This window comes from Rutidosis leptorrhynchoides, chromosome 3 (genome assembly GCF_046630445.1).
Source record: "Rutidosis leptorrhynchoides isolate AG116_Rl617_1_P2 chromosome 3, CSIRO_AGI_Rlap_v1, whole genome shotgun sequence".
In the NCBI taxonomy this organism is placed as follows: Eukaryota; Viridiplantae; Streptophyta; class Magnoliopsida; order Asterales; family Asteraceae; genus Rutidosis; species Rutidosis leptorrhynchoides.
The window spans coordinates 600,195,839-600,267,927 of NC_092335.1; the positions used below are offsets into that span (position 1 = coordinate 600,195,839).

At 33.3% G+C, this 72,089-nt stretch overlaps 3 protein-coding genes and 1 pseudogene across 3 annotated transcripts; 2 read left to right on the forward strand and 2 right to left on the reverse strand.

Moving 5' to 3' along the window:
* Positions 1-13,149: 13,149 nt before the first annotated feature.
* Positions 13,150-13,851, reverse strand: LOC139898814 (uncharacterized). The gene has a single exon (XM_071881594.1). The coding sequence runs from the start codon at positions 13,689-13,691 to the stop codon at positions 13,365-13,367; it is 327 nt and encodes a 108-aa protein (XP_071737695.1). The 5' UTR covers positions 13,692-13,851; the 3' UTR covers positions 13,150-13,364.
* Positions 13,852-16,450: 2,599 nt separating this feature from the next.
* LOC139898815 (uncharacterized) lies at positions 16,451-23,227 on the reverse strand. Its single transcript, XM_071881595.1, has 10 exons — positions 23,100-23,227; positions 22,686-22,803; positions 22,337-22,433; positions 21,975-22,081; positions 21,502-21,624; positions 21,230-21,383; positions 20,976-21,036; positions 20,535-20,893; positions 18,015-19,455; positions 16,451-16,694 (listed from the first exon to the last, which is right to left on the reverse strand). The coding sequence occupies exons 1-10, from the start codon at positions 23,225-23,227 to the stop codon at positions 16,451-16,453; spliced, it is 2,832 nt and encodes a 943-aa protein (XP_071737696.1).
* LOC139903727 (U6 spliceosomal RNA) lies at positions 17,777-17,872 on the forward strand (annotated as a pseudogene).
* A 4,250-nt stretch (positions 23,228-27,477) lies between the features above and the next one.
* LOC139898816 (uncharacterized) lies at positions 27,478-33,275 on the forward strand. The gene is made up of 16 exons (XM_071881596.1): positions 27,478-27,590; positions 27,685-27,740; positions 28,073-28,166; positions 28,421-28,599; positions 28,670-28,720; positions 28,954-29,010; positions 29,425-29,545; positions 29,661-29,727; positions 29,815-29,856; positions 30,235-30,340; positions 31,140-31,250; positions 31,812-31,883; positions 32,291-32,392; positions 32,498-32,544; positions 32,739-32,766; positions 32,883-33,275. The coding sequence occupies exons 2-16, from the start codon at positions 27,720-27,722 to the stop codon at positions 32,991-32,993; spliced, it is 1,209 nt and encodes a 402-aa protein (XP_071737697.1). The 5' UTR covers positions 27,478-27,590; positions 27,685-27,719; the 3' UTR covers positions 32,994-33,275.
* The last annotated feature ends 38,814 nt before the right edge of the window (positions 33,276-72,089 follow it).

The following is a 72,089-nucleotide window of genomic DNA, read 5'->3' on the forward strand; positions in this document are numbered from 1 at the left end:
GATTAAGCATTTTCACAAACTTTTGAATTTGGGAATTGAGTATAAGAGTGGTAAGAGTAATGGAACGGAAAAGACAAATTTATTATGAAAATATCAGACGAAGCAATCGAGATAGATAGTCGCATTTAATTATAGAGATCCTAATTTTCTTAGTTACCGAAGAATCAAATCTTTTAGATTTCGAAGATTTTCATTAAATCCCTTGAATTCCGGAATTCAACCAAGACAACGTCAAAAGTTAAGACGCACCTTATTTTCTAAATTCAACAGTGGCTACGTCAAAAGTTAAGACAAATTTGACTTTCCTCATTTCACTATTTTGTGACAACTTCACTTGTACGCTTCACATGATCGAATCGTTTTATCTATATTAATCAATAATGATAAAACTCTATTTATCAACTCATATTCTTCATGAAAACATTTTTTTTGGCTAGCCATGACGACCTCATTAAAATTTCGGGACGAAATTTCTTTAACGGGTAGGTACTGTGATGACCCGGAAATTTCCGGCCAAATTTAAACTTGATCTTAATATAATTACGACACGATAAGCAAAGTATGTAATGTTGAGTCTAGAAAATTTTGAACTGTTTCATATATTCAATTGACCCTCGACTGCTCTCGACGATTCACGAACAACTATTTGTAAATAGATACATATATATTTAAATATATATATATATATATATATATATATATATATATATATATATATATATATATATATATATATATATATATATAATAATTTGAAATATTATTTGATATAATATATGATTAAATTTTAAGAAATAAATATGTAAAATAAAATAATATGCGATGTAATGAAAACTACTATTATAATTATATAGATATGTATATATATGTATATATAAATATTTCTTGTAAATCTATATATAAAATTATATTAAATCTAATTGTTAATATATTTATTTTAGTAGTTAAAACTTGCTATTTAAAACTGTTTGCATATAGAAAGAGAATATATTAAAAATAATTGATTTCGAGCCTAATTAGTAAACGTCAGTGACACTCGGTTGATGTTTCGTTAGTTTTAATATAGATATAATACATGTACATGAAAGATTAAGATAAAAGTTGGACTATAAATTGATTACGAAGATTTTAGATTTGTTAAAAATATTTTTACATTTGTAAGTTTAAATATTAGTACTCCGTATATAAATTGGAACAGAAAATAAATAATTATCGAACCTTTTTTATCAGGTTTCAAACAGGTAATGAGTGAAATAATTAAATATGTTTAATCTAAAAGTTTGGAATTTTTAGGAACACTTTTATACGTTAACTGTTTAGCAATCGACACGAAATAATATCCGAATTCGTTAAGAATAATGACAAGTCTCCGATAGCTTTATGTTTCTTTTAATTCTTCAACATGTGTCTAATTTTATTATTATTATTAATATTATATTATTACTTTAAGTGTTAAATTATATCCGTGAGTGAGAATATTTAGCCAGATCATACACTGTATATAATTTGAGATTGATTGGTTTACTATTAGCTTTATGTCTTCCTTTTTCCTTTCCACTAATAATTTACGAGTAATATCTAAATATATATACACATACACATAAGTTACATGAACACCATAATTGACTCACACATTCCTCCATCTTCTTCTTCTTGTTTCATTCATGGATAACCTCATCACCACTACAACACCTTCAACCACACCCTTCCTTTCATGTTTTGTAGCTCAAACAGTACATAAAACCGCCACCATCATCGAACGGTATTCGAACACCCACTTGTTGATTCTTCCTGTTTCTGGTTCGTTCCATTATAACCCAAACCACAAACCGTCCCCTACTACTATATTTAATATTCCCACTTCTAGTTATTTTCCTGATCTCACAACCATGGAGCCAACATCGTGAAACCACAAAACCGCCACTACCTTATTTTTTTTTTATTTCGTGAAGCATAACACCCTACTACCTCAAATCCACTTCTTCTTCTTCTTCTTCTATCTTGATCGAAAATCACCTTGCAACCCACCTCCTAACACCTCAAACACCACCTAAAACCACCACGACCTCGCCTCTCAAACACACACACTCTCTCTCTCTCTCTCTCTCTTCTAGTTTCGTTCGAGGATATTTTCTGTTTCATTAACTGTTGCTACTGCAGCAGCTTGTGTTTTCTGTTTACTGTTACGACCATCGCAAGGTTTCCATTAACAACCACCCTTCTAATACCGTTAAAAGTTGATCGTAGCTTATGCTTTTGCCCTGATTATCAAAACCCACAAGACGAGGAAACGGTGAACGATTTATAGTGATGATTTTATGTTAATGATTATGATAAAGAAGATAAGATCATGAAGATGATGATCAAACTAAACCACTGCTGCTTCGTTTTCATTTTTTTTTTGATGATTATGATGCTTTAAGAATGACGATGACGATAGTATGAAGAAATAAGATGATGATTTTATGTTTATGTTGAATGTTGATGATGACGTTGACTGTGATAATGATTATATTGGTGATCGAGAAGAGGAGGATTAATGATGATGATTGATATCGATAAATAATGATGAAGATTCACGATGGCTGTCTTATAGCGAAGACATGATAATAATAATGATGTACGATAACATGATAAACCTGTGATAGAAGATAAAATGGTGATCGATGTAGGATGATGGATCGATGATGATGTACGTGTAGAAGATGATATACACGTTAGTTATGAAGTAAAGTGACGTGAAGAAGAACTTTGTTTATTCCCACTTGCAGTTCCAATTCACTTTATAACAAACACCGAAATCCTCTTTTAATTGATACTATCGGGCCATAAATCCCTTCACTAGTGGGCTGTTATGTTGTTGGGCTAACAAGTTTCTGATTTAGGCCAATATAATACGGGTTACATATAGTGAATACCGAAAATGATTCATAAAAGCGAAAATGGTTTAATGGTTGGGTGGTGTGATGGTTAATGAAAAGGTCGCGGGTTCGAGTCCCGTACACGGCAATTTTTCTTTTTAAGGCGTCTTTTTGAGGTAACCATCTTATTTTTAGTATTAATATTTCCTTATTATTATTAATATTATTACTGTTATTATTATTACTATTAATATTGTTATTGTTATTATTATTATTGTTATTGTTATTATTGGTAATATAGGTATTAACACTTATATACTAAATGTGGTGTCCTTGTGTGTAGTTTTACTTATATTTGATTGTAGTTTTGATTTTACGTTCACATTACACCCGGTCCCTCAACTTCTGCTATATTTACACAACAACCTCTCAAGTTTACACTTTTTCATGGGTTAAATGTGTAAATATATAATTTTATTAAAATAAAAGAAACTAATTCCACCCGAATTTATAACAAGCCCTATCTTCTCGCTCGGTGCGAGTTAAATTTTTTCGAGACCACCGTTCAATTCAGAAAAATCTTACGAACCCAACGGGACTAACTGTATGCGAAATGGACAATTTTTAAAAAAACACTAAATACAACGACAGCCCGTATCTTCCCGCTCGCCACGAGTTAAATTTTTCGACGGCAGCATCAGACTCGAAATAATTTTATGAACAAAATGAAACTAACCACGTTTGAAACGGACACTTTTTAAAAAACGATAAACACAACGACAGCCCGTATCTTTCTGCTCGCCACGAGTTAAATTTTTCCGACAGCACCGTTACACTCAAAAAAATTTATGAACAAAACAAAACTAACTACGTTCGAAATGGATAATTTTTAAAATACGTTTAACACAACGACATCTAAAATGGCGCTTAACACATGGGCTGTGTTCCCCTCTGTAAATACACAACGCTACGTTAAATATGAATACGCAGCCCGAAAGCCCCCGCCGCAACGCGCGGGCCGGTCCGGACTAGTTATTATATATTATAATTATTATAATATTAAGTATTATAACCATTATTATTATATTTAGTCATATAAGTATCATTAATATATTTTTTATTATAAATTTTATCATTTAGGTAATATTATTAATAATATGATTATTATTATTATTATTATTATTATTATTATTATAGTTATTACTACAATCATCATTATTAGTATTAATATTATTATCCTTGAGTATTAAATTTTTATTTTTATTAGTATTATTATTAGTAAATCGTTATTATAATCAAAAACTATCCTTTCAAATAGATAAATGTTTTGTACATAAATATACTTATCACCTATACTATAATTATAATAAAATTTCATATAACTAAATATACCAAACCTATTAAGATTATTATATAAATACTTACCAATGACAGACTATCAATTTTAATTGTAACACTAAACAATTATGTATATAAATATGGGCATATTAATATAATTATATAAATATTAATCAATTTTAATATATATACAAATTAACTATACATAAAATACAAATTAAAAATATAATAAAAATATTTATTTGATTACTATTATGTATAGTAATGAATATACAAATGATATAGGTTCATGAATCCGATGCCAACTCTGCATTGTTCAATATAGTCATATGTATTTTTACTACAAAATACATTAGGTGAGTTTCATTTGATTCCCTTTTACTCTTTACATTTTTGAGACTGAGAATACATGCGCTGTTTTTTACAACTGCTTTATTAAATGCCTTTGAAATATATTTTGAACTGCGAATACATGAAATGCTTTTATAAATGTTTGACGAGATAGACACAAGCAAAACATTCCTCGAATGAATTATTATGCAGACAGAAGTTCTGCGGATTATTATTGAATTATGTGGACATGATAATTGCCACCATTGAATTATGTGGACATGATAATTGCCACCATTGAATTATATGGACATGATAATTGCCACCAATTGATATGAATGTTATGTATCGAGAGAATGATTTTATACACAGGTTATGTGTATGTTATTTTTGTGCACGAGATATGTGTACGGTTACTAAGATTTATGAAAGATGATTTCGTACACGAGAAAGGTGTACTGTATTTAAAAGATATCACATGTACATTACAGGTGGGTATAGGATTCGGGCCCATTTGTACCATGCAGCATTTAAATCTTGTGGTCTATCAAAATGATGAATTTTATTGTTTTATGATAAACCTATGAACTCACCAGCCTTTTGGTTGACACTTGAAAGCATGTTTATTCTCAGGTATGAAAGAAATCATCCGATGTGCATTTGCTCATTTTAAAAGACATCATTTGGAGTCGATCATCGCAATGGGACCAGATGTTGGTGACTTCGTCAAGATGGATTAGGACGGGGTATGACATCATACGTTTCACATCTTTAAAAGTGATAACGATTGATCCGAAAACTTTTCTTTTATTGAGCGATTCTAATTCAGCTCGTATTGCTCCTATCCATTGAGTCCAATCATGTCTATTTTGACAGGCAATGACAGATTTTGGTTCTGAATCATCATCATCATTCATGATGTCATATGCAACATTATATGAAAATATCTCATCAAGATTTTTCATTTCATTTCGGTTCCATAATATTTTTGAATGTGCATAATTGATTGAAAATTCCATATTGACATCATCAATCTCCTCTGCAGAAGGAGTATTGATTTGTGGTTCTTCTTGAACACTTTCTTTTACCTCATTACCAGCTGATTTTCCTTTTCGAGGATTTTTTTATCTTTGGAACTAATTTGTTTTTCACGTTTCAGACGTGACAAAAGACTTATGAGTAACATTATTGCCAGCTTTTAGAATTTCAATTCTTGCTAGAGCATTTACTGCTGATATATATGATTTAGTCACTCTTTTTGCATCTGTAAATGCATCGGGCAATTTATTCGCAAGTTCTTGCATATGCATTATTTTTTTATTTTTTTATTTTTGTTTCGCATTCTTTTGTGCGAGTATCAAGATACCTTAATTGATGTTTACATCATGAAACATCATTTTATTTATTTTTCATTTTTTCCCCCTAATCTAGGGAACAATTTTTCATTAAAATGACAATCAGCAAAAACGTGCTGTAAAAACATCACCCGTCATGGATTCAATATATCTTATGATTGAAGATGTTTCATATCCAATATATATTTCAATCCTTCTTTGAGGAACCATTTGTTGTGGTGGTGCAATTAAAAATACAATGCACAACCAAATATTCTAAGATGGAAAATATTTGGCTCTCGACCAAAATTAAGTTGGTAATGGAGAATATTTTTGACTTGCACTTGATTTAATGCGAATTAGTGTCGCATCATGTAAATTTACATGTCCCCATATAAATATTGAGATTTTTGTACTCATTACCAATTGTCTAGTTATTAGCTACAAGCGTTTATCTATTGATTCTGCTAAACCAATTTTGTGTATGCACATGAGCAACTGGATGTTCAACAACAATCCCTGTAGACATATAATAATCATTAAATGCTTGAGATGTTAACTCACCAGCATTATCAAGTCTCATCCTTTTAATGGTGTAATCAGAATAATGTGTTCTCAATTTAATAATTTGTGCAAGAAACTTTGCAAATGCCATATTACGGCTTGATAACACACAAACATGAGACCATCCGCTAGATGCGTCTATTAGAACCATGAAATATCAAAATGGTCTACATGATCGATGAATTGGTGTGACGATCTCTCCAAATCCATATGGACGAACACGTCATTCATCGATTTCATTGCGAGGTATTTGACCTCTATATGATACGTTTTGTAAACATTGCATTCTTTTGAAAAGGCACATCATAAATGAATATTTAAATCCAAAGTTTTTGACATCTGATGATTTCTACATATAGACAATCACCTTAATATAATAATTTACAATAATACTTCCATTGACAATGCAGTCAAAATAAGATACATGGTGATGATTTGGTGAATGCAACGTTTCCTTGAAAAATATGCCATGTATGACTCCATGCACATAGTTTGTCTAACATATAAGCAAACAGCGGAAGACTTCTAGGGAACCTGAGAATAAACATGCTAACAAGTGTCAACACAAAAGTTGGTGAGTTCATAGTTTTAATGTTGCGCATAATCTGTATATAAAGGTGGATCACAAGATTTCAGTTGTTCAATCCAGAAACGTTTATCAAAATATTCTATGAAATTGAGCACTCTGGTAACTAAACTTAACGTATATATAATTTATACCCTTTGTATAATCATCTTAATAATACACGCAAACCAACGTGTACGCTTCTCAAATAGCATACGTCCGTTAAAAGGCTAGTGCTCTAGCTCGGACGGGGATATCAAGCCCTATGGATCCATATACTACTACTCGCGCCCACCAGTTCTTATAACTGGCAGTTACTTGTTACCAAAGCTAAGGGATTTTCGGTTCAAACTCAGTGTAGAATTAAGTATGTACTTCTATCCATTGCGTTTAAAATAAATTGCATGTATTCTCAGCCCAAAATATTTAAAGCATTTAAAAAGGGATCTATGAACTCACCTTAGCAGCATATAAAGTCGTTCACCAAAATGTGACCGAAACTCGGATTACCAAATAACCGTAGATCTCAACGTATCAATATTGAAATTCAATATTGTAGGAAAGTACGTAGACGTAACGGAGATGATAAACACTAGGTTTGATTCATAAATATACCCCTGAACATTACCCATAACCTCCTTGGAAATAACCCATAATTTCCTTAGCTCTATCCCGCTCGTAAAACTCATTTTTAAAATGACACACTCATGACTTCGTCGTAGTATTTTATGTATAATAATAATAATAATAATAATAATGATAATAATAATAATAATAATAATAATAATAATAATAATAATAATAATAATAATAATAATAATAATAATAATAATAATAATAATAATAATAATAATAATATAAATGTAAGATGTATCGTGTATGTGTATGTGTGTTCTTCAAACTGCCAAAATGATCGAGCTTTTATAATGTGGCCTGAAAATCCCTGCCATGCAATCGCATGGATGTTGTGAGGGGACTCCATGCGATCGCATGGACCCCTTTTCCAGCTCACATATGATTTTGTAATTTAGCTTGTCGACGTAATTAAATATTAATATATATATAATATATATTTAATTTATATAATTAATTATATATTATATTAAATTTACGTGCATAGTTGACTTGTAATTTTTGTTTCGATAAGTCGTACGTCGTCACTCGACTTATGTCCCGGTTCCGGTTTTTCGAATGTCCCTCCGTACGCTCAGAAAACTTGTACATTACATTTTGGGACACATACCTTAGTCAAAATATAGCCTTAAATTATCCCTAAATTATATCACTCAAAATATAACTTATACATTTGAGTGTTTTGGTCATTTACTTCTATAAATCATCGTCTCTCTATTTGTTAAAATATATTTTAAAATAGTGTTTACTGTAGCAAAGTCAATTTCACTGTAGCAAGGTCAATTTCACTGTAGCAAATAGTGATTTTAGAAAACACTGTAGCATTTTGGGTACTGTAGCAATTTGAAAATACTGTAGCAAATTAGTGTTTTACTGGTTCATCTTAAACGCATTAGTTAACTTATATGAATATCAATCGAATCAATAAACGAATGTTACCATCATTTACTAAATAACTTGAAATTATATATATGTATATATCTTTTTAATATACATAAATCAGTTGTTAAATACACATTGGAAGTTATTTATAAATAAATTTTAATAATAAATATTTCAACTTATCATATATATTCAAATAGATATGTAAACCAATAAGTTTAATGTACGGTATCAAACAATTAATACATTGTTACCATTTCAAGTTATAGTATATATGTATCTATTTACATATAATTGTTCGCGAATCGTCGAAAACAATCGAAGGGTATTTAAATATATAAAAGTAGTTCAAAAATTTTGAGATTCAGTTTTACAGACTTTGCTTATCGTGTCGGAAATGTTAATCATACAAAGATTAAGTTTAAATTTGGTCAGAAATTTTCGGGTAATCACAATTGGTCTATACATATAACCTTGAATTCTTTCAAGAAACATTGGTAATTCTTTCTCAATATTCTTTTTCATTAATCACCATATGTGCTTTTCATTAATCACCATATGTGCTTTTCATTAATCACCATATGTGCTTTTCATTAATCACAATATGTGCTTTTTCATTAATCACCATATGCACTTTTAATCCTATGCGCTGCGCTTTTCATCATATGCACTTTTCATATATGCGCTGCGTTTTTAATCATATGCGCTTTTAATCATATGCACTGTGCTTTTAATCATATGCGCTGCGCTTTTCATCATATGCGCTTTTCATCATATGCTCTTTTAATCATATGCGCTGCGCTTTTCATCATATGTGCTTTTCGGTGCTACATAGGTATTTCTTATTTTCGGTTATCATTGACTGATAATCATATCCATTATAATATATATCAAAGAAGCTTAACAAATTTCTTTTTGATTTGAGAGAAAACAAGACTTTATTTATTAGAAAATTCGTACCATTTGGTAACATGAATTTTGCCTTTCTCTTTCATTTTATCAAGTTTGCAATACCTGATATAGTATTTATAATTCCTTCATTTGATTTGAATCAATGAAATATTTCTTAGATTTGATCATAGTGTGTATGTTATCACTATCTGCAATACATAGGTCTTTACCATTTAATTGATGTTGTATTTCAGCAGGATTCATACTAAAACTTCAAATAAGATAAGCAAATAATGAGTTATATTTCAGCAAGATAATCAAATTATATTACCTGCAAACAAGTTACAATCTGAAGTATATAAAAGATAACACTTAATAAACATATGCGTTATGGTCTAAAACCATTTATTTATGAGTAATACATAACAAGCTAGACATCTTAGAAAATTCAAACCATTCAAGTCTCAAGGTAGCTCAGGGTTTATTTAATCGAGATTTTTCAACAGATTCACTCTCGTTTTCTTTTCTTTTGGGACTTATTTGTAGAGATAAACAAGATGTTCGTGTATTCAAGAAATACTAGACTGATGATCCATGTTACCAGATCATTAATAAGAATCTCCGAGATTCTTATAAGAGCGTCTACTAACATCTTCAATTTTATTCTTTCATGGATCACCGTTATTTCTTGATAATTAATATCGTATCTATCTTTGAGTATTTTCCATAATACACTTGGATCTTCGATCATATAATATGTAGATTCTAAGGACTCGTCAATATGTTTGCTAAGAAAAATACTTGCTATTGCTTTCTCTTGTTCGGAACAATTGTTATTTTCATTCAGGGTTTCTAAAATACCGATTGATTCGAGATGTTTTTCTACATTCATAACCCATGTTAAGTAGTTGTTCCCACTTGATTTTAAAGGAGCAAATTTAAGCCTTTTTAAATTCGACATTTTCTATTATAAAAAAAAGTGAACAACATAAATCATAATCACAATCAACTTCTATTCATAGACAAATAATAAAATGAAATTATAATCATTTTAAATTCATAAGTAGCAAATAACAGAATAATGGCATGATTACAAATGATAAAATCATAAGAGCAGAATAGAATATAGGGTCACCCGCTGGTATATTAGCAACAATGATGATAGTTAGTATGACCAATATAATAGGAAAAATCATCCTTGTGTGAATCATCTTTACAAAAAACTTTTTGAGAGTGGTAATCTAAGAAAATGAAGATTGATTTGTGAAAATGTGAAAACGGATATGTTTATTTTATATTTGAAAAATATAGTCGTTATAACGTCGTCAGTTGACGTTAACAACCGTTATGTATATATGACCGTTGTAACGTTGTTAGTTGACGTTAACGACTGTTATTTACTCGTTGTATTAATAATAATTTTAATAAAAGATTTTATTAGTACAAATACGATTACTATAAATACATTTAGTATAAATACATTTAGTATAAATACGAAGATTAAGAGAATAAACATATTATGCATAAATAATAAATTTTAAGAATAAACATTAGTATGCATGAAATAAATAATGATTAATTGCATAAGTAATCATAAATGTTAGATAACATAAATATAAATGTTAGTGAAGTTAATAAGAGTTAGATTACAGAAATATAATTCAGGCGGTATAACCGACCATATATAACTTAAATAACATAAATATAAATGTTAGTGAAGTTAATAAAAGTTAGATTACAGAAATATAATTCAGGCGGTATAACCGACCATATATAACTTAAATAACATAAATATAAATGTTAGTGAAGTTAATAAAAGTTAGATTACAGAAATATAATTTTACTTACGATGATAATAATATTTAACTTACTAATAAATAATAGAAGATATCGTTAAAGAATTTCTTACCTTGATTAGTGACTTGTGCTTGCTTAGATAAACCTTGATTATACGGAGCACTTCGTGCTGATAACATGTTATAATTTAGTAGTTTATAACTACCTTTAGTGGTTTATTTCAATTATAATCTACTACGGAGTAATAATAGAGAAGAAAGAAGGAAGTATGAAATATTATTGAATGATTGTGTACTCAATATCCTTACAACTGATTGATATTTATAATACTAAAATTTTACTATACATCCGTATCTTCAATGATATATGTTAGGTGAAATAGTAATGAAATTTGAATTCATGTGGAAATTGGCATCCACCTTCTTTGACTTTAGTATCATAACAATAAATTAATTATATGAATGAATAGGATTTTAATGTGTTTTCATAAAGAAAAATACAACAGTCGACCATCGGGAGATCACCGACCACCAACATAAGTAAACAAAAACAAATAAAACAGTCTTAGCAAACCATAAAACCTTCGGGAAAAACACCAAAAATCAGGAACAAAGGATCCCCGACAGCTGCGAACCTCCTTGGGCCGCTACACAACGAGAGCTCATTTGCAAACACCAGTCCCACCCCTAACGCGAAAACCGGTCTCACCCCTTACGCAAGAATCGGATCTCCAACAGGGAGATCGTCTTCGGGTCCAATTCCGAAGGCGCAATCGAAAAATAACAATATTCGACAAGAAAAATCACAGCATCGGTAAATCAACCGGCACCCAAATCACACCTACTGTCACCACTCTCTCACCCCCTATCACAATACACAGAGAAAAGCACCATTAACGGAATAGAGATCCTCCCGACAAGTCAATGGAAAACAAAACCAACCCAACTACAGCCGCTCACAACCGGTAACCACCATCAACAGGGTGGTGACCCATCAACGAGACCGACTGACTACCAACACAACCACCAATGTCGCCCACAACCGGTGACCACCACCGGGACACAAGATAGCAACAACCACCAACACAGCCACCCACCGCCGGCCTAACCAATGAGCACCACCAACAAGGTGGTTGAACACCGAGGAGTAAAAAAACACCTAAAACTGGCAACAAGAAAAACACCAAACAGGGGAGACCAGCACCAAATAAACAACCATAAACTGCGACATCCAATTGCTAGCACTAACAGGAAGGTGCACCAGCAGCACCACAGAACTCCACCAACCAAGCACTCATCAAAAGACAAACATTTACAACTCCACTCACATGAAAAATATTACACATATATCATCGGAAAAAAAACATACAGGGCACAATAAGCACAAAGCTGGAATCCACAGTAGTGTCAGTGGACCCAACGATCCAATAGATGAATAGAAATAACACCAAACAAAGAATGAACAGCATCACATGCCACCTTCAATATACTAAAGATGCCCATTTGCACATGGGTTCCTGCTTCAAAATGACACACCATTTCCAACAGAACGACATTCTCCACCTTCTGAATAAAAACTCAAAGCACAATATATCAACTTTGTGCATCAACCACTTGTTCCTTACAACTTTCCCATACGTCAACCACTTGTACTTTACAAACTATGTACCACTTGTAAGTTGTACCATACAATGAATACAGTTAAGCTATTTTACCGTATGATACGAATATAAGCCATATATTAACCACGTGTACTAAACTATGTGCATTTATCACGTGTACTAAACTATGTGCATTTTATTTGAATTAGTTATACATAACAATAACAATTTTCATATGCATTAATTCGATTTAAGCGTCCATATATGATCAACCTCTACGAATAAACTACATATGTGCGTAATGTAAGATGGCAATTATTCGTCTACAAATATTTGAAATTAAAAATAAATCAATAAACATAAGAGTATAGATCAATATATAACCGTCAAACATAATACAATCGTGATCATGATCATCATGATTAATTACAATATTCGTGATTCATAAAAAATAATAATAAGAATAAGAATAAACCTAAATTAACAACTAAAATAAATAAAACGAATAATAAATCGGAAGAATCACAAACGAAAAAAATAAATCACCACAAAATCAACTTCAAATCCCTCTACAGAGCCAACGCCGCAGCGAACACAACCACGAATCCAGATCCAACGACGGCGTTTAAGCTAGCGGAACTAGGAGCGGCAGTAGGTGAACCCGTAGGAGTAGAAGCAATCGACGGTGCCGGAGCTCCGGTAGGTGTGACGAAAGATGGAGGAGCCGGTGGAGATGCCATTGGAGATTCAGTCGGTGATGATTTTGGAGCGGCCATCGGAGAAACAGTTGGTGCGACCATCGGAGAAACGGTCGGTGCGCCAATTGGCGACTGAGCAAAAGCAGATCCGGCAATCAACGCGAATAGCATCACCATAACGAAGCTTGAAGCCGCCATTGTTATCTCACTCTAAATCTGTTTACGAAGCTTGATTTGGAAGTTAAGAGCGAGAAAGTAGCTTTTAGGAAGAGAGAGCGTAATAGTGTGGGAGAGGAATAGGGAGCGAGGGTTTATATATACGGATACGGATGTATAGAGATAGGTGGGTATATACAGGGGTTTTTTAGTCGGTTCCAGGCTATTTTTTAGCTTTTGATGATAATTTTTATTTTAATTTGATTTAATATTAAGACAACTCATAGAGACGAAATAGTGGCCGTTGATGATTGGTTTTAAGATTCCGCGTTAAATAATTAGAAAGTAATCACCGTCCACGTCTCTAATTAGGTAGAATCACAGCGAGACATCCAGTTGACTACAACGTGTTGATGCATTTGATTGTGCATCGAGTATCGAATCGAATATAAAATAATAATCGAATTTTTATGAACACATATCTTCTATCCTTAATAATTAAATTCAAGCATAATTTTGTTTACATTGAGACAGTTAAGAGTAGTGAATTACAAATTTTTTTATGCATGTATAAATTTCAACAGAATCTTTACGTGTAAAAACAAGACGTGTAAGTAAATCGACTTATCAAGTTCTCATTGAATTAGGATCCACGCAGGGATATGGGCTTGCCATTTATTGATTATTAGCGGCATATCTAAAACGTTCATGTCTAAATAAGGAGAGATGACAAGTCGTGTCTATATGGATTATAGTCATACAAATTAGGCGATTGTCTTATCAAACACTAGAGTGTCATATCATTACTAGAAGCACTATATGCCATGAACATCATAACATTCTTCCCCCCAACCGTGTATACATTATTACAAAATCATGACAATATCATCTTCCTTATAACTATCAATGAGTTTAAAGTTAATATACGTTTATGCATCACTCAATCATCATTTATGAAGTGAGTCGTGAGAACCATATAGTTACCCTTCGACATGATAATGCCCAAGTATTTGTAGTCAAATGAACGTTATTTTTCGATTTGCCATAAATAAACCAACAATATATTTCGTCCATCTACATAATATTTCCAACATCTCCAAATACTTTGTGATGCACTCTCAATTACTGTAAAACATTAGTATATTAGCCAAAAGCTTAATGTTTTACTAGTATAAATGGAAGGTTACTAAACATCAACGATAGATTAAAATACGAGTAATCGGTGAAGAGAAGTATTTTTTACTCGGATGTACGTGACATATCCAGGTTATTTCGTGATCGTTTCCGACCATTTTCTGTGGCTTGATAGTTGGGTCTGAACCTAATACCTCATGCGGAAATTAGGACCTCAACCACTAAGCTACCTTAGACAACATCAAAATCGAAATGATATTTCATGTTAGTGGCATAAACATATTTTTGTTAAATTTCAACTACCCCGAATTAAAATACCAGGATTACTATACTAAGTATATTGTAGAAAAATATGATCAAATCACCATATAACTGCAAGTAAATTAAGAGAAAATTTGATAGCGAAACATTCATTACTCTTCTTACACCATGTGCAAAAACAAATAAAATATTTTGGGAGCAATTTACATGATTTTGAAACATATATGTAATGTATGTTAACTACAATATAATCAGCAGTAATGTATTGACTATGAAGAAAACTTCACTTTACTATATTATAATCCATTCTTCTTTTTCCTTGAAAAAGTACAACTAAAACTTTCATTTGTGATATTTTTTGTGGATGTACTGCCTATAAATGTTGGAAAACAAACTGTCTGCTCGTAAGCTCGTTGCCCGTGGGTCATGTGTTGAGTAGTAACTGTAACCCAGAAACAAGTAACCTGCACAAAAAACAACAAAAAGGGAACCACCAGCTTATGTAAATTTTAGCAGCAGCCATGAGGATTAATTGCGGGTTACAGGAGGGGAGAAATATGTAGAAGACAAAAACTATTATCATAAGGCAAAATGAAGCATAGATATTTTCAGTGATCGAATTTTAAACATGGTAGTAAACAGTGAAAATAGACAGAACTTACTAATTTAATTTACATTTCCACAATGGCCAAAAAAAAATCACTTGATTTAAAAAGCGTAGTGTTTTTTGGCATTTTCACATAAACAGAAGTTGAAACAATTCATTTGAACATTTTTTTGAATGGCAAAGACACACACCCCCATATCACGAAAAAATAGGTTACCTCGATATCGCTAGGCTAATGGCACTTTGGTAATTCATTTTAACATTATGGACATGTATAAGGAGTAAGTTACAACTTACAGAGTGGAAAAAAAATACAGGTCTGGTTTGGTTGACCCATAACACTTGTCCAATCTAATCAAAAGATTTTGTACAAAGAATATATATAATTACAATAATATAATATATTTTTTGAAAAAAAAAAAACGAATTAGTAGGCTGTATTCATTTCACAATACACTTCAACTAAAAGGTCTCTTCTTTGGAACTGTATAGTTATGAGGTTTATTTTAACCCATTTGACCCGTTACAGACGAGATTAACCTGAGTGGGTCCTTAAGAAATTCCACCTCTGCTAGCCATGAAACCCACTATGCAGAACAGCAGAATGAAACAACCCTTTTGTTTGTGGGTGTTAAATAATGTGGGAAAAAAATATGTATCGTACCTGAAAGTTCAGCAGCATAATGAAGCTTATAGGACACTGAATCAACAAATTGAAGCAGAAAGCAAAGAAAAATGTATGTGTCGCGATAAGTGCATGATGAAACGCTTGTATCTAGTTATTGACATATTCTGACTCCTATTTGATACCAGAAGATGCAGCAGAAGCGAGCGAAGCTTCCATAATTAAAGAGACTGGTTGTCGAGCCTGAAGGCAAGCACCTATGTCAAATGGGCGCAACTCAGATCCGTCAAATAGGAGATTGACACCTGGCAGAATAGCTTCTCTGCTGTCCATATCATCTGATTTACCACTGCTCGAGTCAGAGGCCTCTTCGAACATGCCCATGACAGTTTCATAGACAGGAGATAGGGCATATGACCTGCATCGTACATGCAATGTCATTGTTGATTATGCTTGATAGACGAGGCAAGACGGGCGGGTCAGGTAATGGTCAGGTAACGGGTTGAAATTGGACATTTCCAGTACGGTTTGTGTTGACTTTCAATGATTTATCCTTTGAAACGAATAATTGTCTAATACAAATAATTGATGAATCAATGTTGATTCCAAAACGATACTAGTGTATTAAAGACAAGTTGTTTTTGGTGCAAATAGACTATATTGCAACCCGTTTTACCCATTTTCCTTTTAGCTAAACTGTTTGACTTGACCCGAATGAAATAAAATAAAGCCCATAATGAACCAATCATAACCAAACGGGTCAAGATTATCTCTAACGCGCATCTTTATATTCATGGTAGCATTAAGACCATCTCCAATGTGTTGTGGATGTATTAAGATTTACACTTTTTCTATCGTATGCGTATGTAAACCACTCATAATATGAATAAGTAAATTATATGATGACCATGATTATTTGGGCAAGTTCAAAGAATGTAATCTAGGTAGTAAGGGGGCGTTTGGTTCAAGGATTTTCAAATCCCAGGATCTGAAATCCCACAGGATTTGAAATCCCACAAGATTTGAAATCCCACAGGATTTGAAATCCTATCTTTTGTTTGGTTCGAGGTTTTCAAATCTCAGAATTTGTAATTCGAACTCGAAACGGGAACGCGATCGCAAAACGCAAAGCCGAAATCGAAACGTGAATCCAAAACGGGAATGCGACCGCGATACGCGAACCCGAAACCGAAATGCGAACCCGAAATCGAAATGTGAACCCGAAATCGAAATGCGAACCCAAAATGGAACACGAAACGCGAACCCGAAACGCAAACCCGTAACACAAACCCGAAACGCGAACCCAAAACGTGAACCCGAAATGCGATCCCGAAAGGCGAGCCCGAAACTCGAACCCGAAACGCGAACCCGAATCGCATATCCGAAATGTGAACCCGAAACGCGATGTTTTGGTTAAAAACATCTATATAGGACATAACTTAAAAGCTAAAACGAAAGATCACAAGATTTTCTCTTTCATAGTTGATTTATTTCTCTATCAACCCTTCGGGAATATCCGATAATATTGGAACGATACATAAAAGATTAGTATGTCCCCTGATGACTTGTACAAATAGAGAAATGGTCCAAAAAAAACTGCTTCTCTATCAATAGCATTAAATTCATTATGAAACATTATCATATAAGTATAGAAACAACACCAAAGTCAACCACTCGATATATAAAAGTTAGTACGAACTCCATTCAAACAAATAGTAGGAGATGAGTTAGTACATACCTTAGAATGTTGCCATCAAAGCTCAAAACCTCTGTACCACAACGTTGTCTGTTAGCAATCTTTAATCTTTGATGATCACTCAATCCCGAAATAGGAGAAGATGGGTCTGTTAATGGATTCCATCGTTGACTGGCATAAGTCATAAGAAGTTTGTTCGTCTCTTTCGGTTGATCACCTTTTGGTTGGTCTCTTTGGTAAAGCATCCTTGCAGTTGAACCAGTTGCTTGATACTCTGAACAAACCTTTTGTAACCTTCTCCTTAATTCTTGCATTGCATAATGATGTTCAGTAAACAAATTCGTCTGAAGCAATTGTGAAGATACCACTCTTTTACATATATTGTTACATAAATTTGGACTAAATAACGGAATCCCAAATTCGACACTCAGTGGGACCCATTCATGTTTATCGTTATCATCATCGGGTGCAAAACTATTCGGGTCGCTTTCTTTATAAAGCTTCAACATTCGAATATAACCAACTGTCCATAACTCTATCTTATCTGACAAATTACTCAACAAAATGTTTAACTTGTTACTTTCATCCGTATCAAGTCCTAATTCGTTCCCGATATCTGCAACCGAACCGTCAGAGTTTTTTAACGGTAACGGGACGTTTATCGTACTCATTTCTCCAACATCATCAAGATCATGTCTGCTTAACGGCTGAACTAATATAGCCGTGTGTTTAAGAAGTGCATTTAAACAATGTAAAAGTATGCTTCCTTTGATTAAACGCCCGTCGAACTTATCAGTCGAAGATTCATCCCAAGACCAAACTAGGGCTTTTTCACAACCGGATAACGGTGCAGGAAGCAAACGTAAACATTGACCTTTCATAAGGACAACTGATAACGGTCCACTACGTACAGCTGAATACAAAACCAACTTCATCCATGGAGTCATGGAAGAATAAGAAGGTGGGCCGAAATGGACCGGGCCTTTGGGCCCGGGTAACACAGATGAATGAGGAAGTGGTAACATTGACACAACGATTTCATAATCCCGACGAAACAATCGATCAAGTGTTGCTGCTGCGAGTGTTGCTAAACTTTCACACCGTAAAATATCTACATTATATTTCCTTACTCGTTTACTCGTTATTTTTCCGACATCGGAACCTTCTGATGCCAGCTGGACATCGTTAGTATCTTCAGTTTCATAAAAAGTAGGTTCAGAATCTTCGGTTTGTGATTTATATAATGCGGTTTCTTCATTGGTTGAAGAATCTATGGCGGGTTTGTCCCCCTTTTGGGGAACAATTCCGCCAGATGTTAAACATTCCAAGACACTTCGGAGGCTAAATGCGTGGTTGGCGAATTCTTGAAGTACGCCCTCGAATTTGGCTCCTTCTAATGAGCTAAGATCGTTGCAGAGATCTTTTATGCTTGCGTGACCTAATTTGCCTGCTTCGTATAGTGTTACCGCATGAGACTTTAAGCCTGCAAAAGATGTTTATGATGAACAAATGGTTATATAAGTGTGTAAATATGATTTCATGTGATAGTTATGCTGAATTTAAAAGAGAGTAATGTCGGAGTAGTTGATAAGAAATTGTCGAGGGAAGAAAAAAAGAGAGAAATAACTTCCAATTATCATTTTGCGTTTCACTATTCAGTTTCGCGTTTCAGTTTTCCGTTTAGAAAAACTGAAACGTAGATATGAAAACTGAAACAAGAAATTGAAAACAAAAACAACTCTAAACTAGAAACCGAAACGCAAAACTGAAAATTGAAAAATGGAACTGAAAACTGAAACGTGAAACTAAAAATTAAAACGCGAAACTGAAAACTGAAACTAAAGACTGAAATGTGAAACTGTTTTTTTTTTTTTTTTGACCGGCAATTTTCGCATCGAATACTCTCATTTGCGACCCACATACGCTAGGTAGGAAACTCCAAGGATCATCCCGGGTTGCTCGGCAACTAATCGCGGGAACTGGTTGCTTGGAACCTAATCGCAGTAAATCCTGGAGAAAACCTCCTCCTCCTCGGAATTGAACCCGGGTTGCTTAGCAACTAATCGCGGGCCCTTCCTACTAAGGCATTGGATACCATTGAAGCAATGCTTCGTTGGTTGAAATGTGAAACTGTTGAGAACAGAAACGCGAAGCTTAAACTAAAACACAAAACAAAAAACTAAAACCTTTACAGCTCGACCTGTTGGACCCATATACAAGACCCGTTGGACCCGTCTCTATTTGTTGGACATGATTGATTCTGTCCCAATTGACCCATTACTTTATATTTGTCTAAGACCCATTGTGTTTTAGACAAACCCATTTGAACCATATTTAGGACTTTGGGTTTTCTTTGACATGTTAAGGTAGAAAAATGGTCACCGGTGGCAGGATTGGGTCACAAGCAAATTATCATACATATCTCCAAAATGTGTTATTACAATTAGAAAACATATTTGTTACAGTAATTGTTACAACACGCAGAAATAACAACCCATATTAACTTACATAAAAAAGCGGGTAAAAAGTAAAAATAGCCACCTCAAGAAAAAGGGATCATACCGGGTGAAACGGACCCCATCATAAGATATGATGTTATGTTAGCATCAACAACAAATGCAACACGAGCATAGCCAGAATTATCAGTCAAGTCGTGCTGAAAAACGCTGCCATCAACGGAAGACATGTTTAAAGATCCGACACTGGCTCGAGAAACTTCATCGTCCTCAAAATTTTTAGAAGACGTAGGAGAATTTGGTTCTTGAAGAATAGAACCCGGGTCAATTAGTTTGACCGCCCAACCTATTCGACAAGCAAAAGACGCAGCAGCCTGTAGTTGAGAAAGTTGGACCTGTAATGTTGTGGCTAACTCAGCTACAGTTGAATTCTCACTTGAAACCACAAAAACTGCATAAAGCAACCTGTATTGCAACATAATAATTTTTTTACTTAACAAAATTTATTTTAAATGAATAAAATAAATAATATAAGAAATCTTATTACTCTTCAATGGGGTCTTCATATGATTGCTCTCTGTTTGAAACAAACCCTTCAAGCCTGCATACTGTAATATTTAACATGTCAACCTTCTATATCTTCATTTATAAAGCAAAAAATAAAAAACAAAATTACAAGAACAGTCCCTGTGGTTTGTGCGAAATTGCAGATTCAGTCCCTAAACTTTTTTTTTTTTGGTAAAAAAAAAGCATAGTATAATTTGATATCATGATGTCACGAAGCTAAATACAAAACATTACCTTTAAATCGATCCTCGGCGTAAACACAGACATCAAGGTAGACTAGTCCCCGACGATAAAGACCCTTGATGACAACCGGATCAAAAAGCATGAATGCATTTGTTTCCTCTTTACATATTTTGTCAATAGTTGCACTTTCGTCTTCTGAGAGTTTCTGCATGCAGATGTCAAACTAAGTAAGTTCACATACATTTGCATATTTAAGTTCTCTTAATCAGGATTAATAACATTATCAATGTAGTTAGGACAATAATATGCGGGTGCTGTTGTACCTTAAATTCTTCCAATGTAAAGTTGACCAGACAAACACCCCACCAAGGTTCAACTGTGATGTCCACTGGTTGCACAGGTAACAACTCTTTAGCTATTGACTTGTTCAGCTTCCACATTATTTTCTAAATAGCTCCACAATTATTATAAATAATTAGATAAAAAAAGATTATTCATTTAATATTTAGACAGTGATTGTAACACAGTCATTAAAGTTAATGAAGATAATTAAAAAAGAAGGTACTTACATGTAGAACTTATGCAGAGTGATTACTTTTCAAAATAGTACAGAATACATGCAAATTGTATAGTTTAATGAAAACTTAGTATAATATACATTTTGACCCAAGCATTGTGAATATGTTTGTGAGATTTTATTATTATTATTATTATTATTTTTCTTTTTGGAACAGCAAACACACATCCTTTTTTGTATAGCAACACAAATTTGTAACCTAAATACTATAGATAATACCTTAGATCTGCACTTGTTCATAATATCAATAAATTCATTTCTGCCAATCCCTGTTAGCCGCAACGCATCTGCCGCACTAAAATTTGGAATGCGGTCGTAAGACTGTTCTGCATTCAAGATGAACATCATCAGTCTTCAAAAAATATATTCATTTCAAAGTTTTCAAGTACTAACTGAATCAAACAAATTATAAATGCAAGTGATGGCTCATAAAGCATTTTCGCATTGGTTTGGAACCTAATGTGAACTTATGATATGGGGAGTAATAGTTTCTCATTTTGATCCTAATGAAGTGGGATTATGAGGTAGTTGGTGAATTATAAAACAGGAAAATAACAAATTTTAATGTAACTACCAACTACCATTTTTCATGACTTCGAATATCATATCGCAATAGTATCTGAACGGAGAAACCCTCATTACACGGCATACATACTCAGCAAGATGATAAGGAAACAGCTGCAAGGCAAAAGAAAATGTTAACGATATGCTTTAATCATAAGAACAAAACTCAACACTTCATTCAGTTTCAAATAGTTTAAATGTCAGTGTGTATGTTTAGACATTTAGTTATCTTTATGTATGATAGCACTTCTATGAGTATCAATATCAAAATTGACAATTTAATATCCTATAATCATGATAGCAGCTACACAATCAAAAGAGAACATGTAAACTATCAACAAAATTAAGAAGCTTTTTAATACTTACCGCAAAGTTCTTTCGAAGATAACGCATCATGTCCTCATAATATTCACCTTCTTTGCATACTTTACGCACAAAAGAGGTGCGCCATAGGAGCCTTCTCTTTATACAATGTGCAATTATCCTACAAAAAAAAAAAAAAAAAAAAAAAAAAATCAATTTTATTTAAAAGAACACAATTTTTATAAACTCGGAACACCTATCGGTATAACCTTCAGACCTTTTCCAAGGAAATTGGAGGTTGATGTTAATAATTTTTATCTTTTGGTATCATGTGGATTTGTTCTTATTGTTAAACTCACTAAAATATAAGCTTTATAATGAATTCCAGTCCATCAGGAACTAGTGTTGAAAGGGAATATAATGTAATCTATATAAATTTAGAGGCAAATATATGTGATTAAGGAAATAAACAACAACCTTCTGTGCCATTCATCTTTAGAATTCAAAGTGGCTTGAAGACGTTTAGGAAGACTCTCCCATGAACATTCTTCCTTAATTGCTCTTAATATCAACTGTTCTTCAATCGTCGACTGCACCTGCAGCATATTTACTAACCCTAGCTATAATTTGAAATGAGGATAAATTGAAGGAAATTCAATCATTAAATGACAACGCATTGACTCGATCGATTAGAATTTCATGAAGCCAGATGATCATGAATGAATCATTTACGTGGAATTTAAATTTTAAATCATATTGATTGATTGATTGATGAATGGATCAAAATTGTAGGGTTTTGTGAGAACGATTATTGGAAGGAAATGAGATAATGAGAGAGATCTGTTGGAATGAATGTTAAATTATGTTATGGAATGTTGGAGAATTGATTAAACCGGCTTATTCTCATTCTTCGTCAATTTCAAACATGTTTGTACGTGGGAGAGCATTACATTACAATAAATTCAATTTTATAAAAAAAAATACGGAGTATATCTATCTATCTATAGTTTCTATTAAAATCCTAAAATGATGATGTTATTATTAGGGTAATTCATTTGTTAAAAAAAATCAAAAATAAAAAGAAAAAAATTTAAGCATGTTGAATGATTTCATTAATTTAAATAATTTTGAATTAAAATTAAATCTTATTAATTAATTATTATTATTAAATCTTATTAATTAATTATTATTAATAATTATTTTAATTATTAAAATTAAATAATTTTGAATTATTTTAATTAATTATTTTGAATTGAGTACTTTTATTAATAATTATTTTAATTATTAAAATTAAATAATTTTGAATTATTTTAATTAATTATTTTGAATTGAGTACGAGAAGGTATAAAAGTTAGGCAGAAAGAAACAAATTCTAAATTTATATTTTAATTACATTTTTAAAATAAAATGGCAATCAATATTATTTCTTATAATTGGATGTGGATTATTTAATATCATTTTAGGTGTTTGATGAAATGTTCAGCTGACGAGTTTCTTAGTTGGACTATGTAGTTCCACGGGTCATTAAACTAAATAACTTTAACATTTACGTTCACTTAATATCTAAAACATATTATTAAACTGTTTCGTTTAAACAAACCCGTGGTTCTACGGGTCATTATATATATATATATATATATATATATATATATATATATATATATATACTCTTAAAAAGAATTTAAAATTAAAATATGCATATTTGTGTACAAACTAGTTCCGGTCCAGCCCGCGCGATGCGGCGTGGACTTTCGGTCTGCGTATTCATATTTAACGTAGCTTTATGTATTTACATAAGGAAAAACGGCCCATGTGTTAGCCGCCGTTTTAGGTATTGTCGTCTTTAGTGTTTTTTAAAAACTGTCGGGTTCGAACGTAGTTAGTTTCGTTTTGTTGATAAAAGTATTTCGAGTCTAACGGTGATGGCGAAAAAATTTAACTCGCGGCGAGCAGGAAGATACGGACTATCGTTGTGTTTAGCGTTTTTTAAAAAAGTGTCCGTTTCGAACGTGCTTATTTTCGTTTTGTTCATAAAATTATTTCGAGTATGACGCTGCTGTCGGAAAAATTTAACTCGCGGCGAGCGAGAAGATGCATGCTTTCATTGTGTTTAGCGTTTTTTAAAAAGTGTCCGTTTCAAACGTACCTAGTTTCGTTTTGTTCATAAAATTATTTCGAGTTTAACGGTGTGCTCGGTGAAATTTAACTCGAGGCGAGGAGGAAGATACGGGCTGTCGAAGTGTGTGGGTGGAGTTTTTATTTTAATTTAGAAAATTGACAGTTTAACTTCCTTGAGTTTGAGGTAGTTTTCGTAAGGTGTTTGTAGTAGAGGGGGGAAGAGTGAAAAATCAAGTGTGAAAAGGGGTGGAACTATTGTCGTTTTGGCCCTGACCAAAGGACCAAGTTTCTCACGTCTATTAGCATATATATATATATATATATATATATATATATATATATATATATATATATATATATATATATATATATATATATATATATATATATAATAAAATAATAATATAATAATAATACGGAGTGATACATTTAATTTAATTTAATTTCTTGCTAACATCATGGATTTTCTTTCTAAAGGGGTCATGTGTGTGACCCGACGTGCAATTGTAGCAAGGGTGAATTGTAACCATGAAGCGCATGGAACCATGCATTCCTTTTGAAATGAGCTCTTACGTATTCGAGATTCGATCTAATCAACTAGCGACTGGTTTACGACCTTTCGCCTTCCGTTATTTTATCTTTTTATGGATCTTCTTGAACCAAATGGATCGAACTTATTCTTTGCTGCTACGAAAGAAAGAGGTCTTACGTTGCATGGAAAAGTAATATCTCCAACATATTGAGAACAAGGGGAAGAATCGACGAGCTATGTTCTCCCTCTCTATTCCCAAGTAAAGAGTGAGCCCCATGTGTTTTGCGGTCTCACATACTAAGTAAAGAGTGAGCCCCATGTGTTTTGCGGTCTCACATACTAATCCCTACAGGTGCCCGTAGTCTTAGGAATTGAGTTCACACAAAGCAACTCATTACTTATTGTCTACACAAACTTTCTATTATACTTATCCCACAACTTCTTTATCATTTGATCAATTAGGCAAGGGAAGACTTTGTGGTTCATCTTGCTATTGCTCCGGGCTTATACAACTACGTTTATCAACTGTTACAAAGTTACAATCTTATTAATCATTGCTTTCTTAATTCTTCTTAAGTTTCCGAAGACACCATTAGCAGCGGATAGTCGTCGGTTAGTTCTGGGAGTTTCGCCCTCGTGTTGACGATAATGTGAGATGTTTAAGAAAGCATGGGTGTAACAAATAATAGTAATTTGAACTTTAAAAGTTGTGACTTTTTTTTAATTAACTAATATATTAGGTATTAGTTATTTGGAGAAGAGTGTTATGCATTCAGTTCTTGAGTGTGTTTGAATGACTAGCTTCTAAAAGCTTATGAGAGCTTGAGCTTATAATTTTATTATGCTACAAACCATAAGCATTGTTTGGTAGACAATGTAAAATTAAGCTTATAGAAAAAAGAAGCTCTAAATTTTTAAGCTTTTAAGGGTGTGTTTGGCGACGCAGCTTCTAGGAGCTTATGGAAGCTTAAGCTTATTTTTTTCATAAGCCACAATTTCTAGCCTTGTTTGGTATAAAAATATTCTAGAGCTTTTGAAAAAAATAAGCTCTGCAAAAATAAGCTAGTTGAAGTAGCTTTTGAAAATAAGTTAGGAAGCTTATGGAAGTAAAATTACATTATTAGCCCCTAAATCATTATTTATCATTTATTTTTTGTCCTTTTAAGTCATTTTACATACATAAGCTCCAGCTACTTTACCAAATACTTAAGGGTGTGTTTGGTAGAGGAGTTTATGGGAGCTTATGAGAGCTTATATGAGCTTGAACTTATGATTTTAATAAGCTCCAAGTAATAAGCTTTGTTTGGGAGACATAAAAAGTAGAGCTTATAAAAAACATAAGCTCTAGAAAAATAAGCTACTTCTAGTAGCTTATGAAAAAAAGTAGAGCTTATTACCTATTTCTTTAAACAGAGGGCAAGTGCCTTACTAAAAAAATAAACAGAGTGCAAGTGTTTTTTATACTTCTTGGGTTTATCCAAACCTGGAAACGTGAATACCACATCCACATGCGCCTCTACTTCAACCACAATAATAATCACGTTCATAATGGTATACTGTCGTATTATTACAAATGCATCACAAATTTTCAATTGAAGTTAAATTTCGGATATTCGGATAATCCGATATCCGAATCCGAAGTTTCGGATATCCGAAAACCGGATATCCGAAATTTCGGATTCGGATATCGGATGGTTAAATCAGCTATCCGAATTTTCGGATATCCGAAATTTCGGATATCCGATTTTGAACACCCCTAGCTACAAGCTAGTTTCACCAAAACACACCCTAAAACTAGTTTCTACAAAAATGTAGAGCTTATGATAATAGAAATTACTAAAATGACTCTTTATCATTTGTTTTATTACATTTTATAATTGAGTACTTTTAAGTCAATTTACAACTATAAGCTCCAGCTACTTTACTAAATACTTAAAAAAGATAAGTTTCAGCATTTCGCTAAAAATATAAGCTTAAGTTTTCAACTTCTGCTATAAGCTTTTAGAGTTTCATCTCCAGCTAGTTCGTCCAAACATATCCGTTGTTCACGTTTAAGAAAGTGTTTATGTGACGATAACCTGATAATCTAGTTGTGGTTCTAAATGGTTCAAAAGAAAGTTGGAAGGACTATATTATCAATTACCTTAACCTAGTAAAAATAACGCAAAATGGAATCGAAAACAAAGGGTATATAAACCGCGTTTTTTAATTTTAGTTTTTCGGCGCCTCCTTCTCTTACACATAGCGAGCATTAAATTAGGGCACGCCGTTACCGTCCTCGGCTCAGTGCCGTCGTCCGTTCACCGCCGTACATATTTGTAAGCTCATTTTTACAATATCTTCAATCAGTTATTCATAATCAGGTATTCTAAAATTAATATAACTTAATTGTTGTTCAATTTTTAATATCAGTATCAGTTCCTATTAATCAGGAGAAACAAAGTTACATGATGGCTCTTCGTTTCGAGGTACCCTAATTTTGATTATTAATGTCTAACTCCAAATAAAAAGTATATATTGTGAAGCTTTTTTAGGTGATGATTAAATTTAAATAGCACCTGGATTGATTACCTAATTCCATATACACAATTAAAGGTTTATATCGCATAGAATTTGGCATTCACCAACTGCAGTTACTTATTTTGATTCTTCACATTTTGTACGATTTTATGGAATTTGATGCTATGTGGAGACATATTTTATGTAGGAAAATTATTGATAGAAGTATTTATTTATTGAAGAGAGATATAATTTAGGTTTGAAATTAATAATGCATTACATTAAATGTGTTTCTTGGTAGATACTGGGGAGGTTCAATCGTGCTCGTGCAGCAAGACTAACGCTTCCGCACTTTGTATGCGAGACACCTTTATTTATGCCAGTTGGAACACAAGGTTAGAAATTTGAGTTTCGGTCCATGTTGATATTGTATCCTGTTTATGATAATCTTTACTTTGTCAGTTGCAACACGATAAGTTTACATAACTATTTCTAGCAATTGATATTAAATTGGTTGTATATCGTTGTTCGAATTAACAATTGATTTTAAAAAATTTGCTGTATATTGTTGTTCAAGTTAGCAATTGATGCATTAAATTGACTGACGGAACCAACTTATTGTTATCGTGTTATGTTTCCATGGCTACAGGGACAATAAAAGGCTTGACTACCCATCAGCTTGAGGAGATTGGCTGCCAAATTATACTTGGAAATACATATCATTTGGCACTACGTCCTACTTCTGAGTTAATAGACGAATTAGGTGGACTTCACAAATTTATGAACTGGCCTAGGGCACTTCTCACGGATTCTGGTGGTTTTCAGATGGTAAGTCTTTATGAAAATGAATCGTGCGTTAAATATATCTAATAGGTTGTGTTATTTCACACACTTTCAGGTCTCCTTGTTGCATTTAGCTGATATCACTGAAGAAGGTGTCACGTTTCAGGTCCTTCGTCTCTTTCTTACATGCACTTCCTGAAAAATTATGTACTATGAGGTTCATTAAGTTAATACTGATTAATACATTTATGCAACCCCCTGATATAAAGGCTGCTGAATTTTTGCCTTACTGAACCAAACTACATAAAACTTTCAAAGTGTCCATGCACCTGTGTTTTGTACATTTTGTGCTTTTATTTGGTCATCGTGTGTAGTTAATATTCGATATTCATTCTGCAGTCACCAGTTGATGGAAAGCCAATGCTTCTCACACCTGAAGAATCCATACAAATCCAAGTAATGCACTAGAACTCATAACTATGGGGGTATAAGTGCGATTAATCAAAACTAGTGAAATTCTTGAACCTTAGTTCATATAGGTCATTCTTAACATACACCTCGTGAACTTTGATATGTTATAGACTATAGTTGTATTTGTGTTCTATTAGGAATGTATAACTACATAACTCATTAATGATATTATCAAATTCTAGCAATGCCTAGTAATGCAAGAATAGTTTGCTGAAGACAGTGATGTTTTTATGTTGTCATGGATATGGATCCCTAGATTTTCTGCTTGTAATTTATTAATTGATTTAAATAAATTGAAATACGATTGTAGGCTAAATATAACTTTAAATTCTTTATCAGTTATATCACAACTTGAACTTGATATTTTACCTTTTACTGTATATCCCTCTACTCTTGTAGAACAGAATTGGAGCAGATATCATTATGGCTCTTGATGATGTAGTGAAAACCACCATTACAGGTCCTCGGATTGAAGAAGCTATGTATCGTACTTTACGCTGGATAGACAGATGTATAGCAGGTATAGACCCTTTTAAAAAGTTACATAATTTATATTTGAAACAGAGTAGCAGATGACTGAATATAATTAACACAAGTAACTGTTCATAATTTGTCTATTGGTATGAAAAATGCAGCTCATAAGAGACCAAAGGAGCAGAATTTATTTGGAATTGTTCAGGGTGGTCTAGATCCAGTCTTAAGGTGTCGTTGCATTTCTACCCCGTTCTATCTTTTATTTATAAAGCTAGATTTAATTTGTAAGCAATATTTCTTGTTGTTCTCTTTCAGGGATATATGTGTCCAAGGTTTGGTGGAAAGAAATTTGCCTGGGTATGTACAACTCTTGTGAATTTCACATCTATTTTTCCCACATGATATCTTCTTATGGTTTACCACTAACTATCACAAATATTCTTATTAAAATTCGATTTTGCTCTGCAACATATTAATTTCAGCCAATTATAGGGGGACATGATAATGAAAAAATGTTCCATTAGAGGGGGCATTCTTTTACCAATTATTTAGATATGAATCGATCTTGGTTATCTATCCCTAGTGATCAAAATAAAAAGGTTTGCTGAAAAAGAAACATGTCAAATAGGTCGGATGTCGTTGAAAAATATCTTACATATAACAGCTCCTTAATCAAAATCATATTATATTAAAATATATATCATTATTGGATTAATATAATTACTTGTGTAACAGGTATGCTATTGGTGGTCTTGCTGGTGGTGAAGATAAAGATTCATTTTGGCGTGTTGTTGCGCAATGCACTGCATCACTTCCAGAAAACAAACCCCGATATGTTATGGTACTATACTCTGTAAGGGTGCAAACCAAAGTCCCACATCGGTCATGGGATAAAACAAATGTATGTATATAAGTTTAAGGGGAAGTCCCTCTATCACCAATTGGTTTTAGAAAAGGATGGACTCTTGGACTTATATTGCAGGACATTGTGTTTGGGCTATGCGATCCTTAACAAGTGGTATCAGAGCTAGGCTATAGCCCCGATGTGGTGGACGGCGCAGTAGGGCGCACCCCTGAGCGCACGCAGCGACGTGGCGCACCCCTCGGTCTTTAGCAGCGATGAGTGGACCCAGCTCTCGTTCGAGGGGGACCCTGGCACGATGAGTTGATCCTGTAAGCCTTGTATCGAAATCTCCCTGCCCTCCCACCAGGTTGAGAGTTCCGAGTTGGCGGCGGTAAAGGTTGGATCCAGACTATCGTTGGAGGGGAGGCCTAGATGGACTTAGGTTTGAGGGGAGGTTTGTAAGGGTGCAAACCAAAGTCCCACATCGGTCATGGGATAAAACAAATGTATGTATATAAGTCTAAGGGGAAGTCCCTCTATCACCAATTGGTTTTAGAAAAGGATGGACTCTTGGACTTATATTGCAGGACATTGTGTTTGGGCTATGCGATCCTTAACATACTCATCACTATTTAATTTGAATGACCTTGTAGTTAAGGGGGTTCATTATAGATCATTATGTAAGTGGAAACCACGAATGGGTGTATGTACATATGTTTTACATCTATATTGGGCTAAATTTTCTTAATGGTAAACTCAATATTATCAACTCACTTTGACTTTGACCGACTTTCAGGGTGTTGGTTATCCACTTGATATTGTAGTTTGCAGTGCTTTAGGTGCAGACATGTATGACTGTGTTTATCCTACACGTACAGCTCGATTTGGGACTGCTCTTGTGCCTGAGGTATACAATTCATCAACAAATTTACATCTATTGGCCCTTGTTTTTGTGAAGGATTCTATTCGCGATCTCAAAGTAACTTTAAAATCTACAAGCACATATAGCTCAATAATAATGATAAACTAGTTAGTCAGGTATCTAATATAACTCTGTATGACAAAGTTAATAGAACCATCTACCCGTGTTTATAGTTCACTAAAATTGCTTAATCATGCCGTCAAGTTTAAATTACCTCAATATGACATGTTAAAGGTATGTTGTGAACCAGATTATAAATTTTAAGTAATCATTACCAACGAGCAATTAGTTGAATATGAAGTTTTGAATGATTGATGCGCCACAGATACAAGTTTCTGTAACGTCATCACATTATTACTTTTCTTTTCTGTATATAAAAACAAAACATTCACTTGTTATATAAGTCATTAGTTTGTACTTTATTCAATTTCAAAAGCAATAATTAGCTCTTTTATGTATGAAAAATTGTATCTTCTCAATTTGTCAATATACACCTCACTAAATCACTAAAGGGTATATGACTAAATTCTGATATTATAATTTCAGGGTGTCCTAAAACTTAAACACCAATCTATGGCTGATGATACCAGACCGATCGACTCAACGTGCGAGTGTATGGTAAGCTTTTGAATATATATTTTCCTTTGCATGCACGGGTCGATAAGACTTGTGGCAGTTTTGACCCATTTACTTATGAATGGGTCGATATAGGTTGTGTTTAATCAAACAAACCAAATTATAAATATAAATGATTTAGCTAAGTAGGGGATGGTTATGCAACCTACTAATTCACTATACTATCGTGTATTTAATTTCTATTATTATTGTAATGGCGTTACTATTGTTACTGTATCTAATGTATTGATTATTTGTTAAAAATTCAAACCGGACCCATTTTGACCCGTACTAAAGCCTACGTCTATAACCCAATCCTATTCTGACATGTTTCGACCCGCCCATATGTCCTTTTCCACTAGAAATGATTACATCTCTTCACTTTCACTTCGTTGCTGCTTATATTCCAGGTTTGCAAAAACTACACAAGGGCCTACCTTCATTGCCTTGTTACAAAAGATGCTATGGGTTCTCAGCTTTTATCTTATCACAATCTATATTACATGTTGCAGGTATAACCTTAATCCTTTCGTATTTCTCTTAAGCATTCATTAATCATAACTTGTATTTAGTCTTTCTGCTAGAATTTGCCCTAATAAATCAGTTTATCGATGCAGCTTAGCAGAAATCTTCATTCATCAATTATACAAGGAACATTTCCAAAGTATGTTTGTCTTCTTACCACTTTCTACATTTTCTTTTCAGTTTATAATTTGTTGTTGCCTAGTATCTTAAAAATTTGATAAATGTTTAAACTTTATCTAAAGCTTATTACAGTCGGTCATTAATTTACTGAAACAGAGGTAATATTCTTTTTAATGATCTTCTAATGCGCCATCAATGTTTTTTCACCTGCAGATTTGTATGCGATTTCTTGACGAAAATGGTATGTGTACTTTTGCTTTAGTTCTATGCATATTACCACGTTAAATTCCCGAAAATATAAGGGGGTAGTTTGTAAGATTTCAAAGTTCATAGTTTTCATGATTTGCATTTTTGCAGTTTCCAGAGGGTGATGTTCCGGAATGGGTCTGCAATGCAATGGAGGTTGCTGGTATAGATATTTCTTCGTGTTCAGCCCAATTCAGTTCAAAGAGTATGATAAATACTTAAAAAAGATAAGAGTGGTGCATAGGATCTTAATAATTAGGTCCATACTTTTTTTGGTAAGTTGTTACACTTGAAAGTATGCAGCATAAATTTTGTATCTATATGCTGCTCCTTCATGTGTTATCAGCTACACAAACTCCGGATAATATCACTCAAATTATATTAGATGGATATAACTCGGTTATAACGTTACATAGGATATGTGATTTTCATTTTGGTTAGGTTGACATGTCCGAAATTGTGTAGGAAAATTACAAAGTTTACATCCTCTTTGGAATCTGCTTAAAGGGTTTTAACTTATTTGGTACTTTTGTTATTTATGGTTAACTAATTAACTAATACATATGTTTTTGGTTTATATACCTTGAGAAATGTTGTGGATACATGTATTTAGATTCTTTTGGGGAAATTGATGAAAATACACTTTTTTTTAAGGCTTCAAATAAAATACACTTTTTTTTTTTAAAAAATTGCCTTTTTACACCATTCGGTAGACGGGATTTCTGTCTACCACCTTTATCTGTCGTCTACTACCATTTTTACAAAGTAGTAGACAGTAACAACAAGGTAGTAGACAGTGAGAACAAAGTAGTAGACAGCCAACTACAAGGTAGCCGACCGTCTACTGCCTTATTGTTACTGTCTACTACCTTGTTGTAGGTGTCGACGTAATTGGCTGTCTACTGCTTTGTTCTCACTGTCTACTACCTTGTTGTTACTGTCTACTACTTTGTAAAAATGGTAGTAGACGACAGATAAAGGTGGTAGACAGAAATCCCGTCTACCGAATGGTGTAAAAAGGCAATTTTTTTTTTTAAAAAGTGTATTTTGTTTGAAGCCTTGAAAAAAAGTGTATTTTGAACAATTTTCCCATTCTTTTGCTTAGCAATAGTAGCTGTCTGTAATGGATGGTGATTTGCACACAACTAATTTTTATTTCATACACTAATAAATATGTTTTAAATTGCCGTATCGTACAACATTATAAAATATATTTAGTGATGTACGGTTAAAAATTGGTGTTGTACGAGCCAGAAACCTATATTCAATGGATGTGTCTTCCAATTAAAGAATCTTAGATACATAAGATTATGTGGTTATAATGACTAGTGACATGTTGCTCATTTATGTAACCACCATAAGATTTGATTCTGATGGTTGGTTGACTGGGGAGTAGTATTCGTTGAATCTCCTCATCATTCATGCTTGTTGGTGGGTTGGGTTATTTGTCCTAAATACCATTTATTTATCTTGTTCAAATCTTTTAGCTACGAGGATATCTAATCCCTCTTATTCTCTTTAACTAATGTTGAAGACTCTTTAAGTTATTGTAGATGTAAATCCTACAACGAAAGAAATACACGTATCGTAATTAGCTGAATTGATTGATCATTACGCCCTACCCAACGTTGTAAGAATCATGTGTGAAAAACATAAACGATATTGATCTTACATAGCTTATATCTAGAATCTGATCTTGATCGAATCCAGCCTTAATTTATGATGAAATAATGACCTAAAAGGATACATATATGTTGATTCTGTCTTAACATAATGTTAATCGATTAATCAATTATCAAAAGTGAATTCAATCATTATTCAAACTGATAGTTCATCGCTCAAAACTCTATCATTATTAACAAAAATAATAAATTACATTTGTATGAGTAGTATCGAAATAAATTTTATAGCTTTTAAACAGTGAAAATTTAATTACTTTGTAGCGCATTTGATACATTATACGTATAATAACACACATACATGAGCCTAGAGTGTCTTAGTAAAATTTTAAGATCTCATCTAATCTTTTGAAGATGAAAATAATAATGGAGTATGAGTAAGATTTCAAAATCAATAACTTTTGTCTTTTTTTTTTTTTTTTTTTTTTTTTTTTTTTTTTTGAAAGCAATAACATTGATATAAGCAGTAACAAAAGCAATAACTTTTGTCCTACCATTAATATAAACAACACTGATGACACTATGTCACTCTATTACTTGTTGAGTGTTATATATATGGACTATTAGATCGATTAGATGTAGTTACGTGCTGAGTAATGTTAAATATACATATTATTAAAATTTAAATATATTTACAAGTATGTCTAATAATCCAATACATTCCTTGATTAATACAATTTCCCCTCTTATAATTTATTAGCTGAATTTGACATATGTTAGACCACTCACAACAATGACATAATTCTTCACTAGGATTAATTATCACATCAGCGCTACATCAACACATCTTCACCATGACTAACTCAGAACTAAATGCTACCAACCATGACATACTTCCTCATTTTTTTTTTATATTTCATTTTTAATTATGTAATACATAAATATACAATAGACCCAAAATTAAAATAAATAAACACTACATTAAATAACATTAATTTAAAATTCTAAACATCATTAGATCTAAAAATACAATAATTTGAAATAGATAATATAAAACTACTCGTCGTCTTCAGAATTTTCATCGTCTTCGACTTCTTCGTCATCGGGAATGTGGGATGGTCTTGCTTCATTATCGTTCGAAACAAAAGTAAATATATGTCATTTTAACTAGCAAAGACTAATCTTAGTCATCCATTAAATTAATCATCAATGATCTAGACCTTTAATTTTTTCCTAATCTTGCTTATGACTTCATAATCCAAGCCTTGAATTGTTTAATTACAAAACTACCCATCTAATTAATTTTGAACGGTATCTTAAAGGGAAAATAGGGTTCTGTATCATCCACGCCATTCACCATCCATCCATCCATCCATCCATCCATCCATCCATCTACTTCTGGAAAAAAAACCCTAAATTCCTCTCAAAATCACACGAAACCATCACGCTCGAGAATCAATTCTTTCTTCACCTTCATCGAATTCGCTTACGGTAATACACCACAATAACTGGTTGATTTCAACATCATTATCGCGTTCGATCGGTCCGACATTCATCTCCGTCATCGTCGTGTTACACCAAGTATTTTAACGAATTCAATGTTTTGATTTAGTTTATACACTCAATTAAACATTTTACCGGTTATTTTGATCATTATACAATTAGGGTTTTGTATTTTTATTTTTTTAAACAAGTTTGTAAATTTTTATGTGTAGGAATTGTTGTTGTTGATGATGATCCAAATCGTGTTACACCAGGTATTTTAACGAATTCAATGTTTTGATTTAGTTTATACACTCAATTAAACATTTTACGTTTCATTATCGATTGTTATTTTGATCATTATACAATTAGGGTTTTGTATTTTTACTTTTTTAAACAAGTTTGTAAATTTTTGTGTGTAGGAATTGTTGTTGTTGATGATGATCCAAATAAATGGAACCTGAGTATCTTCTGATTGTCACTATTATACATGTTCTTTTTTTTTTTTTGTAATACAGTTGGCATCGATCACCTAAGGATTCACTTACAATTCTTACATTCAAATGCCACCGATCACAACTGGATATTAGGAGATAACATTTAATTGTGACTAAAATTTGTTATCAAATGATCTGTATGTTTTTGATGACAGAAATTTGTGGTTGTGGATTGAGTAGCACAATGTGGTAGAAGAGAAGACAGCTAAAGACAAACTGGTTGCTAATAGAGAGAAGGTATTTACATAAAAATACTGACATTCTTTTTTGTTCTTTCTTTTTTGGTGTTGTTGCTTATAACAATTTGTGATAAATAAGTTTAATGTAGGATAAAAACATGGAAAAGAATGTACATGATGAGGTAGCAAAACTTATCTTTTCTCGCAATGAAAACCCATCGCCCATATTCTTGCAAGTTCTATGCAGTGTACATTATAAGATATATATGTACATTAGTGTTGTAAGTTATTTCCTTAACTCATATATTTAGTAAGCTTATAGCTTAATCCTTTAGTTGTTATTGTTGTAGGTATAAATAGATCGGAGATCGGGTAGTAAAAGATAGCGGGTCAAGAAAGGATATAACAAGGAATGGACGTGGATCTTATTTGTTATAGGTGATGCTAATACTCTTTGAATCACAACTGTTATTTGATAATGAATGATAACGCCCTTTTGAGTCAAAAGTTAGTTATGTCTTTTTTTGTTGAAACGTATATACGGATTTGAAAATAAATTATTTTATGTTATGCAGGGATCCAACTTAGTTAAAAATTGTAGAAGATTACCATAATTCAAGTACTAACGTTTTTGATATTATTATGTAACTTGAGGATATTGCAATGGGCTTCTTGACTACAATCTGGATAGATATTTTTTTTACTTGCTGTAACTTTTTATTTTTTATTTTTTTCGTAACCAGGCTAAAGAAATCAAAGCAAATCTTATGAACCTCATCCTTCTAAGCAAGTGAGTACATTCTTGTTTTTTTGGTCTATTTTTCAATACGGTTGTGGGGATTAATACGGTTGAAATCTGTTATATTAATTTCTTATGGTTATATTTATTTCTTATGGTTGTAGCGATTAATACGACTTTCAGCAGCCGAAAGATACGGGACTATGTACGTGCTACCTAGATTCCACAAGGCACATGTCAAATTCGTGTGAGATTGGGTTGACCCGGAAGTAGTTCTTTCCAGATTTTCTGTTAGATATGATGGGCATAGGTCATATTTGTAAGGATTATAGGACCCAAACAATAAGGTTAATCACTGAGATTAATCACCCACTTCGACAAACGAAAGATAATAAAACAAGAAAATTAAAGAACACGAGATTTAACGTGGTTATATGTAATCGAATGTCGATTACTTTAATCCACGGACCAACTAGAGAGATTTTATTGATATAATTCGTAGATACAACCGATGGTTACATTAGGATTATATATGTCAAAACACCTTGGAGAACAAGAAAAACATAAATTTAGAAACTTCTCGCCAGACGAAGCCGCGCCGCGCCATATGAGCCTGCGCCGCGCCTCCAAGGCTATTCTCCGGACAGTCATTTTCCAAAACTGATGCTCTGTTTCAAGTGCTAGGCCGTGTCACGCCTTCCAAGGCTGCGGCGCGCCTGTCCTGTTTGTCTGATTCCTTTTGTTTTGATATCCTTCACATCCAACAATCTCCCACTTGAAGATAGTCAAAACTATGACTCACATTTTGTCAACCCATCATACCAAACTTAACCAAGATCACCAAAGCACCCTTTACCGCCAAACTCCATTTGAGACACGCACACTCCTATCACATACGCCGGATAAGCAGACTTTCGATACAAGGTCTTCAACACTTCTTGTTAGAATCGAATCATCATCTCTCTCTATCTCCCTAGTCGGTCACCACCTTCTCATTAGTTCATGAGAAGACCCGTTGAAGCTATGAAAAACTTCAACTTGTCCATTGACACCACCTTAGTAAGCATATCCGCGGGATTCTTCATACCAAGGACTTTCTCCAATATTAAAGTACCATCTTTAATACGTTCTCGAATAAAATGATACCTCAAATCAATGTGTTTCGTACGATTATGAAACACCGGATTCTTCGCAAGATTGATTGCACTTTGGTTGTCACAATATAAGATGCAATTGTCTTGTCTTTTACCCAACTCACACAAGAAGTTCTTCAACCAAACAAGCTCTTTAGAAGCTTCCGCAATATCCATATACTCGGCCTCGGTGGTCGACAAAGCAACACTCCTTTGTAGTCTATACATCCAACTAACCGCCGTCTTACCAACCATGAACACATATCCCGTAGTACTCTTACCCGAATCACCAAATCCTCCCAAATTTGCATCCGTATAACCTCTAAGTATAACATTGCCCTTAGTGAAACACAATCCCATAATAGCAGTACCTTTTAAATAACGAAGTAACCATTTGACCGCTTCCCAATGCTCCTTCCCGGGATTAGACATATAACGGCTTACAACTCCGAATGCATGAGCTATATCCGGTCTCGTACAAAACATGGCATACATAATACTTCCCACGGTCGATCTATACGGAACCTTTTCCATCTCCGCTTTATCTTCTTCCGTTTTAGGTGATTGACTCTTCGATAACTTTATCGCGCTACCCAAAGGCATAGTACGAGCATTTGCTTTATCAACATTAAACTTTTCTACTACTTTCTCAATATACTTGGATTGAGACAAGTATAGAACACCTTTAGCACGATCACGCACAATACTCATTCCATGTATTTGCTTAGCACTACCAAGATCCTTCATCTCGAACTCTTTTGAAAGCATACCTTTCAACTTATTGATCTCGAACATGTCCGAACCTACAAGAAACATGATCAACATATAACAATAAGATTATGTAAGAAGACTTGAATTTCTTCAAGTAACAACAATGGTCCGCTTCACATTTTACAAAACCAACCTTCTTCATAAACTCATCAAATCTCAAGTACCATTGCCGAGGTGCTTGTTTCAATCCATACAAACTTTTCTTTAACATACAAATCCACTTCTCTTTACCTTTTGCCTCAAAGCTGTAACATTCTCAGATCGGGCCTAGAAGTAAGATGTCTATTGTGCCCTTAGGCATATTTGTGCGATTATTTTATTTATATGCGTAATATTATTATATTATTTAGTTAAGACCAGTTTGTGACAAGGGTCACAGAACAGGTTCGTTTATTTAATTTGGACTCCGTTAGGGCAGTTAATTTAAGTACGAAAGTTATCAGATAACTGGTAAATACTCGTGTGTGATGGGGTATGGTATTTAACCCATATATATAAGAAAGAGACCAACTCTTTCTCTCATTTTCTTGAAACTTCTAAACATCCCGTACTCTCACCACTTCATTTCTTCAAACCCTAAATTCTTAATTGGTGTTCTAGAGCTCAAATCTGTTGTATCATCTCGTTCTTTATAATTTACAGAGTCTATTGAGGTAAGAATCAAAGAGTTTCAAGCTCTAATCTTTGAGAAATTGAGGTTTTTGTGTCAAGTTTGTTAAAAATGCAAATTGGGTCAAAATGGTTGATTTTGATGTTGTTAGTGTCAAAATCTTGTGGGTTTGTGTCTACTGATGTTTAGTGTAGTCAATTTGGTCAGTTTTGAGGTAAGTAACGAGCTCTAGAGCAAGAAATGACAAATTTTTGGTTAAACCCGTAGCTGTGTTCATCTTCCTCATCAGATGAACACACTCGGCCGAGTGTCTCTTGACACTCGACCTACTGTGTATACGATCGACCAGTTGAGTGACACACTCGACCGAGTGTGTCTGTGTTCTGATCAGATGATTTGACTTAGTCAGTCGACCGTGTGAGAGGACACTCGACCGAGTGTGTGGACACAGTCGACCGACTGTGTGAGTCAGTCGACCGAGTGTGTATATGGGCAGAATATTTTACTAAGTGTTGTTTCCTAGCCGTTATGCTGTCTGTGACGACCCGAAAATTTTCGACCAAATTTAAAACTTAATCTTTATATGATTTCGACAAGATAAGCAAAGTCTGTAATATTGATTCTCAAAATTTTTGAACTAATGTTATATATTCAGTTAACCTTTGACTATTGATCGACGATTCCCGAACATCTATTTGTAAATAGATATATATATATATATATATATATATATATACACACACACACAATAAGTTGGAATATTAATTATTAAAATTTATTATAAATAACTTGCAATGTGTATTTAAAAACTGATTTAGGTATATTAAGTAAAGATATTACATATATATAATTTCTAGTTATTTAGTAAATGATAGTAACATTCGATTATTGATTCGATTGATATTTAGATAAGTTAACTAAAACGTTTAAGATGAACAAGTAAAAAACTAATTTGCTACAGTATTTTTGAATTGCTACAGTACCCGAAAAGCTACAGTGTTTTCGAAAACCACTATTTGCTACAGTAAAAATCATTTTGCTACAGTAAAACACTGTTTCAAAATGAAAATGTATGTATATTTTACAAATGTTATAAAATATAATATTAACTTAGATATAAAACGTTTTGATTAAAAATAATATTATTATATACTAAGACGTTAATTTATAAACGCAAATGACCATAACACTCAAACATACAAGTACATTACGAGTGAGATAGTTTTTCATTGATTTGAGTCTTGTTATTGATAAAGGTACAATAAACGAAACATAAAGTACAAGTTATTAAAGCGTACGAAGTAACGTTCGAAAAACTGGAACCGGAATATAAGTCGAGTGACAACGTACGAGTCATTGGAACAAAAATTACAAATTAACTATGCAAGAGAATATAATATAATATATAATTAATTAATATAAATTATATAAATTATATATATTTAAATAATATGTCGACGAACAAAGAGGCAAAATCATTTTGAGCTGGACAGCGAAGCCATGCGATCGCATGGCCTTTACACTCCAGACCTATGCGATCGCATGGGGTGTGGGATCAGGAAAGTTATATAAAGCTCGATTCATTCTCTGCCGAATTCATTACCTCTCAATCTCTCTATCACTCTCACGATATATTATCATTATTATTATTATTATTATTATTATTATTATTATTATTATTATTATTATTATTATTATTATTATTATTAGTAGTAGTATTAATATTATTATTAAGTATTATTATACATAAAATATTACGACGAGGTTATGCCCAAACGATTTCAAAACAAAGCTTTTTAAGCGGGATAGAGCTCAGGAAATTATGAGTTATAGCTATGGAGGTTATGGGTATTACTTGGGGGTTATGATCGCGAGTCAAAGGTCAACCTAGCGTTTATCATCTCCGTTGCGTCTACGTACTTTTCTGCAATATTGAATCACAATATTGATACGTGAGCATTCATATCTTATCTTTTATATATTTAATAGTGTATCCATGTCTAGTGCTCGAGTATATATGTTTATGCAAACTTGTATGCTTTAATTTTTTCGTTAGATAGTTTATGATGAATCACGAATTTGATACATATGCTACTGATATAAAGTATAAGATATGCATGTCGTTGGAAAGCTATCGAAAAATTAATAACTTTTCATTTAGAAATCGCGTGATTTCGATGAACGGATTAAAAGATATGGTCAACTGAATTATGGCTAACGTTAATTAAAATTGTGTTTGAAACTGTAAAATTATATTTAAACTACTTGTCTATGAGATTGATAAAGTAGATTTTTAGATATTACTAATCGAGTAAATGAGTTTCTATATAAGGCATTTTTTATTTTGTTGATCAATTGTCAAAGTTGACTGTCTTATCATGTTTTAAAGCTTTATAAACACTACAATCTGATTTTACAAGTATTGAGAAACTATATGAAATGTTAAAATATATTCAATTGCCATGATCATTCAAATATAATATAACTCCTGAAATAAATAATGTTTTGAGTTTGATAAACTATAAATTCGTTCAACTATCAAGACTTATACTATGTTAATATAATAAACATGTATAGATTTAAAGATCATATTGGGTCAGGTTGACTTTTTGAGATGACTTTCGATTAACTTTTGCATGTCGGTCTCGAGCATTAGGATTGTGATACACTATGACCCGACCTAGCTTGTTAGACATGTATTGACCAACATATGTTCTCTAGGTTGAGATCTACGGTTAATTTGCATTCCGAGTTTCGGTCATATTTCGGTGAATGACCTTATGTGCTGCTAAGGTGAGTTTCATTTGCTCCCTTTTTAATTGCTTTTGCAATCTATATTTTTGGACTGAGAATACATGCACTTTATTTTAAACGTAATGGATACAAGTACATACTAAATTCTACACCGAGTTTGAATCGAAAATCCCTTAGCTTTGGTAACTAGTAACTGCCAGTTATAAGAACTGGTGGGCACTAATAGTTGTATATGAATCCATAGGGCTTGACATCCCCATCTGTTCCAGGTATAGAAACCCTAGCCTGAACTATAAAATAGACGTATACTATTTAAGTTTAGTACACGTTGGTTTGCGTGTATTGTACATGTTAGTTGCATGTATGTTAAAATAGGGATACTTATTATATATATGTTAAAGTTTAGTTACCAGGGTGCTCAATCCTGTAGAATAATTTGATAAACGTTTATGGATGAAACAACTGAAATCTTGTGATCCACCTTTATATACAGATTATGCGCAACATTAAAACTATGAACTCACCAACCTTTGTGTTGACACTTTTAAGCATGTTTATTCTCAGGTTCCTAGAAGTCTTCCGCTGTTTGCTTATATGCTATACAAGCTATGTGCATGGAGTCATACATGCTGTATTCGAGAAAACTTTGCATTCACAAAATCATCACCATGTATCTTACTTGACTGTATTGTCAACGGATGTATTGTTAAAAACTATTATATACGGTGATTATCTATACGTAGAAATCATCAGATGTCGAAAACCTTGGATTTATATATTCATTTATGGTGTGCCTTTTTAAAAGAATGCAATGTTTACAAAACGTATCATATAGAGGTCAAAACCTCACTATGAAATCAATGAATGATGTATTCGTCCAAATGGATTTGGATGACTCATCACACTGTTCGCGTGATTATGATGATCAGGATGTAAATTCTGAAAATGCATAAGTGTTAGGTGGACTTTTAGCGGCTATTTTTGTGACTGATTTACTGTACTGTGCTGTTTTGTATTAACAGACAGAAACTAACTTGAATTGCCTTATGTTCAGGTGATAAGGATAAGGAAGCCGCTCAGTGATAGATTATCTGAGCTAGTTACTGGTATTCGGTGAGTGGGTCTATCTCAGATAGAGTATTAAGTAGCTGACATGCTACTTGTTCAGACTCTTTATATTATGTTTATGTTCAGTATGATTACCATGTGTAGTTAGATATTGCCATGCTAGTTAGGATGATTGCATGACTATTTATCTGTGATCTTATGTGAGCACTGTTAGTTGGACACTAACCGAGGCGGCAAGGTTGGGAACCCACCGAGGCGGCAAGGTAGGGTTGATGTGAGGTTGACCGTGGTAGCCTGGTCGGGTCATGATGTTACTGATTGTTCAGTATAGCATAGAAGGACGCATGTGTTGCGTCTGGACGGTTATGCAGTGGAATTAGTAAAGCGGACTATCGGTAGACTGTAGCTTGATCAACTAAGTCGTGTGCTCGTACAAGCCGCCGATCCTCATATTGTCAATTGTTGTTGTATGCTAGTTCAGGACGTTAGCATTGTTGTGACCCCTTGCATGTTCAGTTGCTTATGCTTGGTCTGTTAGATAGTATCCATTCACTTAGCAGTTGTGCTAATTCCCCCACATTTTTACCCCTTGCAGGTTTAGGTACTGCTGGTTAGGACGGGTGTTGCGGACGGGTTGAAGTCATGTTTGACTATGCATTGACTCTGATGTTTTCTAATTTAATTATGTTTTCACGTAACACTGTTGTTGTATAAAGTTGGTTTAGAAACAATGTTATGTAAATATTAACTAAGGTTACTTTGGTAATTAAATATTTACTTCCGCTGTGTTTAAAAAAAAATCAGGGTGTTACAACTTGGTATCAAAGCGTGGTTTAGCAGCAAGTACGTGCGCATAATTGTTCCTAAACCCTGAGTTAAGTCAAACATGTCCGTGGGATGGGAGCTAAGTGAATGTAGGATGTTGTGCATGTTAGTTTTTAGTAAACTAACAGTTATCCACTAAGCTTTGTGTGAGTGTTTTGTAGCACAGATGACAGATGACAGGGATACGAATGCTACAAACCCGATCCACCTCGGAATGTTTAGTGCTCAAGATGTGGAGGATGAGGCAGAGATTTACGAGGCTGATTATGTGCATGAGCTTGAAAGTAAGCTTAAGGAAGCTCAGGAAAAGATTACTGAGCTTGAGTTAGCAGACACTGAATCATTTGGATTCTTTGAAGGCAGATTTAGTCTTTGTGATTTGTCAACAGTCTCCTTCATAGTTTTCTCAATCCGTTTTTCAGTTCCAAATCTGAGCTTTTTCAACACACCACTCTTTATTATCAAACTTTTGGCCATTAAGACCATTTACAATTGTGCTGCTTCATCAGCATTTAAAGTTATCATAACCGAATCGTCGGTTATCAATCCGAGGTGTTTTCAAGAGTTCAAAGAGTTTGAATGAAGATTGTAATTGTCAAGATACATATGATGTTCTAGAATTTTGAATGATACAAATATTTTTCTGAGTTTTAGAAGTGATGTTCTAGCATAGTTTTGAAGTTAAAGTATAACTTCGAAAGATATAGGGATCTAAGAGTGATATCTTCTGGTAAATCTTAACTTGGATTCGGATTTGTCAAAATCAGAATATGTAATCAAATTTGGGTGAGAATGGTTGTTTTAATTTCTATGAACGAATGTATATCGTTGTGAAATTAGTGAGTATAGTTTATGATTTGTTGAACCAGAATCGAAGAATGTAACATATTAATTGTGAATTTATATATCTTTCGGGTATTACCTACCCGTTAAAAGTTTCACAAGTAATATTTTGTACCAGAGAATTTTATTACAGTCTTTATGAAAATATATGTATGTATATTTTCTTCAGATGTAATACAGATTTAATGAGTTAATATCATATTAAGCTCATTTGTTTTTCGGCGGGATTAGAAATGAATAATCTCTAAAACATTAAAGATTTCATAATCTTCGCGGAGTATTTTACTAATGTAATCAATACTTCATTATTCAGTTTTATTGATATTTCCTCAGTGAATCATGTTGGAGCTTATGGAATTCTTGCTAACTTCGCAAGGTACGAATGACGTTTTCTGGAAAGTTTCAAGTACATCGAAAATGAAAGTGTAAAATCAAACATGTATTTGAATAATACACTTGATATATTATGAAATGGAATCTATTAAGTCGAAGCAGAGATTATAGTTAACGATTGTTAAGTCATTGACGAAGGATGTACATCATAGCATATTAATAACATGAACTAACCGAGTAGTTAAGATTCACACGTAATAGCTTAGTACGAAAAGATTTATTTTGATCTCAATATATATATATATATATATATATATATATATATATATATATATATATATATATATATATATATATATATATATATATATATATATATATATATATATATATATATATATATATATATATATATATATATATATATATAATACACATATAATTTCTTCAGAGGGAATGAGTTAATACTTCATAACTAGTTGATACGATATACGCGTTGCTGATTAGTGATGATGTTTGCGGTGATTATGGATCTGGCGGAGCTTGTGATGTTGTAGATGCTGCAGATGCTGACGGTACTGACGGTGCTGGTGATGCTGACGGTACAGTTGATGCTGCTGGTAAAACAGATCTAGCTTGTAAATCATGCACCATTCCGATCAGGGTTTTATTTCATCATTTCTATTCGCTCACTCATCTGGTTTATAATTAGAACTAGAATAAGTAATCTCTAAAACTTTTAGAAACTACATATTCTTTGCAGAATATTTCTTCGATGAAGTTATGAATCAATACTTCATCGTTTGTTGTTGTTGGTATTCCTTGGTATCTATGGTGCGTATGACGTTGATGTTCGAGGTACAGATTGTGTTGAGGTGTGGGATGCGGATGTTGTTGTTGGTGGTGGTAATGATACTGTTGGTGTTGGTGATGGTGGTACTGTTGATGCCGGTGATGCTGCTGGTGCTTGTAATCTTTGCACCATATTCTCCAAAGCCACTACCCGAGCGCGAAGCTCGTTGACTTCTTCTACTACACCGGGATGCTTGGTGGTTCAGACGAGCGGATAAATAAGATCTAGAATTTGAGATAGTATATAATCATGACGAGATACTCTGGAGATGAGAGAGAAAATGGTATTACGAACAGGTTCGCCGGTAAGTGCTTCAGGTTCTTCGCCAAGAGGGGAATGTGGTGGATGGAAGGGATCACCTTCTTCTTGTCTCTAATGACTAAGTAGGCTACGAACCCATCCCCAATTCACCCAGAATAGGTGATGGCTGATTGGTTGATCCATTCCGGTTACACTGTCTTCGGAGTTCAGGTGAATATCCATATCGAAATGGCTGTCGGAGTTTAAGGAATTTGAACTAGATACGGGATCCATCTTGTATAATTAGAGAGATGATTTTTGATATGAAATAGATTATAGAATTTAGATTGGTACTCTTCAATACATAATTTACATATGTATATATAATACCAAAATTCCATAAATCACGGAGAAATTTTTGGAAGATGTCAAGCAAAGTTTACAGTAATAGATATGCTAAGATATGAATTCGTCTGTACACTATGTATGCAATAAATGCAGGAAACGTGTCTAGACTTAAGAATGATAAGCATGTACATTCCGACAAGAAATGATAAGTAAAACACGGTAAAAACAGATACGGTCATAGTCCAGACTCACTAATGCATCCTAACAATTACCAGTTAAACACACTAATGCAAATTCTAGTTCCCTATGACCTCAAGCTCTGATGCCAACTGTGATGACCGGTCCAAATCTCTTTGGACGAATACATCATTCATTGATTTCATAGTGAGGTTTTGACCTCTATATGATACGTTTTGTAAACATTGCATTCTTTTGAAAAGGCACACCATAAATGAATATATAAATCTAAGGTTTTCGACATCTGATGATTTCTACGTATAGATAATCACCATATATAATAGTTTTTAACAATACATCCGTTGATAATACAGTTAAATAAGATACATGGTGATGATTTTGTGAATGCAAAGTTTTCTCGAATAAAGCATGTATGACTCCATGCACATAGCTTGTATAACGTATAAGCAAACAGCGGAAGACTTCTAGGAACCTGAGAATAAACATGCTTAAAAGTGTCAACACAAAGGTTGGTGAGTTCATAGTTTTAATGTTGTGCATAATCTGTATATAAAGGTGGATCACAAGATTTCAGTTGTTTCATCCAGAAACGTTTATCAAAATATTCTACAAGATTGAGCACCCTGGTAACTAAACTTTAATGTTTATATAATAAGTACCCCTGTTTTAACATACATGCAACCAACATGTACAATAGACGTAAACCAACGTGTACTAAACTCAAATAGCATACGTCTATTTTATAGTTCAGACTAGGGTTTCTAAACCTGGAACAGACGGGGATGTCAAGCCCTATGGATCCATATATAACTACTCGCGCCCACCAGTTCTTATAACCGGCAGTTACTAGTTACCAAAGCTAAGGGATTTTCGGTTCAAACTCGGTGTAGAATTTAGTATGTACTTGTATCCATTACATTTAAAATAAAGTGTATGTATTCTCAGCCCAAAAATATAGATTGCAAAAGCAATTAAAAAGGGAGCAAATGAAACTCACCTTAGCAGCACATAAGGTCATTCACTGAAATGTGACCGAAACTCGGAAAGCAAAATAATCGTAGATCTCAACCTAGAGAACATATGTTGGTCAATACATGTCTAACAAGCTAAGTCAGGTCATAGTGTATCACAATCCTAATGCTCGAGACTGACATGCAAAAGTTAACAAAAGTCATCTCAAAAAGTTAACTTTGACAATTGTTTAACAAAACGAGACGTGTCTTATATAAGAATTCATTTACTCGACTAGTAGTATCCAAAAATCCAATTTATTAATCTTATAAATAAGTTGTTTAAATATTAATTGTAGTTTCAAACACAATTTCAATTAGCGTCAAACATAATTCAGTTGACCGTATCTTTTAATCCGTTCATCGAAATCTCGCGATTTTTAAATGAAAAGTTATTAATTTTTCGATAGCTTTCCAATGAAATGCATATCATATACTTTATATCAGTGGCATATGTATCAAACTCGTGTTTCATCATAAACTATCTAATGACAAAATTAAAATATACAAGCATGCATAAATATATACTCGAGCACTAGACATGGATACACTATTAATATTTTAAAAGATAAGATATGAATGCTCACGTATCAATATTGTGATTCAATATTGCAGGAGAGTACGTAGACGTAACGGAACGGTTAGATATTAGGTTGACCTCACAAACAATACCCATGAATATTACCCATAACCTCCATATCCATATCCATAACCTATAATTTCCTTAGCTCTATCCCGCTCGAAAACCTATTTTGAAAAATAAAAATAAAATTGATGCGGAGTAAATTATAGAAAAAATGATACGGAGTAATATTTCTGTTTATATGTTTCTGCGAACTCCTCATTCATAATTATATACATAATTTAATAATATAATAATATAATATAATAATATAATAATTATGATAAGATAATATAATAATATAATAATAATAAACGTGTTAAATTAAAAGCCGTCATTACTTTTTATGTCAACAAACATTACGCGTTTCGCATAGATGGGTACGCGATTCGCGTATGGTATCTTTTTGAAAGTTGTAGATTTATGAGTTACGGATGTCTGGACACCAAAATCACCCTTTTTCGAATCAGTATGATTTAGTTATGATTTTTCTCGTGCAAGTGCGCAGGTTTAGTGATTTCCATCATTTTATCTTGTATTCTTGAGATGAAATGTTGTAGTCTTTTGGTGCTCATTAGGAACCTTTATTTTATCTTTATTTTTATTTTCATATCATTGAAAATCTATAAAAATATTTTATAATCAAATTCTATTATATCGAAAAAAATGTTTTCGTACGTTTGAAACTAAATCAAATAACACTATGAGGTTTAGTTTTCCAAAACTACTTATATTCAAAATCATTTTATTAAAAGGTTTAAATAATAGAAATTGTTATATCATAAAACGTTTTCATTTAATAAAGTAAAACCATCTAATATATAAGTCATAATGGTTTTTAGTTTTACTTACAGTTTATTCGTGAATCGTAGGGTTAAGTCCAATGGACAATGAAACGTATGAAATCATTTTAAATCAACATATCCATTTGCATACCTTGTCGACATCCATTTACATTTCATGTTCTTACAATTAATTTTATGAAAGTTAAATAATTAACTTATCAAGAGTCACGAGGAAGTTATTGTAAAGCATGCATTGAAAATTTAACAGAAATCTCCACTAACTTTTGTCTAGTTCTCGTTATTTGACACTTTTTCTCACTTGTAGATCACTTTACCATTTATCCCGAATATTGTTAAAAAGGAAAGATTTCTTAAATAATCGTGGACCTCATAACAGAGACCCGTAACCATACCATAATTATTTATGGACTTTATAATTGTTAAAATATCTTCTAATTCAATCATTGGTATTATCTTTTAATTCCGTAGATAAATATATTGAACATATATTGAAACAAATAAGTTTAATGTAAAATATTATACATTAAATACTTTGTTAACGTTTTCAAGTTATCATATATATATATATATATATATATATATATATATATATATATATATATATATATATATATATATATATATATATATATATATATATATATGTATATATGTATCTATTTACATATAATTGTTCGTGAATCGTCAAACACAGTAAAAAGCGTAATTGGTTACATGAATATAGTTCCAAAGTTTTTGAGACTCAAAATTACAGACTTTGCTTATCATGTCGAAATCATACAAAGATTAAGTTTGAATTTGATCGGAAATTTTCGGGTCGTCACAGTACCTACCCGTTAAAGAAATTTCGTCCCGAAATTTGATAGAGATTGTCATGGATAACAATAAAAATGTTTTCATGACGAATATGAGTTGATAAATAAAGTTTCATCATTATTGACTAATATAGATAAAACGATTCGATTATGTGAAGCGTACGAGTGAAGCTATCGCAAAAGAGTGAAGATGAGTAAATACATGTTCGCCTTAACTGGTGACGTAGTCACGGTTGATTTTCTGAATTCAAGGGATTTAGAGAAAAATCTTCGTAATAAGATTTGATTCTTCGGTAGTTAAGGAAATTAGGATCTTCTTTGGTTAAATGCAATAATCTGTTTCGATTGCTCTGTCAGATATTTTACTATAAATCTACTCCCTTCGTTTCCTTATTTCCACAGCTCACACTTTCTTTTCTTTCTCCCTCAATTCATACTTTAAAGTATTCGTTAATATGCTCCATCCAGTTCTGATTCTTGATATACTCCTAACTTTCATATCCATCATTCTTCTTTTTCATCTGTCGCCGGAAGAATCTATTTACTTCTACTATACTCTTGGTTTTATAGTGTTTTTAGTTCTCCCGTGTCTTTATATTGCTATATGCATCGATATACATGGTTTGTAATTTCTGGGTTGTTGTTGAGCTTTATATGTTCCCTTATATTTCGATGTCTCTGCTTCCGTCTTTCTATACTCATTGACATCCACAGTTAATGCTCTCTTCTATTTACTGCAATTTATGCTCCTATTTCTATTTCGGAGCTTCATGCGTTTGTTTTCTCTTCTCAAGTAATGGTCCAGAATTCGTAGGCATGGAGTTTCGAATGAGCATGACTAATGTTTTAAGAGAGAAATTGTAATGGCACGATCTTGATTAGTTAAATTACCAGAACTCAAGAGAAAAGATAGAACTATCAAGAAATTATGTTCTTGATATGTTTATTTACTAGATAGAGTGTATGAGTCGTGTACATGGCACATGATGGCGTTATGATCTGTGAATCATCATGTTCCATTAGAAACTCAGCATGACTTACTGTAATATAATCATGTTGATCAAGTGTCATTATATTATACTAACTCATGCTTCAGTTCCCAACACTACTTCAAAACATTCATATTTTAAATTCGAATTTTTCAGAATTTAGAAACTAAAATAGTTTCCTTTATGATGTAACGCAGATATCGCGAAGAGATAAATGATTTCAGATAAGAATAGTTATGAAAATATCTTCAGAAATATCGAGGATATTTATAATGAAAGATACGATGATATCTTAGAATTTCTAATATCGATGGATAATGAAGAAGATTTGTCCGTAAAGGTTTAGAGTCAGGAACAAGGTATTCGCTAAAGGCTTCAGTAGACACTGAATCATTTGGATTCTTTGAAGGCAGATTTAGTCTTTGTGATTTGTCAACAGTCTCCTTCGTAGTTTGCTCAATCCGTTTTTCAGTTCCAAATCTGAGCTTTTTCAACACACCACTCTTTATTATCAAACTTTTGGCCATTATGACCATTTACAACTGTGCTGCTTCATCAGCATTCAAAGTTATCATAACCGAATCGTCGATTATCAATCCGAGGTGTTTTCAAGAGTTCAAAGAGTTTGAATGAAGATTGTAATTGTCAAGATACATATGATGTTCTAGAATTTTGAATGATACAAATATTTTTCTGAGTTTTAGAAGTGATGTTCTAGCATAGTTTTTGTAATACCCAGTCAGAATCCACTAACGGAATATTAACTCATGGTCCCACAGTTTAGCGGTCACGACCTCTATATGAGACATTTTTGAAAAGTATTCGCATTAATCGTTAAAACAAAGTCATTTATTAAAGAAAATGTAACTGGAAACATTTGACGTCAATGACTAATGTAAATGAACCCAAACATCTTAAAAGAAAACTGTTTAAATGCGAATATATGTTCTTGAAATAATAATGATAAACACGCTGGACGCCGTCCAGTTCTATCAGCAAACAACATATAACTTCAAATAAAGCGGAAGCACTAGCTCTATGTACCTGAGATGAAACATGCAAAACGTCAACGAAAAACGTTGAGTGAATCTACAGGTTTAGTAAATCATTTCTTAAGTTAGGCCATAAGATTTTCTTAGAAAACATCATTGGAAAAGTATACATTATCATGAGCACTTGATTATAAATCTTTAACCTTTGCGTGAGTCGAGCACACGTCTTTAGTTTACCCTATACTGGCGATACACTGATCAAGTGTACGTGTTACAACTACATAAGCACCTGTTTAACGTTGCGGTGAGGTTTGTCAAACCTAACGGTACCGTCCCTATAAGTCGAGCTTACAAAGTAATTAATATAATCAAGCTAAGGGATTTTTGATCTGAACTCATATGTATATTCTTAGTAAGTTACTTGTGCCAAACACGTAAAACATTTGTAAAAAGCATGCATTTCATCCCTGTAAAAACGTAGTAGGGACTGTAGACTCACCTTAGCAAAAGCACTCGTAAAGATCTTAGCAAATCGTACTGTTGTCGAAACTCTCGACTGAACAACGCAACCTAATCAAGTAAATCATCTTAAGTATACACTAATAGGTCAAACTTCGTCAACCCATAGTGTACGCAAAGTCCTTGTGTTCAGACTGACTCAACGAACAAGTAAAAGTCAACTAATCCAAGCAAGTCAACAAAAGTCAACCAATGTCAAACCAAAAGTCAACTCGGTCAAAGTGGTCAACTAAAGTCAAACATCTCAGTAGATCATGCAAACATGGTCAATAAGTCAAACCTAAGTCACATAACATGTTATAGCTCGTAGTTTAGTAAATCGCGTTTTCCACACCTTGTAACATACTCTAGAAATTCGTACGTCGTAAAGAGATACATACATAACACATAGCACATAAATCATATAATTATGATCAACTCCAGATCATAACTAGACTTAAAATAGATTCCAAAAAGTCTGGCCAAAGCCTCATACAATGATTAAAAGTCAGAAGTCAGAAGGGATCAAGTCTGAGTTCATTACATAAATTTCTGCTCGCGCGTTAGTTTTTAAACATTTTTCAAAAAATATAAAAAATATATTTTAATGAACAGACAATTGGTGTCATCTCAAAACATCTCAAAGTTTAAGTGATAAAATAATCAGAAGCATTGCTTTAGCCAATTCATACAGATTTGCAAAACATTACAGACTCATCAGTTTTTGACCATCAATCGGACATATCATCTAGACGTGCATATATCTCATGGAAAATCACGTTCTCGGAAGTTCGCATACAAATGATACATGTCAAGTAACATATAGAATAACATATTCCAGAAGATCAAAGTCTAAATCAATTCCTAATTCATTCTAGAAATTTTTATGTGAACTTAAAAACTGATTCAGCATACTTTACAAATCAAATATTCGTTTTATCATATCGGGAGCATTACATAAACCTTTCGACACAAATCTTTAGTCCAAATTGCATAAATTTTCACAAGGAATACATTAGTACACTTTATATAAACTAAAACACAAAGCATGTAACTCAGAAAATTCGGATATCATGCAAACCCTAACGAAAACTTCGATTAAGCATATCTTGAGCATACGATAACGAAATCACGCAAAATCGGAGTCTAAAATTAATAAATTTTCGATATATTTCTAATTAAACATATTACATGTAGTGACCCGAACTTTTCCATGTTTATATATATTAATTGAGATTGATATTTACATGATTAAATGTTTCCAACATGTTAAGCAATCAAACTTGTTAAGACTTGATTAATTGAAATATGTTTCATATAGACAATTGACCACCCAAGTTGACCGGCGATTCACGAACGTTAAAACTTGTAAAAACGACATGACGATATATATATGGATATACATATGGTTAACATGAGATTATAATAAGTAAGTATCTCCATAAGTATATTAACCATGAGTTATATACATATAAACAAGACTACTAACTTAAGGATTTCGAAACGAGACATATATGTAACGATTATCGTTGTAACGACATTTAAATGTATATATATCATATTAAGATATATTAATATATCATAATATCATGATAATATAATAATTTAACATCTCATTAGATATAATAAACAATGGGTTAACAACATTAATTGAGATCGTTAACTTAAAGGTTTCAAAACAACACTTACATGTAACGACTAACGATGACTTAACGACTCAGTTAAAATGTATATACATGTAGTGTATTTAGATGTATTAAAATACTTTTGGAAGACTTCAAGACATATATCAAAACACTCATACTTAACGAAAATGGTTACAGTTACCTTCCCATTATTTTCTTTCATCAAGAATTCTAGTCGTATTCTTACCCGTATTATACACAGCTTCAAAACGTACTTACTATGGGTATATACCAATAGGAACTAGCATGGGATTCCACTCTTGATTATGTCATGTATGACTAATCAATTTTAACTTCTACCATGAGCTAGTCAACTAACTAGAACTCCTTTTAACCCCACTCACCACTCACCAATTACCACTCATCATTCACTCCATTTCACTTCCAATTCTCTTTCTAATTCTCTCTCAACACACACACACTATTATGAACGTATTTTTCCAGTAGTTAATCATCATCTTCATCAAAAATCACTTCAAGAATCAAGCTATAATCATCATAGGAAGAACACTTCAAGAACACTTCAAAAATCCCTTCAAGTTTACTAATTTACTTCCAAGCTTTCTAATCCATTCCAAGTAATCATCTAAGATCAAGAAACCTTTGTTATATACAGTAGGTTATCTTTCTTATTCAAGGTAATATTCATATTCAAACTTTGATTCAATTTCTATAACTATAAACTATCTTAATTCGAGTAAAAATCTTACTTGAACTTGTTTTTGTGTCATGATCCTACTTCAAGAACTTTCAAGCCATCCAAGATTCTTTGAAGCTAGATCATTTCTTGTCACTTCCAGTAGGTTTACCTACTAAACTTGAGGTAGTAATGATGTTCATAACATCATTCGATTCATATATATAAAACTATCTTATTCGAAGGTTTAAACTCGTAATCACTAGAACATAGTTTAGTTAATTCTAAACTTGTTCGCAAACAAAAGTTAATCCTTCTAACTTGACTTTTAAAATTAACTAAACACATGTTCTATATCTATATGATATGCTAACTTAATGATTTAAAACCTGGAAACACGAAAAACACCGTAAAACCGGATTTACGCCGTCGTAGTAACACCGCGGGCTGTTTTGGGTTAGTTAATTAAAAACTATGATAAACTTTGATTTAAAAGTTGTTATTCTGAGAAAATGATTTTTATTATGAACATGAAACTATATCCAAAAATTATGGTTAAACTCAAAGTGGAAGTATGTTTTCTAAAATGGTCATCTAGACGTCGTTCTTTCGACTGAAATGACTACCTTTACAAAAACGACTTGTAACTTATTTTTCCGACTATAAACCTATAATTTTTCTGTTTAGATTCATAAAATAGAGTTCAATATGAAACCATAGCAATTTGATTCACTCAAAACGGATTTAAAATGAAGAAGTTATGGGTAAAACAAGATTGGATAATTTTTCTCATTTTAGCTACGTGAAAATTGGTAACAAATCTATTCCAACCATAACTTAATCAACTTGTATTGTATATTATGTAATCTTGAGATACCATAGACACGTATACAATGTTTCGTCCTATCATGTCGACACATCTATATATATTTCGGAACAACCATAGACACTCTATATGTGAATGTTGGAGTTAGCTATACAAGGTTGAGGTTGATTCCAAAATATATATAGTTTAAGTTGTGATCAATACTGAGATACGTATACACTGGGTCGTGGATTGATTCAAGATAATATTTATCGATTTATTTCTGTACATCTAACTGTGGACAACTAGTTGTAGGTTACTAACGAGGACAGCTGACTTAATAAACTTAAAACATCAAAATATATTAAAAGTGTTGTAAATATATTTTGAACATACTTTAATATATATGTATATATTGTTATATGTTCGTGAATCAACAGTGGCCATGTCTTACTTCTCGACGAAGTAAAAAATCTGTGAAAGTGAGTTATAGTCCCACTTTTAAAATCTAATATTTTTGGGATGAGAATACATGCAGGTTTTATAAATGATTTACAAAATAGACACAAGTAAGTGAAACTACATTCTATGGTTTCGAAATCGAATATGCCCCTTTTTATTAAGTCTGGTAATCTAAGAATTAGGGAACAGACACCCCAATTGACGCGAATCCTAAAGATAGATCTATCGGGCCCAACAAGCCCCATCCAAAGTACCGGATGCTTTAGTACTTCGAAATTTATATCATGTCCGATGGAGGATCCCGGAATGATGGGGATATTCTTATATATGCATCTTGTTAATGTCGGTTACCAGGTGTTCACCATATAAATGATTTTTATCTCTATGTATGGGATGTGTATTGAAATATGAAATCTTGTGGTCTATTATTATGATTTGATATATATAGGTTAACCTATAACTCACCAACATTTTTTGTTGACGTTTTAAGCATGTTTATTCTCAGATGATTATTAAGAGCTTCCGCTGTCGCATACTTAAATAAGGACGAGATTTGGAGTCCATGCTTGTATGATATTGTGTAAAAACTGCATTCAATAAACTTATTTTGTTGTAACATATTTGTATTGTAAACCATTATGTAATGGTCGTGTGTAAACAGGATATTTTAGAGTATCATTATTTGATAATCTATGTAATGCTTTTTAAACCTTTATTTATGAAATAAAGGTTATGGTTTGTTTTAAAAATGAATGCAGTCTTTGAAAAACGTCTCATATAGAGGTCAAAACCTCGCAACGAAATCAATTAATATGGAACGTTTTTAATCAATAAGAACGGGACATTTCAGTTGGTATCAGAGCGTTGGTCTTAGAGAACCAGAATTTTGCATTAGTGTGTCTTATCGAGTTTGTTAGGATGCATTAGTGAGTCTGGAATTCGACCGTGTTTACTTGAAAAACGATTGCTTAACAAATTTTGTTGAAAACTATATATTTTTAACATGTGAATATTATGTGATATATTAATCTCTTAACGCGTTTGATATTATGTGATAGATGTCTACCTCTAGAACAAGTCCCATTGACTCACCTAATAATAATGAAGAGTCAAATGTAAATTGGAATGATTCGTGAACTGATTCACAAGTTCCCGAAGAGGAACCGGAAGAAGAGTCGGAACCAGAAGAAGAATCGGAACCAGAAGAAGAATCGGAACCGAATGAAGAAATAGAACCGGTGGGGGAAATAATAAAACGGTTAAGTAAAAGAAAATCCTCAACCAACCGACCAAGGTTAATTATGGTCAATGGTGTTTCCGCTAAGGAAGCAAAATATTGGGAGGATTACCAATTCTCCGATGAATCGGATTCTGACGAGAATTCCGATGATGTTATAGAAATTACCCCAACTGAATTTAAAAAGGCAAAAGAAAATAATAAGGGAAAGGGCATAAAAATAGAGAAATCTAATTCCAACCCCGATGAACTTTATATGTATCGTCAAGCCCCGAAGTCCTTAAGTTGTAACAATGACCCGGGAACCTCTAAACCACCAGGTTTTTCTAAACCAATGTGGATAACAACGGCTCGTATTAGGGGAACATCATATATCCCTAGAAAATTGGCAAAATGAACCAAAACCGAAGAAGAAGAAACAAGCGAGTCGGAATAAGATAGTTGTATTCGTGTGGTGTAATATAAGTAATATAGTGTGCTTATGCTTTATGATATCTGTAAAAATTACTTGTATTAATAAGTATTTTTTTTTATGAATCTAACTCTTGTCTATTTTACAGTATAAAAACACAAAATGGATAGACAACCCAATATTTTAAGAGACCTACCCGGAGACATGATTGATGAAATCTTGTCTAGAGTCGGTCAGAATTCTTCGGCACAACTATTTAAGGCGAGATAAGTTTGTAAGACATTCGAAGAACGTTCCAAGAATGCCTTGGTTTATAAAAGGCTTTCGTTCGAAAGATGGGGGATATCACATTGGGAAATCCATAAGTTGCGATGTGTTTACTTTGACGCATATATTGCGGGGAACCCAAATGCTATTTTACGCAATGGGTTAAGAAATTATTTCGACTCAATATATCCGAATATTGGACTTCGTGATTTAGAAAAAGCGGCTAACATGCAACATAAAGAAGCATGTTATGCTTACGGATTAGTAATGTTCGCTTCTCACCAAAGTGAGAACAAGAACATCGGGCTACAACTATTAAACAAAACGTTCCCACAAGTGACGGAGTCGGTATTTGGGGTAAGAAATGAGGTTTTTAGATTGTTACGGGACTGTTGGACATTACGTAACCCTCGTCCCTTTGACGATGTTACAACACGCTGTCTTATCAACAGCCATAACGGTTATGTTCCACAAGACCAAGGATGGGAAGTAATCCTAGTAAAACCAGAATGCATGACTTGTTTCTGGACGTATGAATTGTAGTGACCCGAACTTTTCCATGTTTATATATATTAATTGAGATTGATATTTACATGATTAAATGTTTCCAACATGTTAAGCAATCAAACTTGTTAAGACTTGATTAATTGAAATATGTTTCATATAGACAATTGACCACCCAAGTTGACCGGCGATTCATGAACGTTAAAACTTGTAAAAACGACATGACGATATATATATATGGATATACATATGGTTAACATGAGATTATGATAAGTAAGTATCTCCATAAGTATATTAACCATGAGTTATATACATATAAACAAGACTACTAACTTAAGGATTTCGAAAAGAGACATATATGTAACGATTATCGTTGTAACGACATTTAAATGTATATATATCATATTACGATATATTAATATATCATAATATCATGATAATATAATAATTTAACATCTCATTAGATATAATAAACAATGGGTTAACAACATTAATTGAGATCGTTAACTTAAAGGTTTCAAAACAACACTTACATGTAACGACTAACGATGACTTAACGACTCAGTTAAAATGTATATACATGTAGTGTATTTAGATGTATTAAAATACTTTTGGAAGACTTCAAGACATATATCAAAACACTCATACTTAACGAAAATGGTTACAGTTACCTTCCCATTATTTTCTTTCATCAAGAATTCTAGTCGTATTCTTACCCGTATTATACACAGCTTCAAAACGTACTTACTATGGGTATATACCAATAGGAACTAGCATGGGATTCCACTCTTGATTATGTCATGTATGACTAATCAATTTTAACTTCTACCATGAGCTAGTCAACTAACTAGAACTCCTTTTAACCCCACTCACCACTCACCAATTACCACTCATCATTCACTCCATTTCACTTCCAATTCTCTTTCTAATTCTCTCTCAACACACACACACTATTATGAACGTATTTTTCCAGTAGTTAATCATCATCTTCATCAAAAATCACTTCAAGAATCAAGCTATAATCATCATAGGAAGAACACTTCAAGAACACTTCAAAAATCCCTTCAAGTTTACTAATTTACTTTCAAGCTTTCTAATCCATTCCAAGTAATCATCTAAGATCAAGAAACCTTTGTTATATACAGTAGGTTATCTTTCTTATTCAAGGTAATATTCATATTCAAACTTTGATTCAATTTCTATAACTATAAACTATCTTAATTCGAGTAAAAATCTTACTTGAACTTGTTTTTGTGTCATGATCCTACTTCAAGAACTTTCAAGCCATCCAAGATCCTTTGAAGCTAGATCATTTCTTGTCACTTCCAGTAGGTTTACCTACTAAACTTGAGATAGTAATGATGTTCATAACATCATTCGATTCATATATATAAAACTATCTTATTCGAAGGTTTAAACTCGTAATCACTAGAACATAGTTTAGTTAATTCTAAACTTGTTCGCAAACAAAAGTTAATCCTTCTAACTTGACTTTTAAAATTAACTAAACACATGTTCTATATCTATATGATATGCTAACTTAATGATTTAAAACCTGAAAACACGAAAAACACCGTAAAACCGGATTTACGCCGTCGTAGTAACACCGCGGGCTGTTTTGGGTTAGTTAATTAAAAACTATGATAAACTTTGATTTAAAAGTTGTTATTCTGAGAAAATGATTTTTATTATGAACATGAAACTATATCCAAAAATTATGGTTAAACTCAAAGTGGAAGTATGTTTTCTAAAATGGTCATCTAGACGTCGTTCTTTCGACTGAAATGACTACCTTTACAAAAATGACTTGTAACTTATTTTTCCGACTATAAACCTATACTTTTTCTGTTTAGATTCATAAAATAGAGTTCAATATGAAACCATAGCAATTTGATTCACTCAAAACGGATTTAAAATGAAGAAGTTATGGGTAAAACAAGATTGGATAATTTTTCTCATTTTAGCTACGTGAAAATTGGTAACAAATCTATTCCAACCATAACTTAATCAACTTGTATTGTATATTATGTAATCTTGAGATACCATAGACACGTATACAATGTTTCGACCTATCATGTCGACACATCTATATATATTTCGGAACAACCATAGACACTCTATATGTGAATGTTGGAGTTAGCTATACAGGGTTGAGGTTGATTCCAAAATATATATAGTTTGAGTTGTGATCAATACTGAGATACGTATACACTGGGTCGTGGATTGATTCAAGATAATATTTATCGATTTATTTCTGTATATCTAACTGTGGACAACTAGTTGTAGGTTACTAACGAGGACAGCTGACTTAATAAACTTAAAACATCAAAATATATTAAAAGTGTTGTAAATATATTTTGAACATACTTTGATATATATGTATATATTGTTATAGGTTCGTGAAACCACCAGTGGCTAAGTCTTACTTCCCGACGAAGTAAAAATCTGTGAAAGTGAGTTATAGTCCCACTTTTAAAATCTAATATTTTTGGGATGAGAATACATGCAGGTTTTATAAATGATTTACAAAATAGACACAAGTACGTGAAACTACATTCTATGGTTGAATTATCGAAATCGAATATGCCCCTTTTTATTAAGTCTGGTAATCTAAGAATTAGGGAACAGACACCCTAATTGACGCGAATCCTAAAGATAGATCTATTGGGCCTAACAAACCCCATCCAAAGTACCGGATGCTTTAGTACTTCGAAATTTATATCATATCCGAAGGGTGTCCCGGAATGATGGGGATATTCTTATATATGCATCTTGTTAATGTCGGTTACCAGGTGTTCACCATATGAATGATTTTTATCTCTATGTATGGGATGTGTATTGAAATATGAAATCTTGTGGTCTATTGTTACGATTTGATATATATAGGTTAAACCTATAACTCACCAACATTTTTGTTGACGTTTTAAGCATGTTTTTTCTCAGGTGATTATTAAGAGCTTCCGCTATCGCATACTTAAATAAGGACGAGATTTGGAGTCCATGCTTGTATGATATTGTGTAAAAACTGCATTCAAGAAACTTATTTTGTTGTAACATATTTGTATTGTAAACCATTATGTAATGGTCGTGTGTAAACAGGATATTTTTGATTATCATTATTTGATAATCTACGTAAAGCTATTTAAACCTTTATTGATGAAATAAAGGTTATGGTTTGTTTTAAAATGAATGTAGTCTTTGAAAAACGTCTCATATAGAGGTCAAAACCTCGCAACGAAATCAATTAATATGGAACGTTTTTAATCAATAAGAACGGGACATTTCAGTTGGTATCAGAGCGTTGGTCTTAGAGAACCAGAATTTTGCATTAGTGTGTCTTATCGAGTTTGTTAGGATGCATTAGTGAGTCTGGACTTCGACCGTGTTTACTTGAAAAATGATTGCTTAACAAATTTTGTTAGAAACTATATATTTTTAACATGTGAATATTATGTGATATATTAATCTCTTAACGCGTTTGATATTATGTGATAGAAGTCTACCTCTAGAACAAGTCCCATTGACTCACCTGATAATAATGAACAGTCAAATGTAAATTGGAATGATTCGTGGACTGATTCACAAGTTCCCGAAGAGGAACCGGAAGAAGAGTCGGAACCGGAAGAAGAATCGGAACCGGAAGAAGAATCGGAACCGGATGAAGAAATAGAACCGGTGGGGGAAATAATAAAACGGTTAAGTAAAAGAAAATCCTCAACCAACCGACCAAGGCTAATTATGGTCAATGGTGTTTCCGCCAAGGAAGCAAAATATTGGGAGGATTACCAATTCTCCGATGAATCGGATTCCGACGAGAATTCCGATGATATTATAGAAATTACCCCAACTGAATTTAAAAAGGCAAAAGAAAATAATAAGGGAAAGGGCATAAAAATAGAGAAATCTAATTCCAACCCTGATGAACTTTATATGTATCGTCAACCCCCGAAGTCCTTAAGTTGTAACAATGACCCGGGAACCTCTAAACCACCAGGTTTTTCTAAACCAATGTGGATAACAACGGCTCGTATTAGGGGAACATCATATATCCCTAGAAACTTGGCAAAACGAACCAAAACCGAAGAAGAAGAAACAAGCGAGTCGGAATAAGATAGTTGTATTCGTGTGGTGTAATATAAGTAATATAGTGTGCTTATGCTTTATGATATATGTAAAAATTACTTGTATTAATAAGTATTTTTTTTTATGAATCTAACTCTTGTCTATTTTACAGTATAAAAACACAAAATGGATAGACAACCCAATATTTTAAGAGACCTACCCGGAGACATGATTGATGAAATCTTGTCTAGAGTCGGTCAGAATTCTTCGGCACAACTATTTAAGGCGAGATCAGTTTGTAAGACATTCGAAGAACGTTCCAAGAATGCCTTGGTTTATAAAAGGCTTTCGTTCGAAAGATGGGGGATATCACATTGGGAAATCCATAAGTTGCGATGTGTTTACTTTGACGCATATATTGCGGGGAACCCAAATGCTATTTTACGCAATGGGTTAAGAAATTATTTTGACTCAATATATCCGAATATTGGACTTCGTGATTTAGAAAAAGCGGCTAACATGCAACATAAAGAAGCATGTTATGCTTACGGATTAGTAATGTTCGCTTCTCACCAAAGTGAGAACAAGAACATCGGGCTACAACTATTAAACAAAACGTTCTCACAAGTGACGGAGTCGGTAATTGGGGTAAGAAATGAGGTTTTTAGATTGTTACGGGACTGTTGGACATTACGTAACCCTCGTCCCTTTGACGACGTTACAACACGCTGTCTTATCAACGGCCATAACGGTTATGTTCCACAAGACCAAGGATGGGAAGTAATCCTAGTAAAACCAGAATGCATGACTTGTTTCTGGACGTATGAATTACGTGTCTTTATTGCCTTTGCTGAACGACTTGTGTACTAGCTAGAATTATCTTCACAACCATCTTGTATCAAATTTATTGTGTGCTATATTTCATGCTATATGTAAAATAAGCGGTATTGTAAGTTTGTAAAATATTGTGTAAAAGTTTGAACGCGAAATATTATTATAATCAGTTTTTCATATAGAATTGTAGTAGTTGAATTATATATTAGCTACTAAGTATGAACTTAACGGGTAGGTACTACCCGAATTTAAACTTATAAAACGCTAATATGAAGAAAAAGCTTTTATAAATGAGTTCATATTATGCTACGAAATACTATTAACTACTCTTAATATTCTGTATGATTAACTTGTTCCATTTGACTATTTTGAAGGAAATGGCACCGACTACTCGACACACCGTGAATATGAATGAAGAGGAATTCCGTACTTTTCTAGCTTCAAACATAGCCGCAGTACAGGCTGCGCTACACACCAACAATAACCTTGGATCTAGCAGAACAGGAAATCGTGTAGGATGCACCTACAAAGAATTCACTGCCTGCAAACCTTTGGAATTTGATGGAACCGAAGGACCGATCGGATTGAAACGGTGGACCGAGAAGGTCGAATCGGTGTTTGCCATAAGTAAGTGTACTGAAGAGGACAAAGTAAAGTACGCTACGCATACCTTCACAGGTTCTGCGTTAACATGGTGGAATACCTATCTAGAGCAAGTGGGACAAGACGATGCGTACGCACTACCGTGGTCAGCATTCAAGCACTTGATGAACGAGAAGTACCATCCCAGAACCGAGGTCAATAAGCTCAAGACAGAACTTAGAGGGTTACGAACCCAAGGATTTGATATTACCACGTACGAAAGACGATTCACAGAATTGTGCCTATTGTGTCCGGGAGCATTCGAAGATGAGGAAGAGAAGATCGACGCGTTTGTGAAAGGATTACCGGAAAGAATCCAAGAAGATATAAGTTCACACGAGCCCGCCTCCGTACAACAGGCATGTAGAATGGCTCACAAACTAGTGAACCAGATTGAAGAAAGAATTAAAGAACAGACTGCTGAAGAGGCCAATGTGAAGCAAGTCAAAAGAAAGTGGGAGGAAAACGGTGATAAGAATCACCAATACAACAACAGCAATTACAACAATAATCGCAACAATTATCCCAACAATCGCAACATCAATCGCAACTACAACAAACGGCCCAACAACAACAACAACAACAACTGCAACTACAACAATCATCCCAACAACAATAATAACCGCAACAACAACAACAATCAGAAGCAGCTATGCCAAAGGTGTGAAAAGTATCACTCGGGGTTCTGCACCAAATTTTGCAACAAGTGTAAAAGAAATGGTCATAGCGCGGCGAAGTGTGAGGTCTACGGACCAGGGGTTAATAGAACGAAAGGAACAAATGGTGTCGGAACGAGTAATGGCGGAGCAAGTAGTGTCGGAGCAAGTTATGCCAATGTAGTTTGTTATAAATGTGGAAAACCGGGCCACATTATTAGAAATTGCCCGAACCAGGAGAACACGAATGGACAAGGCCGCGGAAGAGTTTTTAATATTAATGCGGCAGAGGCACAGGAAGACCCGGAGCTTGTTACGGGTACGTTTCTTATTGACAATAAATCTGCTTACGTTTTATTTGATTCGGGTGCGGATAGAAGCTATATGAGTAGAGATTTTTGTGCTAAATTAAGTTGTCCATTGACGCCTTTAGATAGTAAATTTTTACTCGAATTAGCAAATGGTAAATTAATTTCAGCAGATAATATATGTCGGAATCGAGAAATTAAACTGGTTAGCGAAACATTTAAGATTGATTTGATACCGGTAGAGTTAGGGAGTTTTGATGTGATAATCGGTATGGACTGGTTGAAAGAAGTGAAAGCAGAGATCGTTTGTTACAAAAATGCAATTCGCATTATACGAGAAAAAGGAAAACCCTTAATGGTGTACGGAGAAAAGGGCAACACGAAGCTACATCTTATTAGTAATTTGAAGGCACAAAAACTAATAAGAAAAGGTTGCTATGCTGTTCTAGCACACGTCGAGAAAGTACAAACTGAAGAAAAGAGCATCAATGATGTTCCCATTGCAAAAGAATTTCCCGATGTATTTCCGAAAGAATTACCGGGATTACCCCCACATCGATCCGTTGAATTTCAAATAGATCTTGTACCAGGAGCTGCACCAATAGCTCGTGCTCCTTACAGACTCGCACCCAGTGAGATGAAAGAACTGCAAAGCCAATTACAAGAACTTTTAGAGCGTGGTTTCATTCGACCAAGCACATCACCGTGGGGAGCTCCTGTTTTGTTTGTCAAGAAGAAAGATGGTACATTCAGGTTGTGTATCGACTACCGAGAGTTGAACAAACTTACCATCAAGAACCACTACCCACTACCGAGAATCGACGACTTATTTGATTAACTACAAGGCTCGTCTGTTTATTCAAAGATTGACTTACGTTCCGGGTATCATCAAATGCGGGTGAAAGAAGATGATATTCCAAAGACTGCTTTCAGAACACGTTACGGTCATTACGAGTTTATGGTTATGCCGTTTGGTTTAACTAATGCACCAGCTGTGTTCATGGACCTTATGAACCAAGTGTGTGGACCATACCTTGACAAGTTTGTCATTGTTTTCATTGATGACATACTTATTTACTCAAAGAATGACCAAGAACACGGTGAACATTTGAGAAAAGTGTTAGAAGTATTGAGGAAGGAAGAATTGTACGCTAAGTTTTCAAAGTGTGCATTTTGATTGGAAGAAGTTCAATTCCTCGGTCACATAGTGAACAAAGAAGGTATTAAGGTGGATCCGGCAAAGATAGAAACTGTTGAAAAGTGGGAAACCCCGAAAACTCCGAAACACATACGCCAGTTTTTAGGACTAGCTGGTTACTACAGAAGGTTCATCCAAGACTTTTCCAGAATAGCAAAACCCTTGACTGCATTAACGTATAAAGGGAAGAAATTTGAATGGAATGATGAACAAGAGAAAGCGTTTCAGTTATTGAAGAAAAAGCTAACTACGGCACCTATATTGTCATTGCCTGAAGGGAATGATGATTTTGTGATTTATTGTGACGCATCAAAGCAAGGTCTCGGTTGTGTATTAATGCAACGAACGAAGGTGATTGCTTATGCATCTAGACAATTGAAGATTCACGAACAAAATTATACGACGCATGATTTGGAATTAGGCGCGGTTGTTTTTGCATTAAAGACTTGGAGGCACTACTTATATGGGGTCAAAAGTATTATATATACCAACCACAAAAGTCTTCAACACATATTTAATCAGAAACAATGAATATGAGGCAGCGTAGGTGGATTGAATTATTGAATGATTACGACTTTGAGATTCGTTACCACCCAGGGAAGGCAAATGTGGTAGCCGATGCCTTGAGCAGGAAGGACAGAGAACCCATTCGAGTAAAATCTATGAATATAATGATTCATAATAACATTACTACTCAAATAAAGGAGGCACAACAAGGAGTTTTAAAAGAGGGAAATTTAAAGGATGAAATACCCAAAGGATCGGAGAAGCATCTTAATATTCGGGAAGACGGAACCCGGTATAGGGCTGAAAGGATTTGGGTACCAAAATTTGGAGATATGAGAGAAATGGTACTTAGAGAAGCTCATAAAACCAGATACTCAATACATCCTAGAGAAGCTCATAAAACTAGATACTCAATACATCCTGGAACGGGGAAGATGTACAAGGATCTCAAGAAACATTTTTGGTGGCCGGGTATGAAAGCCGATGTTGCTAAATACGTAGGAGAATGTTTGACGTGTTCTAAGGTCAAAGCTGAGCATCAGAAACCATCAGGTCTACTTCAACAACCCGAAATCCCGGAATGGAAATGGGAAAACATTACCATGGATTTCATCACTAAATTGCCAAGGTCTGCAAGTGGTTTTGATACTATTTGGGTAATAGTTGATCGTCTCACCAAATCAGCACACTTCCTGCCAATAAGAGAAGATGACAAGATGGAGAAGTTAGCACGACTGTATTTGAAGGAAGTCGTCTCCAGACATGGAATACCAATCTCTATTATCTCTGATAGGGATGGCAGATTTATTTCAAGATTCTGGCAGACATTACAGCAAGCATTAGGAACTCGTCTAGACATGAGTACTGCCTATCATCCACAAACTGATGGGCAGAGTGAAAGGACGATACAAACGCTTGAAGACATGCTACGAGCATGTGTTATTGATTTCAGAAACAGTTGGGATCGACATCTACCATTAGCAGAATTTTCCTACAACAGCAGCTACCATTCAAGCATTGAGATGGCGCCGTTTGAAGCACTTTATGGTAGAAAGTGCAGGTCTCCGATTTGTTGGAGTGAAGTGGGGGATAGACAGATTACGGGTCCGGAGATTATACAAGAAACTACCGAGAAGATCATCCAAATTCAACAACGGTTGAAAACCGCCCAAAGTCGACAAAAGAGCTACGCTGACATTAAAAGAAAAGATATAGAATTTGAAATTGGAGAGATGGTCATGCTTAAAGTTGCACCTTGGAAAGGCGTTGTTCGATTTGGTAAACGAGGGAAATTAAATCCAAGGTATATTGGACCATTCAAGATTATTGATCGTGTCGGACCAGTAGCTTACCGACTTGAGTTACCTCAACAACTCGCAGCTGTACATAACACTTTCCACGTCTCGAATTTGAAGAAATGTTTTGCTAAAGAAGATCTCACTATTCCGTTAGATGAAATCCAAATCAACGAAAAACTCCAATTCATCGAAGAACCCGTCGAAATAATGGATCGTGAGGTTAAAAGACTTAAGCAAAACAAGATACCAATTGTTAAGGTTCGATGGAATGCTCGTAGAGGACCCGAGTTCACCTGGGAGCGTGAAGATCAGATGAAGAAGAAATACCCGCATCTATTTCCAGAAGATTCGTCAACACCTTCAACAGCTTAAAATTTCAGGACGAAATTTATTTAACGGGTAGGTATTGTAGTGACCCGAACTTTTCCATGTTTATATATATTAATTGAGATTGATATTTACATGATTAAATGTTTCTAACATGTTAAGCAATCAAACTTGTTAAGACTTGATTAATTGAAATATGTTTCATATAGACAATTGACCACCCAAGTTGACCGGCGATTCACGAACGTTAAAACTTGTAAAAATGACATGACGATATATACATGGATATACATATGGTTAACATGAGATTATGATAAGTAAGTATCTCCATAAGTATATTAACAATGAGTTATATACATATAAACAAGACTACTAACTTAAGGATTTCGAAACGAGATATATATGTAACGATTATCGTTGTAACGATATTTAAATGTATATATATCATATTAAGATATATTAATATATCATAATATCATGATAATATAATAATTTAACATCTCATTAGATATAATAAACAATGGGTTAACAACATTAATTGAGATCGTTAACTTAAAGGTTTCAAAACAACACTTACATGTAACGACTAACGATGACTTAACGACTCAGTTAAAATGTATATACATGTAGTGTATTTAGATGTATTAAAATACTTTTGGAAGACTTCAAGACATATATCAAAACACTCATACTTAACGAAAATGGTTACAGTTACCTTCCCATTCTTTTCTTTCATCAAGAATTCTAGTCGTATTCTTACCCGTATTATACACAGCTTCAAAACGTACTTACTATGGGTATATACCAATAGGAACTAGCATGAGATTCCACTCTTGATTATGTCATGTATGACTAATCAATTTTAACTTCTACCATGAGCTAGTTAACTAACTAGAACTCCTTTTAACCCCACTCACCACTCACCAATTACCACTCATCATTCACTCCATTTCACTTCCAATTCTCTTTCTAATTCTCTCTCAACACACACACACACACTATTATGAACGTATTTTTCCAGTAGTTAATCATCATCTTCATCAAAAATCACTTCAAGAATCAAGCTATAATCATCATAGGAAGAACACTTCAAGAACACTTCAAAAATCCCTTCAAGTTTACTAATTTACTTCCAAGCTTTCTAATCCATTCCAAGTAATCATCTAAGATCAAGAAACCTTTGTTATATACAGTAGGTTATCTTTCTTATTCAAGGTAATATTCATATTCAAACTTTGATTCAATTTCTATAACTATAAACTATCTTAATTCGAGTAAAAATCTTACTTGAACTTGTTTTTGTGTCATGATCCTACTTCAAGAACTTTCAAGCCATCTAAGATCCTTTGAAGCTAGATCATTTCTTGTCACTTCCAGTAGGTTTACCTACTAAACTTGAGGTAGTAATGATGTTCATAACATCATTCGATTCATATATATAAAACTATCTTATTCGAAGGTTTAAACTCGTAATCACTAGAACATAGTTTAGTTAATTCTAAACTTGTTCGCAAACAAAAGTTAATCCTTCTAACTTGACTTTTAAAATTAACTAAACACATGTTCTATATCTATATGATATGCTAACTTAATGATTTAAAACCTGGAAACACAAAAAACACCGTAAAACCGGATTTACGCCGTCGTAGTAACACCGCGGGCTGTTTTGGGTTAGTTAATTAAAAACTATGATAAACTTTGATTTAAAAGTTGTTATTTTGAGAAAATGATTTTTATTATGAACATGAAACTATATCCAAAAATTATGGTTAAACTCAAAGTGGAAGTATGTTTTCTAAAATGGTCATCTAGACGTCGTTCTTTCGACTGAAATGACTACCTTTACAAAAATGACTTGTAACTTATTTTTCCGACTATAAACCTATACTTTTTCTGTTTAGATTCATAAAATAGAGTTCAATATGAAACCATAGCAATTTGATTCACTCAAAACGGATTTAAAATGAAGAAGTTATGGGTAAAACAAGATTGGATAATTTTTCTCATTTTAGCTACGTGAAAATTGGTAACAAATCTATTCCAACCATAACTTAATCAACTTGTATTGTATATTATGTAATCTTGAGATACCATAGACACGTATACAATGTTTCGACCTATCATGTCGACACATCTATATATATTTCGGAACAACCATAGACACTCTATATGTGAATGTTGGAGTTAGCTATACAGGGTTGAGGTTGATTCCAAAATATATATAGTTTGAGTTGTGATCAATACTGAGATACGTATACACTGGGTCGTGGATTGATTCAAGATAATATTTATCGATTTATTTCTGTACATCTAACTGTGGACAACTAGTTGTAGGTTACTAACGAGGACAGCTGACTTAATAAACTTAAAACATCAAAATATATTAAAAGTGTTGTAAATATATTTTGAACATACTTTAATATATATGTATATATTGTTATAGGTTCGTGAATCAACAGTGGCCAAGTCTTACTTCTCGACGAAGTAAAAAATCTGTGAAAGTGAGTTATAGTCCCACTTTTAAAATCTAATATTTTTGGGATGAGAATACATGCAGGTTTTATAAATGATTTACAAAATAGACACAAGTACGTGAAACTACATTCTATGGTTGAATTATCGAAATCGAATATGCCCCTTTTTATTAAGTCTGGTAATCTAAGAATTAGGGAACAGACACCCTAATTTACGCGAATCCTAAAGATAGATCTATCGGGCCTAACAAACCCCATCCAAAGTACCGGATGTGAAAGGACCCGTCCTAATCCATCCGGACAAAGTCCATATCGATTATAAACGATTCATAACAGTTGATTACATAGCGAGGTACTGGACCTCTATATGATACATTTTTACAAACATTGCATTCGTTTTTGAAAAGACAATCTTCCATTACATCGAAAGTTGACGACATGCATACCATCTCATCATATATCCAACTATAATTGACTTAATAATAATCTTGATGAACTCAACGACTCGAATGCAACGTCTTTTGAAATATGTCATGAATGACTCCAAGTAATATCTCTAGAATGAACAAATGCACAGCGGAAGGTTTCTTTAATACCTGAGAATAAACATGCTTTAAAGTGTCAACCAAAAGGTTGGTGAGTTCATTAGTTTAAATAAATAATCATTTCATAAATTTAATAGACCACAAGATTTCATATTTCCATTTCTCATAAACATACGTCCCATGCATAGAGACAAAAATATCATTCATATGGATTGAACACCTGGTAACCGACAT

What these genes read in the sequence shown, in the direction of transcription:
- LOC139898814 (XM_071881594.1), bottom strand. Translation starts at nt 13,691, where the DNA reads ATGGCGGCTTCAAGCTTCGTTATGGTGATGCTATTCGCGTTGATTGCC.
- LOC139898816 (XM_071881596.1), top strand. Translation starts at nt 27,720, where the DNA reads ATGATGGCTCTTCGTTTCGAG. An exon ending in ACTCAACGTGCGAGTGTATG is followed by an intron (nt 31,884 to 32,290) that starts GTAAGCTTTTGA and finishes CTTATATTCCAG; the next exon opens with GTTTGCAAAAACTACACAAG. An exon ending in ATCTATATTACATGTTGCAG is followed by an intron (nt 32,393 to 32,497) that starts GTATAACCTTAA and finishes TTATCGATGCAG; the next exon opens with CTTAGCAGAAATCTTCATTC.
- LOC139898815 (XM_071881595.1), bottom strand. Translation starts at nt 23,227, where the DNA reads ATGCTGCAGGTGCAGTCGACGATTGAAGAACAGTTGATATTAAGAGCA. An exon ending in ATCTTCGAAAGAACTTTGCG is followed by an intron (nt 22,434 to 22,685) that starts GTAAGTATTAAA and finishes TTTGCCTTGCAG; the next exon opens with CTGTTTCCTTATCATCTTGC. An exon ending in ATTCGAAGTCATGAAAAATG is followed by an intron (nt 22,082 to 22,336) that starts GTAGTTGGTAGT and finishes TCTTGAATGCAG; the next exon opens with AACAGTCTTACGACCGCATT.